Source organism: Suncus etruscus, chromosome 6 (genome assembly GCF_024139225.1).
Source record: "Suncus etruscus isolate mSunEtr1 chromosome 6, mSunEtr1.pri.cur, whole genome shotgun sequence".
Taxonomy (NCBI): domain Eukaryota; kingdom Metazoa; phylum Chordata; class Mammalia; order Eulipotyphla; family Soricidae; genus Suncus; species Suncus etruscus.
The window spans coordinates 41597672-41669206 of NC_064853.1; the positions used below are offsets into that span (position 1 = coordinate 41597672).

General features: G+C 42.7%; 2 protein-coding genes across 3 annotated transcripts in view; both read left to right on the forward strand.

Moving 5' to 3' along the window:
- Positions 1–6074: 6074 nt before the first annotated feature.
- Positions 6075–47924, forward strand: CLSPN (claspin). 2 transcript variants are annotated; one of them, XM_049774629.1, is made up of 25 exons: positions 6075–6098; positions 14449–14554; positions 15247–15680; positions 17142–17303; positions 20007–20084; positions 20394–20466; positions 21761–21869; positions 22279–22838; positions 24896–25087; positions 26164–26402; positions 28543–28721; positions 28820–28884; positions 31922–32121; positions 32452–32606; positions 33187–33413; positions 33621–33732; positions 38854–38926; positions 39152–39252; positions 42153–42317; positions 42421–42542; positions 42780–42907; positions 43621–43723; positions 46513–46595; positions 47071–47232; positions 47732–47924. In XM_049774629.1, exons 1-25 carry the CDS (start codon positions 6075–6077, stop codon positions 47840–47842), a joined length of 3963 nt encoding a protein of 1320 aa, XP_049630586.1. In that variant the 3' UTR covers positions 47843–47924. The 2 variants fall into 2 exon arrangements, with proteins under 2 accessions (XP_049630586.1, XP_049630587.1); XM_049774630.1 differs by lacking the exon at positions 24896–25087.
- A 21719-nt stretch (positions 47925–69643) lies between these two features.
- The window catches only part of C6H1orf216 (chromosome 6 C1orf216 homolog), a 3160-nt gene continuing 1268 nt past the window's right edge, over positions 69644–71535 (forward strand). The window contains exon 1 of the mRNA XM_049775000.1: positions 69644–69799. The gene's annotated coding sequence lies outside the window, so the exon portion shown is untranslated. The remainder of the gene's footprint in view (positions 69800–71535) is intronic.

The following is a 71535-nucleotide window of genomic DNA, read 5'->3' on the forward strand; positions in this document are numbered from 1 at the left end:
GGTTTTTGGGCCACACCAGGCGGTGCTCAGGGGTTACTCCTGGCTGTCTGCTCAGAAATAGCTCCTGGCAGGCACGGGGGACCATATGGGACACTGGGATTCGAACCACCCACCTTTGGTCCTGGATTGGCTGCTTGCAAGGCAAACGCCGCTGCACTATCTCTCCGGGCCCAGAGATACAATATTTCACCACATAAAAAAATTTCAGATAACACTCAAATAATTTTAAAATATTAATCAAAATAATTTTAGGACAGAGTGGCAACAGGATGTAGTTGGATTAAACTAGACCATGACATGACACATGGTGGCAGTGCTTCTCCATAAATGAAGACTTCGGAAAAGCAAGTAATTCTCAAATTATACTCTAGAGGAATAGTAATACTAAAAATTTAACATGGTAGAATTTCAATTTGCAGAAATAATTATGTGAAAGATATAATTTATCACTTCTCTCTCCAAATTTTCATAAGTCTTTAGAATCTTTTTTTTTTTTTTTTTGGGTCACACCCGGCATTGCTCAGGGGTTACTCCTGGCTGTCTGCTCAGAAATAGCTCCTGGCAGGCACAGGGGACCATATGGGACACAGGGATTCGAACCAACCACCTTTGGTCCTGGATCGGCTGCTTGCAAGGCAAACGCCACTATACTATCTCTCCGGGCCCTAGAATCTACTTTTATTTAAGAGAGAGAAGAGAAAAGAGGAGAGAGAGAGAGAGAGAGAGAGAGAGAGAGAGAGAGAGAGAGAGAGAGAGAGAGAGAGAGAGAGAGAGAGAGAGAGAGAGAGAGAGAGAGAAAATACACACTGAGTGAAGGTGTTTGCTTGCATACAGCTGACTTGGGTTCAATTCCTGGCACCTCCATGGTTCCCCAGGAGTGATCCTTGAGCACAGAGGAAGAAGTAAGCCTTGAGCACAGTCATGTGTGACCCAAAACAAACAAAAATATTTTATTTTATTTTATTTTGGTTTTTGGGTCTCACCTGGCAGGGGTTACACCTGGCTCTACACTCAGAAATCGCTCCTGGCAGGCTCGGGGAGACCATATGAGACGCTGGGATTTGAACCACCATCCTTCTGCATGCAAGGCAAAAGCCCTACCTTCATGCTATCTCTCTGGCCCACAAAAATATTTTAAACAGGGCCCGGAGAGATAGCACAGCGGCGTTTGCCTTGCAAGCAGCCGATCCAGGACCAAAGGTGGTTGGTTCGAATCCCGGTGTCCCATATGGTCCCCCGTGCCTGCCAGGAGCTATTTCTGAGCAGACAGCCAGGAGTAACCCCTGAGCACCGCCTGGTGTGGCCCAAAAACCCAAAAAAAAAATTTTTTTTAAACAATGCCATTGTACTGTAAATTAATGGTACATAAATGTCTCATTAAATATATTGACAAAAAATATATTGACAAAACAGGGGGGAAAATTAAGATGGTATATGTATTTTGTCACAATTTAAAAAATTGAAGGGGGAATCTATTTTTGTCTGTCAGTACACAAATACATATGAATAAAACTTGGGAATTGGTTGAGCATATTAATCCCATGTTTTTTCCTCTACCCACTCATAATTTAACATAAAATTTGTGATTTTATTTTAGCACAGTGTTTGCTTTGCATGCAGTCAACCTGAGCTTGATTCAGCAGGTCTCTTGAGTGTGCCAGAGTAATATCTGAGTGCAGAGCCAGAAGTAACATCTGAAAACTGCTGGGTGTGGGCTCCCCCCCCCCCCAGTTTGTGAGGCATGATAATTATTCCTACTAGTTAAAGCATATTCAAAAAAGACTTTTTGGATGGCTGGGAAAGCAGTTTTTGTTGGGTGGGCGATTTAGTGCAAATGCCTGAGGATGTGCTCCAGTCAGGCCCTGTAGTCAGTGCTGGGGATACCCAGACACTGGGTATCCTATAATACTGGTGATGGAGGGACCTCCAGGATTGTACTTGGCAATGCTCTGGGATTCTGTGGTGCTGGAATCAAACCTGAGTTAGAATATGCTAGATATGTACCCTAACTGCTGGGCTATCTCTTAGCCCTACTTTTTTTTTTTTTTTTTTTTTTTTTTTTTTGGTTTTTGGGCCACACCAGGCGGTGCTCAGGGGTTACTCCTGGCTGTCTGCTCAGAAATAGCTCCTGGCAGGCACGGGGGACCATATGGGACACCGGGATTCGAACCAACCACCTTTGGTCCTGGATCGGCTGCTTGCAAGGCAAACGCCGCTGTGCTATCTCTCTGGGCCCTTAGCCCTACATTTTAAGGCTACTACTACTTAATCTAGCCCTTCTAGATTTAAGTGTGTCTGTAGTACAAAGTATTTCCTGCAGAGTGCTATCCTTTCTTTTCTTTTGTTTTTGGGTCACACCCGGCATTGCTCAGGGGTTACTCCTGGCTTCATGGTCAGAAATCTCTCCTGGCAGGCTCAGGGGACCATATGGGATGCCGGGATTTAAACCACTGACCTTCTGCATGCAAGGCAAATGTACTACCTCCATGCTATCTCTCCGACCCTGAGTGCCATCCTTTCAAGTGCTCTGCCTATTAAATACATCTGAGAATTATGAGCAAATTCAAATGTTTCTAGTTAAATATAAGGAAAAGAGGACCAGAAGATAGTTCAACAGACTGAGTGCAGGCTTTGTGTGCCAGAGTTCTGGATTTATTTATTTTTTTTGGGGGTTACACGTGTTGGTGCTCAGAAGTCGGTCCTGGCAGGCGTGGGGGACCATATAGGATGCTGGGGATCGAACCTGGATCTGTCCTGGGTTGGCAGCATGCAAGGCAAATGCCCTGCCCTTAAGTCCTGTATTTAATGCTTAAAGGTCATGGTCTTCTTTTTTTTTTTTTTTTTGGTTTTTGGGCCACACCTGATAACACTCAGGGGTTACTCCTGGCTATGCGCTCAGAAGTTGCTCCTGGCTTGGGGGACCATATGGGACGCCGGGGGATCGAACCGCGGTCCGTCCAAGGCTAGCGCAGGCAAGGCAGGCACCTTACCTCTTGCGCCACCACCCGGCCCCGGACATGGTCTTCTGAGCATCACTGGGAGCAACCTCTTAGCACAGAGTCAGGAGTAGCCATAATGGGTGTAGCCAAATAAATAAAGTAATAGCTAAAACACAGCTCTTAGAAATTAAATTATATATCTAATATATATGTCCTATCTATGGGACAAGTTCAGGATAAACCTTATAAAGTGATTGTGGCTAGAGAGATAGCATGGAGGTAAGGCGTTTGCCTTTCATGTAGAAGGTCATCAGTTCGAATTCTGGCGTCCTATATGGTCCCCCGAGCCTGCCAGGAGCGATTTCTGAGCACAGAGCCAGGAGTAACCCCTGAGCACTGCTGGGTGTGACCGAAAACCAAAACCCAAAACCCAAAAATCCAAAAAACAAACCAAAAAAAAAAAACCCTTATAAAGTGATCATCTTTCCCTTACTACCATCTATCAGCTTATGAACAGAACATGTTGGATGATTAACCTTGAGGAACAAGGTAGAGAGGAGGCAAGGAAGAGATGGATTATAGGACCATTCACCAAATCTAAAACTGCAGGTTACTAATTCTAAATTCAGGCTTAATTTAGCTGGGCACAAGCAAATTTTAGATCAAAAGTTTTCACTCACTTTTTCACCCATTGTCCAAATCAGACCCCCATCTCTCTCTTAGCTTCTTTTGTGACTAAGAAATGCTGCCCCAAAGAGAGAATGCTAATTAGTTTTGAAATGCTAATAGCTCATTTATGCACTCCCAGAGGGAGCTTTAAAAAATAATATAGTTGTCAAGTGACTGAATTAATTAGTTCAACAAATATTGATTTTCCTACCACGAGCCAGGTATGTTCTAAACCCTTGGTTCTCCAAGTGAGAGAAAAGCAACATTAGCAGCATCAGCACCACCTGGGAACTTGTTAGAAATGCAAATTCTTGGGATTCACATCAGATATATTGAGTCAGAAACTCTGGGAGTTTGGTCCAACAATCTGTTTTAACCAGCCCTTCAGATCATTCTGATGCATGCTCAGTTTTAAGGGTGACTTTCTAGACAACAAGGATATGGTGTTCAGGAAAACTAAGTGGTTATCTTCTTTAAAAAAAAAAAATTATCCTTAGGGCCAGAGTAATAGCACAGCGGTAGGGCATTTACCTTGCACACAGCTAACCTGGGACGGACCCAGGTTCTATTCCCGGCATCCCATATGGTCCCTTGAGCCTGCCAGGAGCGATTTATGAGCTTAGAGCCAGGAGTAACCCTTGAGTGCTGCTGGGTCTGGCCCCTCCCAAAAAAACAAAACCAAAAGATATATTCACTGTGATAATAAAATGTAACATTTTAGGGATTGGGGATATAGCTCAGCCATAGACTGCATTCCTTATATGAGTGAAATTTTGTGGGTTTTTTTTTCCCCTAGAACCCCACTAAAACAAAGAATAACATTTCAGGGATGATAGGTGGTCTTGGGGGTCCTCAAGCACTGCAGGAAATAGGCTCATGTTAAGAAAAAAATGTAAAGAAATTTAAATTTAAATAAAACATGTTAAGAAGAAAACATTTCAGGTCCAGAGAGATAATACAGTGTGGTATGGTACTTGCCTTGCATATGGCTGACCTAGGTTTGATCCTTGGCACCCCTGATCCTTTGAAGAGTTATCTCTGACCACAGAGCCAGGAGTCAGTCCTGAGCACTGCTGGGTGTGGGTACTCTCGCCCCCTTCTTCAAAAGAAAAAAAGAAAAAAAGAAAAGGTAGAATAAAAATGTTGAGGTGCGGGGCCGGGCGGTGGCGCAAGAGGTAAGGTGCCTGCCTTACCTGCGCTAGCCTTGAAGAGGACCGCGGTTCGATCCCCCAGCGTCCCATATGGTCCCCCAAGCCAGGAGCGACTTCTGAGCACATAGCCAGGAGTAACCCCTGAGCGTCACCGGGTGTGGCCCAAAAACCAAAAAAAAAAAAAAAAAAAAAAAAAAAGTTGAGGTGCTTAGGGCAGGTCTCTTAGAGGAATATGAATTCTGGATCAGATGAAGCAGAGTGTGAATATTGACTCCACAAATTACCAATGTTTTAAGAGATTTTCTCTCCTCACTGGCTAAAAGAAAATATATGAGGGTGGGGTACTTTGGTTATACATTTGGGAATCCACACAAAAATTAATAGGAAGGGGGCTGAAGTGCTTACCTTGCACATGGCATACCCATGTTCAATCCTTGGCACCCCTGAGACCCTCAGAGGTGATCCCTGAATTCAGAACTAGGAGTAATCACTCAGTGTGGGGCCTTTAAACAAAAATGAAATTAACAGTTAAATAGATCAAAACAAAACAAAAACAAAAATTTAAAAAAGCCGGAGATAGCATGGAGGTAAGGTGTTTGCCTTGCATGCAGAAGGTCGGTGGTTCGAATCCCGACACCCCATATAATCCCCGAGCCTGCCAGGAGCGATTCCTGAGCGTAGAGCCAGGAGTAAGCCCTGAGCGCTGCTGGGTGTGACCTGAAAACAAAACAAAACAAAACAGTTAAGTAGACAATTATATAAGAGGATGAAATGATGTGAGTACTGCGTCTTTTTTTGGGGGGGGCACACTGGGATACTTCTGGCTCTGCAATAAGAAATCACTCTTTGCTGGAGCCGGGCCGGGGAGTCGAAGCCCGTTTGGCTGCGTGCAAGGAAAACGTCCTATTCACTGTACAATCGCCCCAGCAGCATCCAGAATACGTTTTTGTAAGGTCTGAGAACTCGAACGCGCGACCCCTAGGCTACCACCAGTTCCCTCCAGGCTCAAATGACAAGAATCTCCAAGACCCGCCAAACCCAACCCAGATTCTACCCGCGGGCGGGGCGGAGCTGCTTTGTGATTGGTGATAAGAATTGTGGGCGTGGCGTAACGCCGAGATCCTCCAATAGGATTGGTGGAAATCATCCGCGGGGGGGCGGGCTTCCACTCTGGCTGGGCGCGAAATCTCGAACGTCGCTTCGCTGACGGGGCTGGAAGACGGCGGGCTGAGCGGCTGCTCCGGGACTTGAAGGCGCTCGCCGAGCCGAGCCCAGCTTTGTCGGGAGTGAGTGAAACGCTGGGGAAGTCGAAGCGATGACGGGCGAGGTGGTTTCTGAGGTGAGTTTTTCTCTCTCACCTCGGCTGCTGCTCGGTGCCGGGGTTGTTGTGTGGGACTTCTCGTGTCCCGCAGGGTAGCGAGCTAGACCCGGAGAACTACATCTCCCGGCGTGCCTTGCGGCTCCGGCCTGGGATCCCGGATCTTGCCTCCTCGCCGCCTTGGTGTTGGCTGCGCGCGCAGCCACGGCCGCGGGGGCCTCCTTTTCCTCCTCTAGCCCGCCCTGGCCTTTGGCGCGTTTCCTCCCGCCTAGCGCTTCCTGTTTCCCAGCCGGCTCTGGAGCTGGGGTGCTGGGCGGGAGTCTGCAAACAGGGCCCGCCCGGGTCTTTGGGGGTTCTAGACTAGAGGGGCTTCTGGCCCGTCGTCCGAAGTCAGGACTGAGAAGATGTCAGTCTCGGAGGGCCCCCCCCCCCAGGAATTACGGCTGAAGGGACCCCGGTATCCCCAGACCATCAGGGGTCCAGGGTCTGGGGCGACAGTGAAACACACCTTCAACGCAAAATTCAAACCCAACTGCAATCATGTTTGTAATCATGGTGCTTAAAGAATTTATATTAAAGCAAATTCAAAGGCGCGCCCCCAAACTCGTGGACAATGAAAGTAATATTTTAATGCCCTATTTTGAAAATAAGAAATAAATGCAAGGAATCTCAGGATTTCAGAGAGAACAAGTGGCCCAAATTTTACTTAAGATATTTCCTTCCTTTTCTTTCTTTTTTCCCTAATTGCAACTTTGGCATCTGTACTTCTTTCTCCTTTTGGTGTTCCGAACTCTACTGGGTCAACTGATGAACCCTTGATTAAAAAAAAAAGAAAAAATTATATTTAAGAAATAGAAACGTTTATTGAAAAGTAGAAGAAAGATAGTATGGGGAGGTTTAGGGTGCCTGCATTGCGCAATAGGGGACAATCTGAGATTCTTTTCTCTCAGAATGTACCTGAGCCTGCCATGAGTGATAAATGAACTCAAAGCTAAGGAGTAATCCCTGATCCGCGCCAGGTCCCATCCCCACCCCCCAAAAAAAAGTAGAAGAGAAAGAAATTCCCAGCCGTGGAGGAATTAGGCCTAAATTTGGATGATCTAAATTTTAAATAAAGACAATGGCCAACCTTGAATTTGCTTGGCATCTGGTCATCACCTCATCCTAATTCTGACTTCGGTTCCAATAAAACTTTACAAAACAGATGCTGACATATGAACCATAACTTGCGATTTTTATTATCATCATCATTATTTGGGGGGGGTCCACACCTGGCAGCACTCGGGTTACTCCTGGCTCTACACTCAGAAATCGCCCCTGGCAGGCTCGGGGGACCATATGGGATGCCGGGATTCGAACCACAGCCCTTCTGCATGCAAGGCAAATGCCTTACCTCCATGCTACGTCTCCGGCCCCTAGCATCATCATTTTTTTTTTATAAATTTATTTTTAATTATGAGAACAAAGATGCAAAGAAAGAGGAAAAGGTAAAGTTACAGAAGGACAATCACACATAAACAGAATTCTTGGAAGAAAACCCCTTGCTGATACCTTAATTTTTGAACTTTCAGCCAAAGAACATTAAGAAAAATAAAATAGAACCCATGTACAATTACTTTGTCCCGCAAGTCCCCAGATTGTAGTACATTATAACATTTCTTAGCAATACACAAAGCAATCTAAGGCCATAAAACTTATGTAACTCCTTAAACATTGAAGGTTTAGTATTTTCTTACATTTCCTTGCCCATGCATATTAGTTTAAGTTAATCACGAAAGTTTAAGTGGGTTTTGTTTTTTAAGGATTAGAGTCAAAGAAGCACCGTATAGAGACAGTGTTAGAGTTGCAGCTATTGTTTGCATAGACCCACCAAAATATGAGGGACACGGAAAGGAAAAGCCTTGGCCTAATTACACAGAGACCCTACCCCTGAAGTTTCCTGGCAGAAGACCAACTCTAGGCTCCAGGCAAACTAGTTTGTCCAATCCAAGTCATTGTCTGTAGTGCCAATACACTTTTATTTTTTATAGTCTCTGTTGTTGGTATCATGTTTCTGTATTAAAGATCCTGGAATCAGCATAGCCTAAATTGAAGTCAGGATGGTGTAGACTAGAGCGTCCTCTAGTTTCACCTCACAATAAAAGGGCAATGCAGAGAGCCCTGTCCTGTAAGCAGGTTGTTGTTGTCAAGTCTTCTTAGTGTTGAGGGAAGTCTCTTTTTGGTTTTTGGTTTTTGGGCCACACCCGGTGACGCTCAGGGGTTACTCCTGGCTATGTGCTCAGAAGTCGCTCCTGGCTTGGGGGACCATATGGGACACTGGGGGATCGAACCGCCGTCCGTCCAAGGCTAGCGCAGGCAAGGCAGGCACCTTACCTTTAGCGCCACCGCCCGGCCCCGGGAAGTCTCTTTTGAGCAGGTCAATGTCAGAGCAGCGGTAGGGTCTTCCCTGGTAGAGGCTTGCTTCCAGATGATGTTATAAATGATCTTGGATGTTTCGTAGTTAGCTTCCCTGATTCAGGGGTGAATGGAGAATGCCCATTCTTCTGAGGCCTGTGCCAGGTCATTATGTCAATGTTCAGGGTGTAAGGACCCATTACTCTACAAGATTTCTGTGTTCCAACCTCTATTAGATAGGAACTTATTTGTATGTATAGTATTTTCCCATTTTAATGTGCCTATGCAATCAAGGAACAATGCCACATAGCGTTATAGGCCCATATAGGGGCTTTAAGAACAAGTTCAACAATCCCCATGACATGGTTAAACATAAGCATTAATCTGAGGGACTCTTTCATCAAAAAGTCCTTATTGAACAGCTCACAGAGAGAAGAAAAGATAAAAAGTGGGGAAAATCTTCGCTGTATAAGAGAATATTTAGTAAGAGTTATAGCTGTCAAAGAAAATAGACATAAAATATACAAAAGAATGTGTCCATTTTATGTCTTTTGAAATAGTTGGAAGTTGTTAAATCCAGTGCACCACTTTGGTGTGTGATTGGGACTGTGAAGTACTGAAGTTAAACAGGGTAAATGGGGGGTACTGATGCTTGGCGGTGATAGAGTTAAGGAGTGAAAATGAGCTTTACAGGATTGTGCGAAAGGGTAGAATACAAGATGGACATTCTACATACACAAAACATAACTGAAGGATAGGATATACTATTAATATTTATCCCCCGTGCGGTTTTGAACATGTAGACTGGTAAGAAATTGCCAGAGACTGCCTTAATAAAAATGAGCAGCTCTCAGCATCCCCCAATTTGGATCCACCTTTTCTGGAAGCCTGGGCTGGGTTCCAGGGAAGGCCTGGATGCCGGGGGGCTGGAGAGGGGATGGCTGGGGACCTACCAAGGCTCCCAGCACCCCCAAGCTAGGGACAAGGCCTTCGAACTGGGGTCTTCCCAGACCCCATGCCGGCTAGAGCTAGCTTCCAGATCAAGAAAGGAAAGCTATCATCATTATTATTATCTGGGGGTTTTGGGGCCAGGTCCAGCTGTGCCCAAGATTTATTCTTGGATCTACACTAGGGAATTACTTCTAGTGGGCTCCAGGGACTAAATAGGGTGCCAGCGTTTGAACCCAGGTTGGCCGCTGCAAGGTAGATACCTTATCCACTGTATTATTTCTCCAACCTTGCAATTTGATCATTTTTCTTTTTTTTGTTTTTGTTTTTCTTTTTTTTCTAAGAGACAGGGTCTCCCTATGTTGCCCAGGCTGGAGTGCAATGGCTATTAACAGGCGCGATCCCACTACTGATCAACGCGTGAGCTTTGACCTGCTCCGTTTCCGACCTGCTCCGTTTCCGTCCTGGGCCGGTTCGCCCTTCCTTAGGCAACCTGGTGGTCCCCTGCTCCCGGGGTGTCACCATATTGATTCCGAACTTAGTGCGGACACTCGATGGGCATAGCGCACTGCAGCCCAGAACTCAGCCCAGAACTCCTGGACTCAAGCTATCCTCCGGCGTCAGCCTCCCGAGTAGCTGGGACTACAGGCGCGCGCCACCATGCCCGGCAGTTTGATCATTTTTCAATTATTTTCTTAACATTCTGAAGGCCCGATAGATAGTACAGCTGGCAAGGCACTTTGCTTGCTTGAGACTGGCCTGGGTTGGATCCACCGCACCAAGCAAGCTTACTTATGGTTCCCAAGCACCTCCAGGGGGATGTGAGCATTGCCTGATGTGTCCCAATCTCCCTCTTCCAGGTATATTTCAGCCTTTTTTTTTTTTTTTTTTTTTGCGGGGGAAGGCCCACACCCAGTTGTCCTTGGGCATTACTCCTGGCTTTGCACCCAGAATCACTCCTGTACTACCGCTGAGGCCCCTGTATATTTCTCTTGAGTATTTTGAGACCCTGCCCCCCCCTTTTTATTTTAGTTTTTGGGCCACATCCAGCGGTGCTCAGGGGTTACTCCTGGCTGTCTGCTCAGAAATAGCTCCTGGCAGGCACGGGGGACCATATGGGACACCGGGATTCGAACCAACCACCTTTGGTCCTGGATCGGCTGCTTGCAAGGCAAATGCTGCTGTGCTATCTCTCCGGGCCCCTCCCTTTTTTTTTTAACCTTCAGTATCTTTAACCACATACAACTAATAGTCTTACTGATGGAGAATCATCAACTTGCCTCTCAGTGATACCTCAAGTACATGCTATCTAAAGTTATTTTAATAATTTCATAATTTTGGAGTTAGGGTGAGGCTTATGCCTTTTTGTTGGGCGTTGTCACACCAACTGTGCTCAGGGGCTTCTAATTCTATATTCAGAGAACACTCCTGGTGGTGTTCAGCAGACTATAGATGGTGCTGGGGATTGAAAAAGGGTTGGTCAGGCACAAGGCAAGTGCCTTATGTGTTATACTTTTTTTTTGGGGGGGGGTATGGGCCACACCTGGTGACACTCAAGGGTTACTCCTGGCTATGCGCTCAGAAATCGCTCCTGGCTTGGGAGATCATATGGAATGCCAGGGGACTGAATTGTGGTTCGTCCTAGGTTAGCATGTTCAAGGCAAATGTCCTACCGCCTCACCACTGCTTCTACCCTGTGTGTTGTACTTTTGGATCAAGTTTTGGGCCTTTTTACATTATAGTTATTAATAACCCCCACCCCATTAAGCATCTGAATTTTAAGAACACTGGAGGCAGGTAGCTAAACATCTAGGGTCAGCTTGAGCACTAATTGGTCAAATAATATACTCTTCCATAGAGTTTTTTTGTGTGTCGTTAGTAGGAATTGAATCCAGTGTCTGATTTTGTGTGAGGCATGTGTTTTCTTGAAACTTAGCCACATCCCCTGCCCCTCCTCCATAAGTTATTTTGTTTGCTTGTTTGTTTTTGTTTGGTTGGTTTCTGGGCCACTCCTGGCTCTGCACTTAAGAAATCACTCTTTGCAGACTTGGAGGACCATATGAGATACCAGGAATTGAACCTGGGTCAGCTGTGTACAAAGCAAACACCCTATATATACTGTGCTATTGTTCTGGCCCCTAATTGTGTTTTTTTAATTATGTGGCTTTTAATTTTTTTAAATTTTATTTATTTTTAATAATTTTTATTGTGACCTTAAAATGTTTTTTTTTTTTGTTTTTTGTTTTTTGTTTTTTGGGTCACACCCAGTAACGCTCAGGGGTTACTCCTGGCTATGAGCTCAGAAGTTGCTCCTGGCTTGGGGGACCATATGGGACGCCGGGGGATCGAACTGTGGTCCGTCCAAGGCTAGCGCAGGCAAGGCAGGCACCTTACCTCTTGCGCCACCGCCCGGCCCTTAAAATGGTTTTATTTGGAAAATTTGTAACTTAAAAAATGTAGATTGATATAATGAACCCATTACCCAGGTCCAAATCATAGTCTTGAGAAATAACTCAGTGAGCTGAAGCACATATTCTGTATGTAGGAGACCCATTTTTTGATCCCTGGTACCATGTGATCTCCCAGCATATTCAGAATCAACCCCCAAGCACCAAGCTGGGAGTAGCTCCTAAGTACCTCTGGGTATGATCCAAAAATAAAAACCTTACAAAATCATCAAATCTTTTTTTTTTTTTTTTTTTTTTGTGGTTTTTGGGTCACACCCGGCAGTGTCAGGGGTTATTCCTGGCTCCAGGCTCAGAAATTGCTCCTGGCAGGCACAGGGGACCATATGGGACGCCGGGATTCGAACCAATGACCTCCTGCATGAAAGGCAAATGCCTTACCTCCATGCTATCTCTCCGGCCCCCAAATCATATTTTTTAAATGTTCTTTACCTCATTAGATTCTTGTAATCAGATTCCAGATATTATTATATCCATAAATATTTAATTTCTCTAAAATATAAAGGCTTTCAAAAATAATAACTACATTACCATGCCTAAAGTGTTTAGAATTATTGCTTAAAATGTCTAGTAATTTTCAAATTTTTTTGACTCATATGTTTTCAGTTTGCTTGAACCAGGATTCAAGCAAAGTGTATATATATATCAGACATGTTGATATGCTCTGTATATAACTTAATTGCCTTTATTGATCCCCTCCCTCTTTTTCTTGCAATGTATTGCTTAAGATATCACATAATTTGTCCTCTAGTTTCCACTATCTGGAATACATACCTTTTATGTTATTTAGCATAATATTTGGATACACTGAGAAAGTTAGTTTATGTACTATTCCTCAAATAAGTAGTTGGTTCTGTAGCAATTTTTTACAATGCTTTTATAATGTTTTATAAAAAGGCACAAGAAAAAAATGTTCTCCATCACTAATTATCTGGAGGAAGCAAATCTAAACAACAATGAGATATCATCTCACACCACAGAGACTGGCACACATCAAAAAGAACAAGAACAACCAATGCTGGCACTGATGTAGGGAGAAAGGAATTCTCATTCATTGCTAGTGGGAATATTGAGTGTTCCAACCTTTATGGAAAACAATATGAACATTCCTAAAAAATGTAGAAATTGAGTTTCCACTCAGCAATTTTACTGCTTGGAATATACCCCCCCAAAATGGAGAAAAGGTATTTGTACCCCTATATTCCTTGCAGCACTATTCACTATTCCCATATCTGGAGACAACCCGAATGTCATAAGAATAGATGACTGGGGGCCGGAGAGATAGCACAGCGGTGTTTGCCTTGCAAGCAGAAGATCCAGGACCTAACGTGGTTGGTTCAAATCCCGGCATCCCATATGGTCCCCCATGCCTGCCAGGAGCTAATTCTGAGCAGATAGCCAGGAGTAAACCCTGAGTGCCGCCGGGTGTGGCCCAAAAACAAAACAAAATGAAAAAAGAATAGATGACTAGACAAGAAACTATGGTACATATATATAATGGAATATTAACTGGGCTGTAAGAAAAGATAAAATTATGAAATTTGCTGCTTCATTTGTTGCTACATGGAGGAACTAGAGAGTATCAACTGAGGGAAGTAAGTTAAAAGGGAGAGACAGATGCAGTATGATCTTGCTCATATGTGGGATATAAGGAAACATAATGATGAAATAAGGAATACCCAAAGACAGTGGAGACAAAAACATGAGTACTGATAATCATTAGGAAACATGCCACTTAGGGGGTTGGGAGCTAGAACAGGAAGGGAAGGGGCCAATGTCTTCGGTAAAGGAAGTGCTGCTGAAAGGTGGTAAAGTGTTATGTATGAAATCCTATCAGCAACAAGGTAAATCACAATGCAAAAACTTATTTATTTATTTATTTATTTATTTTTTGGTTTTTCGGGCCACACCCATTTGATGCTCAGGGATTACTCCTGGCTAAGTGCTCAGAAGTTGCCCCTGGCTTGGGGAGACCATATGGGACGCCGGGGGATCAAACCGCGATCCTTCCTTGGCTAGTGCTTGCAAGGCAGACACCTTACCTCTAGCGCCACCTCGTTGCCCCTCCTCCCTTTTTTTAAATAGTTCTCCAAGAAGCTGATTGATGAATGGGAAGCAAATGGAGATAACGGTGACATTGGATAGAAATGGACACTGGTGAAGGGATTGATTTTGAAGCATTGTGTGCCTGAAACCCAGTCATGAATAACTTTGAAATTTTATGATGACGTTTAAAACACACCGTCACCATTACCAACAAATCTTATTAGGATTTACTCCTAGCTCTGTGCTAGGATCTTTCCTGGTGATACTTAGGGGATCATATGTGGTGCCAGAGATAGAAAGTGGGTTGGCTACATGCAAGGCAGTGGTTTGCCTATAGTACTGTCTTTTAGGCCTAATAGGAAAGCAATTTTTGTTTGTCCAAAAATTCGCTATGTCATCCTTGTTGGGCCTTTCTATTATAATTTTTTATTTCAATCTGATAAATAATTTGTGTATTACTGTATTCAAAGCTTTCTGTCATCTGCTGGTTAGTGCAAATTATATTCTACTTTTTTTAGGTTCACTTAGAAATCAATGATCAAAAACTTATTTCACAAGAAGCAAATAGTCTTTCAGACAGTGGACAGGAAAGCTGTGAAACAATTGGACCTTTGAGTGAAAGAGGTTTGTAATATTCAATACTTTTATTTTTAGGAATAGAGTGTGGGAGGTTAGACTACAAGTGAGTTGCTTTGATTTCATTAGTCTTTTGATTTATTAAATTATTAATGTCAGCTTTATTTATACCTTTTTGAAAACCATTTCTATTATATTATTGAATGTCTAAAATGTCTAGAAGCTACCACTTTGCCTGATAGAAAGCATTGATTCCATAATAAAAGTATTTTTAACACCTGTCAGAAGGATTAGAACAACTTTACACGTTGTAAATATATATAATTACATTGCTCAGTAAGAGATATTTTTCCTTGAAAAATGTTTTTTAAGAAGTAATTTTAGATTTGCTGTACTGCAGTCATCTTAGTGATAGTTATGTAATTTCACAAGGTAACATATCACTTGTATAATTGGGTATGTTTCTGAGGAGCAGTAGGACTAGGAAAAAGACCAAATGACATTCCAACTTTTTTTTTTTTTTTTTTTTTTTGGGTTTTTGGGTTTTTGGGTCACACCCGGCAGTGCTCAGGGGTTATTCCTGGCTCCAGGCTCAGAAATTGCTCCTGGCAGGCACGGGGAACCATATGGGACGCCGGGATTCGAACCGATGACCTCCTGCATGAAAGGCAAACGCCTTACCTCCATGCTATCTCTCCGGCCCCGACATTCCAACTTTTAAAAAGGTTGTGTTCCTGCAGATTCAGATGAAGAGATATTTGTGAGTAAGAAATCAAAAAGCAGGAAAGTGCTACAAGAGAGTGATTCTGAAGAAGAGGACATAAAGCTGTCTTCAGAGAAAACTACCTATGACAGTGCCGAGGAAAATAAAGAGAATTTATTTGCTGGAAAAAATGGAAACATCAGAAAGATTTACAAAACTCTGGGGAACAGTGATGAAAGTGACCTTGAGGAGTCTTCAGATAAGGAAAATCTTGAAACTCAAGTGATATCATGCTCAGAGCTGGGCCTCCAATCTGAAAATATGGTGGACAGAAAGAACTCAAAAAACTCCACACCTTATAAAGAAGGAACTGAAGGAAAAGCAAAAGTAAAATCAAAAAGGAGGCTTGAGAAAGAGGAGAAAAAACTGGAAAAAATTAGACGGCTGAAAAAGAAGGAAACAAAAAGTGAGGTATGTTTAAAAAAATAATTTTCTATTCTGACTCCCCAATTAACATTTTAGAAAAAGTTACATTAGTTCTTCAGTATTTTTCTGCACTCAGAATATGTATTGCTAGTAATAGCATATGTGATTTAAAACTTCCATGTCAGTTATAGAGGGCACTTCTGAATAAATGAGTTTATGATTTTCATTGATCATCTGAAGTAATTTTGTGGGTTTTTTGTTTGTTTGTTTGTTTTGCTTTTTGGGCCACACCTGGTGATGCTCAAGGGTTACTCCTGGCTATGTGCTCAGAAATAGCTCCTGGCTTGGAGGACCATATAGGATGCCAGGGATCGAACCAAGGTTCATCCTGGGTCAGTCGGGCCCCCCATATTTGTGTTTTTGATCTGATTAAAATGTTCAGAGAATTTTTCAGGCATCCATCAGTCAGATGTCTTGTTTGCTACCCAGAAAAAAAAAAAATTCAGGTTGAGCATTAATTACATGTCAACCTGCAGTGGTATACTTTAGGCTTTCTATCTTGTGAAGAAGCCCTTTTCGCTTTCTCTTTTATTTTATTTTATTTTGGAGCCACACTCAGAAATACTCAGGAGTTATTCCTTGCTTTATATTCAGGAATCACTCTTGGCAGTACTCGGGGGACCATATGAAGTGCCGGGGATCAAATCCAGGGTGGCCGCTTGCAAAGCAAGTGCTTTACCCTCTGTACTATTTATTTCTCCAGACTCCATCTTCTCTCTTGAACACATACCTCTTCCCTCATATTTCTCTAAATAAAACTATTTTACTTCAAAAAAATTAAGAAAGAAAGATCATACTCAAGATTTATAAACTAGGGGCCAGAGTGATAGCACAGCGATAGGGCATTTGCCTTGCATGTGGCTGACCTGGGACGGACCTGGGTTTGATTCCTGGCATCCTTTATGGTCCCCCGAGCCTGCCTGCCAGGGGTGATTTCTGAGTGCAGAGCCAGAAATAACGTCTGAGTGCCACCAGGTGTGGCCCAAAAATCAAACAAACAAACAAAAAGATTTATAAACTAGTTGATTCATACATAATTTTCTTTTTCTCTTTTTTGCAATTTTATTTTTAAAAATTTGCTATTAAGTTAGTTTTGGACAATTGCATAAATTTAGTCTGGTCTGTGCTAAAAATTTGAGAGTGACATCTACCATTGATGAATGAAATAGCCTGATTCTAATTGCCATAAGATACGGAATATTGCTTTTTTTTTTTTTTTGGTTTTTGGGCCACACCCGTTTGACACTCAGGGGTTACTCCTGGCTATGCGCTCAGAAATCGCCCCTGGCTTAGGGGGGACCATATGGGACGCCGGGGGATCGAACCGCGGTCCGTCCTATGCTAGCGCTTGCAAGGCAGACACCTTACCTCCAGCGCCACCTACCCGGCCCCAATATTGCTTTTTTTAATGATTGAATTTTGCTTTTTTCTTAGGCATTAGTACAGGAAGATGAAGTGGAAAAGCCATTTAATGATAGTGGCTGTCTTCTTGTGGACAACGACCTTTTTGAAACTGGATTGGAAGAAGAAAATGACTCTCCATTGGATGACGAAGAATCATTAGAATCAATAAGAGCAGCTGTGAAAAACAAAGTGAAAAAGCATAAGGCAAGTAGATGCTGCCAGCTAGAACTAACTGCTTCTAACGTTCTACTGTCGGAACCTTGATTATTATTTTTTTTTTGATATTCAAAATAAAAGATTTAATGAACATGCTTTTCAAGAACATTGAATATTTGACAACAATTCTAATCTGATTTGAATTACAGTTGAACTGGAAGATATTTTCAATATTTTCTCCATATTATAACTGACCTTTTGTAAGTTTTTTCAGTAAACTATCTTTTTTTCTATAGGTTTCTACCCAAATATAGATTATATCATAGGTAAAATAAATTGATTCCTAAAGAACAAATGCAATAAACTGTGATACTTGATGAGAAAGTGATGTTTTTTTTTTTTTTTTTTTTTTTTTTTGGTTTTTGGGCCACACCCGGTGACGCTCAGGGGTTACTCCTGGCTATGCGCTCAGAAGTCGCTCCTGGCTTGGGGGACCATATGAGACGCCGGGGGATCGAACCGCGGTCCGTCTCCTAGGCTAGCGCAGGTAAGGCAGGCACCTTACCTCGAGCGCCACCGCCCGGCCAGTGATGTTTTTTTTTAAATTTTTTTTTTATTGTGACTGAAGTTCATTTACATAGAATTATTTACGATACATAGTGACAATAAATGAAGGGCATTCCCACCACCAATGTTATCCTCCCTCCACTCGTTCCCAGCATGTTTCCCACATCTCACTCCTTTACCCCCCAGAATCCTACTGCAAATGCTTGCTGCCTTACAGCTTGTTATAGATTGGGTATCTATTCTGTTTGGTGTTCCACTCTGGTCATTTTTTTATTTATACTACATGTTCATATGACTGGTCCTGGTATCATTTTCCCCCCTCAATTTATGAGGCTGAATGATTCAAATTATGCTATTCTGTTGGAGGTTAAAAGGTTAAGGAAAAGAGGAGAAAGAATTTGGAATCAACTACTAAAAAAAAAATCACCTAATAATATCCACAAAAGTGGAAAAGAAAGAAAAAAGTGGAAGAAAAAGGAGGAGGAAGATAATATCAAAAAACAAACAAAAAATAAGACAAAACAACACCAGAAAAGTTGCTGCAGTGGCAGGGTTTGTGTTACCCCACCTTTTTTTTTTTTTTTGTATAGGCACAGCAAGTGTTGGGGAAGGAAGGAAATTCCCGTGGCCTAAGAGATTCAGGGTTTCTCCATTCTTGAAGCATATTGTCATGGGAACAACCACTGGCTCCATACCTTCTCATTGCCATATCCCAGGTTTTTTTGTTTTGTTTTGTTTTGTTTTTTGTTTTTTGTTTTTGTGGTGTCAGGAACCTTTCTTCTCTGTTGTGGAGAAAATAAGGCCACTATAGCAAGCAATCTTGGTATTTGCGCAGGTCCTAGGACAGGGCCTACGATAGAGTCTTTAAGGTTCTAGAGGTACTGTTCCACCATTGTTGGTGTGTTCAGTTTTCTGTATCATGTGCTCCGTGTTTTTGCTCGTTTCCTAAGCTGAAGTCTAGGAAATTATGGTTCCAATGGTTCTGCTCAGTCTTTGTTGTCAGAATTGGGCCTCTGTACTAAGAAGTCTTGATTTTTGTAAAAGACCTGGGCTATAGCTTAGGGTAGGGTTTTCCTTAATGGTCTCTAGGTAGGAACCTTGATTATTTTTTAATATGGAGAAAAAAATGTGTTAATCATTTAAGTTTTTTGCTTTTAATTTTAGAATCTTGTAATGTAAATGATAAGACATGCTATTTTGTTTGTATAGCAGTATTTTGATTGTCCTCAGGAATGTCAAGAAAAAATATTGTAAAGATTCTTTATCTTGGGGCCCGGAGAGATAGCACAGCGGTGTTTGCCCTGCAAGCAGCTGATCCCGGACCAAAGGTGATTGGTTCGAATCCCGGTGTCCCATATGGTTCCCCGTGCCTGCCAGGAGCTATTTCTGAACAGACAGCCAGGAGTAACCCCTGAGCACCGCCGGGTGTGGCCCAAAAACCAAAAAAAAAAAAAAAAAAAAAGATTCTTTATCTTATTTAAGAAGCAGATACATAATGGGGTAGATATGTATATTTTTAAATTCTGCGGTCTCAGAAATGAACCTACAGTGTCTCATAGAAGATATTAGAAAGAGACATCAAAGTTTTGTTGTCCTAAAGTTTGGGAGCATAATTCTTTCTAAGGAGACAGTCTCTTTGCTTATAAAAACATATATTGCAGAAATATAAAAAAATGACGGGTTTACGCAATTGAAACAGTTTGTTTTCTATGCATTGTAGGATACTTGTAGGTTTTTTCTATATTACAAATTTTGGTTTATTAGTAATGTCATGGATATTAAAATGATTGTATGTGTCCGTGCAGGTTTGCACTAGAGAGGATAATTTTAGGAGACCACTTCTATTGTGCTCAGAGGTCCATGTGGTACCAAGGATTGATCCAGGACTCTTGTATACCTGGGCTCCAATCCTTTGAGTCATTTCACCAGACCCAAAAGCAGTTATTGAGTATACAACGTCCTCATGTCTCAGTTTAATTTGTTGGTTTGATTTTGAGCCTTGTCGTGAATCTACCTTCAGCTCAGTGTCTCTGTGTCACTCCTGGCTGTGCTGGTTACCATGTGGTGTCAGGGATTAAACTTGGGCCTCACATGTGCAAAGCATGTACTCCAATTCAATGAGCTTATCTCTCCAGTCTCTCAGTTTAATTTCTGTCCATATTAATGTTTCATTTTCTTTTTTAGGAAAAGAAGCTGTCTTTGGAAAGTAGCATTAGTTCCTTTGAAGAAGAAAGTGAGTTATCAAAAGGCACTATGAGAAAGGTGAGGCAGAGCTTGATATAGTTATAATGTTCATCTCTTTTCTTGAGATTGTGGCTTTCTTAGGAATAAATATTTTACTGTGTTTTTTATATTTTCCTGGTTCTCAAGGTACCTCTGTATATAGTAACAACACAAATATGAATTCAGTTAATTATGTAAGACTTGCAAATTAGTGAACTGCTTGGGTTTATGTTGTATTATGAATCAATGCTTATTATCCCTTTTCTCAAAAAACGAAAACTCTTGAACAATGTATTTATATTTCTGTATAATAACATTAATGTAGTCTCACCTTTTGTTTTATTTAAGGAAAGGAAGGCAGCCAAGTTAAGTAAGGAAGCCTTAAAAAAACTGCATAGTGAAACTCAGCGCCTTATTAGAGGTAAAGCAAACCAGTATAGCCAATCAAGATATCCTGTAAGCTTAACTTGGATGTTAGGAAATTTGGATTTATTTTGGTTGTTATTATTTGGTTAGTTATTATATTGTTAGCCCTGGTGGCTTTCGAGCTTTGTGCTCAGTGGCTGCTTCCATCTGTTCGCTAAAGATCATGTGGTACAGGATCAAACTCAGCCATCCTGCTTGCAAAGCATGTGAACAAGCCCATTGAGCTATCTCCCTATTTCCTCAAATTTGCTTTTCAATATTCTTAATATAAATGGATTATAATATTGAAGTTAGGGTTTGTCCTGGTGAATGGCTATCCTAATGATATTGGAACCTAGATTGGCTTGCTTGCAAGGCAAGTACCTTAACTGCTGTACTTTTGCTCTAGCCCCTGGAACATTTTTAGGGCTACAGAGGCAATTGGAGGAAAGTTTTTGTTGTTATTGTTGTTATTATTTATTTTTTGTGTGGTGTGTATGTGTGGTTTTTGGGTCACACCCGGCAGTGCTCAGGGGTTTTTCCTGGCTCCGTGCTCAGAAATTGCTCCTGGCAGGCACGGGACCATATGGGATGCTGGGATTCGAACCGATGACCTTCTGCATGAAAGGCAAACACCTTACCTCCATGCTATCTCTCCGGCCCCTATTTTTTTGTTTTTTTTGTGGTGTGGTTCTAGATTTTAAATTCAGGGTAAGTCTCTACTGCTGGGTCTCACCCTCAATCCTAGAGGGAGGTCTCTTCCTACCTGCTGTACTGTCTCTCCAAACTTTGTGCGTGCATGCATGCGTGCGTGTGTGTACGTGTGTGTGTGTGTAGGGAATTTTCCAAATATATAAATCCCATAGAAATTCTGCTTTAGGGGCCCGGAGAGATAGCACAGCGGCGTTTGCCTTGCAAGCAGCTGATCCAGGACCTAAGGTGGTTGGTTCAAATCCTGGTGTCCCATATGGTCCCCCGTGCCTGCCAGGAGCTATTTCTGAGCAGACAGCCAGGAGCGGCCCCTGACCACAGCCGAGTGTGGCTCAAAAACCAAAAAAAAAAAAAAAAAAAAAAATTCTGCTTTAAATGTGATTTTAGAGTTAAAATCTCTGGATCAGTTATTTCATACCTAGGTTTAAAGCCACTGGGTTTTTATTTTTTTTTTTTACTTTTTTAGGAATTAAATATCTTTATTAAATATCAAGATTGTTTTCATTTCTGGTGATAGCTTTGATTGACTGTTAACTGAATATGGAGACATCTGAAACTATATAATATATATATATATTTGTTTTCTTTCATTTTTATAGAGTCTGCACTCAATCTTCCATATCATATGCCTGAGAATAAAACCATTCATGATTTCTTCAAACGTAAACCCCGACCCACTTGCAATGGAAGTGCCATGGCACTATTGAAGTAAGAACTTCTTTATTTATAGTTATACTCTTCATAAACATCAGCTTTGCAGCAGACATTTGATATAAAAAGTTCACATTCCTAACTTCCTTAAAACTGTTTTAATTGAGGGCCGGAGAGATAGCATGGAGGTAGGGTGTTTGCTTTGCATGCACAAGGACGGTGGTTTGAATCCCGGCATCCCATATGGTCCCCCGAACATGTCAGGAGCGATTTCTGAGCCTAGAGCCAGGAGTAACCCCTGAGCGTTGCCAGGTGTGACCCAAAAACTAAAAAAACAAACAAACAAACAAAAAAAAAACACCAGAAAAAAAACCAGAACTGTTTAAATTGATTTCATGATGGCTAAAGGATGACAATATTTCACATTTAGGTAAATTTTCAACTGTAGCTCATTTTCTCTTTCTAGGTCATCTAAATATCAAAAAGAAATCATAGACTCTGGGAATATATCGGGAGTGAGTTGTGACGAGCATAGCAAAGGGTCTAAGCAGACAAGTGACGGATGTGAAATGGAGACTAATACAATTCCTTCAGTTTCAAAGGAAAATCAGCTCATTACTGAATCAGCTGAATCTTGCAGTAAGGATTTGATGGGAAGCGAAGAGCTAGACATTCAGGAGAAAGAGAAACAGAGTGATGCTGGGTCTTCATCTGGGTACTGCTCAGTGGGGCAAAAGGAACTCACCTTCCTCAGGAACCAGGACAGTGAGGAGTGTCAAGCTGGAGGGCTTTTGGCACCAGAGCCTCATGCCCCTGAGGGAGAAGAAGGACTGAAAAAAACAGAAGCAGAAGACTTGGGAAACCAAAGACAACAAAGCAAATCAGCTCCAGATGCACCACCTGAAAAAGGGAGACGCTTTACACTGGATAGACTTAAGCAGTTGGGAGTAGATGTTTCCATTAAACCTCGGCTGGGTGCCAATGAAGATTCCTTTGTGATACTTGAAGAACCTGAAAAAAACAGAGGTAATCCTTTGAATTGTGGGGAGTATATCCAGAGTGGTTTATTCTGACATTTTTTGAATATTTGGCAATGTGAGGGGCAGAAACACAGTAACCACAATAGGACTTTATTCTGTAGATGATCTAGGTATGAGTAGAATCCAAGTTAGACGAATTTGGCAGGTTATCCAATGATCTTTATTTGTTTAGGATTATTGATGCCACACCTGTCAGTGCTTGGGGACTATTTCAGCTTGGAGCTTTGAGTAGGGTGGAGAGTGGGGTTGGTACTGCTCCCTTCCATGTACTGGAACTATTTGGTGTCATTGAATCTGGCCTTCTACTTGCAGAACATGTGCTCATTGAGGTATCGATGTAACCATTTAATCTTTGTTTAAAATGAAAGCCTAAGACTGGTGGGTGGGAGGCAAACCCTTGGGTATTGGTAGAGGGAAGTGGACACTGGTGAAGACATCAGTATTGAAACAGTGTATGCCTGAAACCCAATAATGAATAACTTTGTAATTTCACAGTGACCTAAATTAAAAAAGAGAAAGAAAGAAATCAAATGAAATGGAAGCTTAGCAGTTCAGAAAGATAATACGAAGTTTAAGCTCTTGCCTTGCTCACTACCTTCCCAGCATTGCATCTGGTACCCAGAGCACTGCCAGGAGTAAGCCTGAGCACAGATATGTGTGGCCCAAAACTTAAAAAAAAATTTAATGAAATTGGAAGACCAAGACTAGGGAGATGGCTCAAATTGCTGGAACATATGTAAGAACCCTGTTAGCCTTGGCCCCCAAACAAGCTATGAATAGCAAAAAACAACCTCCCAAACCTTATGTAAATAATGAAATGGAAGCATGTTAATAGTTAATATACAGAAGAGGTACCTTTGATTTTTAGGTTATGGTATTTAGGAACTTGTTTCTGCCTTTCCGACCTGAACATCTAGGCCCTAACCTGGTGATGCTTAAAGGGTGATACAGTCCTTACAGTTTGGTGCTGGGCCTGATGATGCTAGGAAAGCATGTGTTTTTTTTTTTTGTTTTGTTTTTAGGCCACACCCGGCGGTGCTCAGGGGTTACTCCTGGCTGTCTGCTCAGAAATAGCTCCTGGCAGGCACAGGGGACCATATGGGACACCGGGATTTGAACCAACCACCTTTGGTCCTGGATTGGCTGCTTGCAAGGCAAATGCCGCTGTGCTATCTCTCCGGGCCCGGAAAGCATGTTTTTATGTACACCAATATTTAGGGGTGGGAGGCCTGCCTGCCAGTAACTTAACTCAGGGCTTGCCCATGTTAGGCATGTGCTCTATCACTTGAGTTATCTTATGACCATATCTTTTACTAATAAAAGTACATATAGGGACCAGAGTGATGGTACAGTGGTAGGGCTCTTCCCTTGCACACATCTGGGTTCTAAACCTAGCTCCGGCCCCTAAAATAATTTTTTGTTGTTGTTGTTTTTTGAACCACACCCAGCAGTGCTCAGGGGTTACTCTTGGCTCTGTGCTCAGAAATCACTGGCACAGGGGACCATATGGGATGCCAGGATTTGAACCACCGTCAGTCCTGGGTTGGCTGCTTGCAAGGCAAACGCCCTACCGCTGTGCTATTTCTCTGGCCCCCAAATTTTTTTTCATCAGTGGATCTCCCAAACAGTCCTCAGATTGTCCATAGTGCCACTCCAGGGGATATTTGACTATTTGGGTGATTCAATGCCCAGCGATGCTGGGGGTCATCAGGGTAATACCAGCAGTGGTTGGGTGCCTATGAAGTGCTGTTGCTCAAACTTTGGTCCTCATGCATGCAAGGAATATGCCCCTGACCATAGCACTATTTTCCTAGCTCCCCCAAAATAGTTTATGAAGAAAAGACTGTTGGGAGTGTTCATTAGTTGGTATTTGGATAGAATTGCAGGAATTTGACACAGATACTATTAATGGGATTTTTTTAGTGCCTCTGGCTTTTTCCCTTAGAACTTTGTTGAGCTAAGAAACTTAGTTTCTAATTCCTACCTGGGATATTAAAGGAAAAATGTACCACAAACTCACATATGGCTGTTGTTTGGATTTAGAACTGGAAGCCTTAAAGCAGCGTTTCTGGAAACATGCTAATCCAGCAGTCAAACCTCGGGCTTGTCAGAAGCTGAATGTGAACATCATAGTGAAAGATATAGGCACTAATGGAAAGGAAGAGCTAAAAACAGATGTGGTACCTGTGACTTTGGCAGCAGAGAAACTGGATGAAACAGGCCACACAAAACCAGGTATGTGAATCCACCTTTTTTTGAACTTAACACTTTGTGGTCACAGATATTTATAGCTACTGAAAAGCCTATTGTGAACAGTTGTAGAATTCTTTTCTTTGAAGACTTTGAAGATTGGATAGCAGCACCTCTTTTATTTTATTTTATTTTATTTTATTTTAAAAATAATTTAAAAAATTAGATCTGGGGCCAGAGAGATAGCATGGAGGTAAGGCATTGACCTTGCATGCAGAAGGACAGTGGTTCGAATCCCGGCATCGCGTATAGTCCCCTGAGCCTGCCAGGAGCGATTTCTGAGCGTAGAGCCAAGAGTAACCCCTGAATGCTGCCGAAAAAAACTAACAAACAAAAATTAGATCTGTGCTAGGGAAATAACTGAAGTTATTTCTAGCATGTGTTAGACCCTGAGTTTGATCCCTATTACTGTGCATTACTGTCTAGAGCATCATTAGGTATGATCCCTATTTTGTTTATTTGTTTTGGGCTACATCTAGCAATGCTCAGAGGTTACTCCTGGCTCTACATTCAGGAATTGCTCCTGGCAGTGCTTGGGTGATCCATATGGGATGCCAGGAATCAAACTTGGGTCAGCTTCATGCAAAGCAAGTACCCTCCCATCTGTACTATTACTCTGGCCCCTATTGTCTCTGGGTTTTTTTGTTTTTTGTTTTTTGTTTTTTTGGGCCACACCCAGCGGTGCTCAGGAGTTACTCCTGGCTGTCTGCTCAGAAATAGCTCCTGGCAGGCACAGGGGACCATATGGGACACCGGGATTCGAACCAACAACCTTTGGTCCTGAATCAGCTACTTGCAAGTCAAATGCAGCTGTGCTATCTCTCTGGGCCCTATTATCTCTGTTTTTAAAAAAATTCTTCATCTAGGGGCTGGAGTGATAAGATAGTACAGCAGATAGGGCACTTGCCTTACGCATGGCCAACTTGGATTTGGTCCTTGGCACTCCATATGTTCCTCGAAGTCATTAGAAATGATCCCTGAGTACAGACCCAGGAGTAAGCCCTGAGGATTGCTGGGTATGGCCCCAAACCAAAAATGTTTTTCTTCATATTTATGCTTAGGTGAAAAGCTTCAGGTGTTGAAAGCAAAACTGCAAGAAGCAATGAAACTTCGAAGGTTTGAGGAACGCCAAAAACGTGAAGCATTATTTAAATTAGATAATGAAGATGTATTTGAAGAAGAGGAGGAAGAGGAAGAAATGACAGATGAATCTGAGGAAGATGGAGATGAGGAGGAAGAAGAAGGATTAGAGGAAGAAGAGGGCAAAGTTGAGGAAGAGGAGGATAAAGACAATCAAGAGGTGTCTGGAAATTATGTAATTTTGTTAGTTGGTTATGTTAAATAAGGGAAATAGAAAATTATATTTGAATAAGAACATGATAAGCATATTTTTATTGTGTCAGAGATTTTAGGATTAGGGGTTGGACCGGTGGCACAGCGGTAGGGTGTTTGCCTTATACGCTGCTGACCCAGGACGGACCTGGGTTTGATCCCTGGCATCCCATATAGTCCCCCAAAGCCAGGAATGATTTCTGAGCACACAGCCAGGAATAACCTCTGAGCGTCAATGGGTATGGCCCAAAAACAAACAAACAAAAAAAAGAAATTTAGGATTAGAGATAAATGTAGCTATTCATTATACCTAATATTTAGTGCATTCATTTATGTCAGATCCATTAAACTACATAACGTTGGCCTGTGCCTGTTCATCTATAGTAATATCACTTATGATAGATAGTATTGAATTGACTTTGTATTAATAGACTTTTATTTCTGTTGTTTAGTTTTATTTCTTTTTTTTTTTTTTTGTTTTTTGTTTTTTGTTTTTTGTTTTTGGGGCCACACCCGTTGTTACTCCTTACTAAGCGCTCAGAAATTGCCCCTGCTTGGGGGGACCATATGGGACGCGGGGGGATCGAACCGTGGTCCTTCCTTGGCTAGCGCTTGCAAGGCAGACAGACACCTTACCTCTAGTGCCACCTTACCGGCCCCTAGTTTTATTTCTTATTCAAATTCACAAAGCAGGGGGCTGGAGAGATAGTATAGTGATTAGATGCTTGCCTTGCACGTGGCCTACCTGTGTTCATTCCCTGGCATCTTATATGGTTCCCCAAGCTTGCCAGGTTAATTTCTGAGTGCAGAACCAGGACTAACTAAGCCCTGAGCATCACTAAGTATGGCCCCCAAATAGAAAAAATGAATTAAAAGCAGGAGTCAAAGATCGTACAGTATGATAAGGTGCTTTGCTTGCCTTACGCATGACCAACCCAGGTTCAGTCTCCAGCATCCTATTGTCCCCTGTACCTGCCATGAGTGATTACTGACTGTAGAGCCAGGAGTAAGCCCTGAGCACCACCAGGTATGATCCCAAAACAAAAACAAACAAAAAAACTAAACCGTTTATTTTTACCTTAATCAGGTTGGAATAAATTCTCAGCAGGCCAAGACCTTCCTACATGAATTTCATTCTACATTGAGGAGATTTTTAACTTATTTTTTTTATATTTTGGGCCATGCGTGGTGGTGCTCAGGGGTTACTCCTGGCTCTGTCTTCAGAAATCACTCCTTGGGGGACTGTATGGGATGGCAGGGATTGAATCCAGGTCAGCTATGTGCAAGGCAAAACGCCCTACCCTCTGTGCTGTTGCTCCAACCCCCAATCAAGGAGATTATTTATAAAAGAAACTCTTACCTTTTTTTTCATAGCATTATGTTCTGCCTAGGGAAATAGATGATAGATTTTTGGCATAAGAAATAGAAATAATGTTTAGGGGCCGGGCGGTGGCGCTGGAGGTAAGGTGCCTGCCTTACCTGCGCTAGCCTTGGAAGGACCGCGGTTCGATCCCCCGGCATCCCATATGGTCCCCCAAGCCAGGAGCGACTTCTGAGCGCATAGCCAGGAGTAACCCCTGAGCGTCACCGGGTGTGGCCCAAAAACAAAAACAAAAACAAAAAAAAAAAAAAAAAGAAATAATGTTTAATATTTAACCAGGGGCAAAGGAAGAAAAAGTAAGGACTAATTGAGCAGCATATTATAGTCTGTAGTTGGCTGGAGATCATTAATTGTTCTCTAAGTCTTAGGCTAATTATTTAATGTCTTTTTGTCTCAATAAAATAATTCAGTTTTCCAGCAGGATCTTGTAGCAACTTGAGGAAGGTTAGGATAAAATGATTTAAGTCTGAAAGGATTCTAAAAGTGTCATTTTATTAATAATGAAGACTGAACTTATTAATAATAAGGCTGAACTTCCTTTAGTTTAATAATTAATAATAAAGACTAAACTTACTAATAATAAGACTGAATTTCCTTTAGTTTAGTTTTACATTTTTGCATTTTAGTTGGGACCTGCAATCTAGAATCCATATATAGGCCAAAGCTGTATTATTTTAAAATGTTTTGACTTGTGTTATTTTGTTTTGGATGCAACGTGATGGTAAAGATTACAGAATTCCTTCTCAGTGGTGAAGAAACAGAAACCAGAGATGAAAAAGAAATGGACAAAGAAAATAATGATGGCAGTAGTGAAATTGGCAAGTCAGTTGGCCTGCTTTCTGTTCCCAAACCTCTCTCATCAGATTCTACCTTACTTCTATTTAAGGACAACTCTTCCAGGACGGGGTAAGTAATATCTAAAGAGAGATCAAATTTCCTTGGACTTGCCCATTTTATTAAGTAGCAGAAATAGATACTTAAATAGTTTGTTTTCTTATTTGTAGTTATTTTCCTTGTGAAGAAAAATCAGAAACAGATGCAAACTTAGGCAAAAGACATAGCAAACTGGGTAAGTAATGTCTCATATCCAGAACTTAACTTTTCTTTAATATTCCAGATTTGATTTTTTTTTTTTTTTTTTTTTTTGGTTTTTCAGCCACCCCTGTTTGATGCTTAGGGGTTACTCCTGGCTAAGCGCTCAGAAATTGCCCCTGGCTTGGGTGTACCATATGGGATGCTGGGGGATCGAATTGCGGTCCTTCCTTGGCTAGCGCTTGCAAGGCAGACACCTTACCTCTAGCACCACCTCGCCGGCCTCGCCAGATTTGATTCTTAAGGATTACAATTTCCCAAGATTCCTTTTGTGTTTGTATGGTATTTGTTATTTGGCCTCATACATGAAAAGTATGTACTTTACAATTGAGCTACATCTCCAACTCTAAGTTTCCTTTTTATGTTTTACTTTTTATTTTGGTTTTAGAGCCATAATGGTGGTTCTCAGAGCTTATTCCTGGCTCTCTTCAGGGATTACTCCTGGTAGGTTCAAAGGACCATATGGAATGCTGAGGATTGAATTCGGGTCAACCATATGCAAAGCAAACACCCTACCTGCTGTACTATTGCTCAGATCCCTTACTTTGTTGGTTTTGTTTTGTTTTTTTTATTTTTTTTGTTTTTGTTTTTTTTTTGGTTTTTGGGCCACACCCGGCGGTGCTCAGGGGTTACTCCTGGCTATCTGCTCAGAAATAGCTTCTGGCAGGCACGGGGGACCATATGGGACGCCAGGATTCAAACCAACCACCTTAGGTCCTGCATCAGCTGCTTGCAAAGCAAACACAGCTGTACTATCTCTCCGGCCCCAAAGATCCCTTACTTTGTTTTTTAAACCTTTATTTTATTTTAAATTATTTTTTGCGAGGCTGGAGGATGCCATACTTGGCTGTACTCAGTGTTTACTCCTGCTTCTTTACTCGGATCACTCCTGGAGGAACTTAGGGGACTATATGTGGTGCTGAGGATCAAACCTGGGTTTTCCACATGCAAGGCAGCACCCTTCCTGCTGTACTGTGTCTTCATCCCTTAAATTTTATTATGATTTTGTCCCTCATCACTTTTTTTTGTTTTTGTTTTTGGGTTACACCCGTGGCACTCAGGCATTACTCCTATCTGTGTGCTCAGAAATCACTCCTGGCAGGCATGAGGGACCATATGGGATGCCAGGATTTGAACCACCATCTGTCCTGGATTAGCTGCTGATAAGGCAAGCCCTACCGCTGTGCGATCTCTCTGGCCCCATTCCTCATCCCTTTCTTGTGGTTGATATTGTCACTGCTTGTTAATTTGGGGTTATATACACAATTGGCTCTTCTGCTTGTATGTTTTTAGATGGTATTTGCCAGGGATAACATGATGTTAGGTTGCTGTTCTCTCATAGGTACTCATGAAGACTCACTCTTAGTTGAGGCACAAAAGTGATGCTTATGGTGCTAACTAGGGCGGGGGAGTACTATAATGTTCACACCTGTGCTTGTCAGAGAACATCTTTTTTCAGTTGCAGAGCTGTCTGGGGGTTACAGTCCTTCTTATGGTACTTCTACACACCTGGCTGCAGTGTAGCCAGAAATCACTTGTGATGTCAGGATCACTGACAACAGAGATGTTCTGGTTGCACTTGACACATATAGAATACCAGGGATTTAAATTTAGGGCTGTGTGCTAGTGAGGGCACCTCTAAGCCATTGTGCTGTTTATCTGGGCCCTGATTTTTTTTTTTCTTCCTCTTTTGTGTTGGGGTTTACACACTTGAGTGTGGTGTTCATACAGTTAGTTGTACTAGCTGAAGGTCATACACATTTTAGTTGTAGTGTTAGCACATACTTGATATGTTGGAGGTCACACGTTTTTGTCATTTACCTTTTATTTTGGTTTTGCATCACACCTGGTATACTTCGAAATATTACAGTTTTGTGCTAATGATTTACTCCCAATAATTCTCAGGGAATGCAGTGAAGGGTATTGTACCTAGCCTCCTGCATGCAAAGCTGGCACTTTGAGCCATTTCCCTGACTGATATTGCACTTTTTTTGTTGTTTGTTTTGGGGCCGTGTACAGTGTTTGGGGCTTACCCCTGTTTTATCTCTCCAGTTCCCAAATTGTGTGTGTGTGTGTGTGTGTGTGTGTGTGTGAGAGAGAGAGAGAGAGAGAGAGAGAGAGAGAGAGAGAGAGAGAGAGAGAGAGAGAGAGAGAGAGAAAGCGAGAGAAAGCGAGAGAAAGAGTGAGAGAGAGAGTGTGTGTGATATATAAGGATCTCAAAGAGCAGTTCACAGAGGGATTGCATGTTGCCTATGTAGTATCAGGGATCAGATTCAGTGCCTTAGGCCTGGAGTGTCTACTCCATCACTAAGCCACAGTTTCAGGCTCCAGACTTCCAAATTTACATTCTTGTGGATTTTTCCCATCTTAAACGCAGCAGTGAAAGGTATTTATAAACTGGAATGTTTCTTTCAGTCCAATTTCTGAAAATTAACATGTACTTTTTTTTATATTTGGCATAGGGTATATAATAAATAGGTCTTTTAGTGAATATATATTGATTTGAGTTCTGAAGCATTCCTAGCATATATAGATTAAAGGAGGATGTGTAAGTTACTAGATACTGGTGAGAATGATCATAGGCGTAAGACTGAATACAAGAAAAACTGGATGATATAGAGAATGAATGACTCAAAGAACTAGAGTGCATGCTTTTTTTTTTTTTTTTTTTTTTTTTCAGGAACCCTGATTTCAGTCCTTGGCATCACATGATCCCTTTAAGTCCACCAAGAGTATCTCCTGCCACCACACTGAGTTTGCTTTACCACCTAGCCCCCTGTACCCTAAAAAAGACATCAAACTTTCGCTATCATTTAGCTCAGAGGTAGATCCTGGCTGTAGAATGCTATATTAGTACTATAATTTACCCTTTAACTTAATATTTTGGAACATGTAACTTGAAAGGCTTGACTCTGAATGTTACTTAACAGTTTCATTCTCAACTCTTTTTTTCCCTAAACAAATCCACCCTGTTTCTGGAATCATGCACTTCAGAGTTATTTCTCTTTCTTTAGATGAAGATGATTCATGCTCATTGCTAACAAAGGAGAGCAGCCACAATAGCAGCTTTGAACTGATTGGCTCCACCATTCCATCCTATCAGCCTTGCAACAGACAAACCGGCCGAGGGACTAGTGTTTTCCCTACAGCAGGAGGATTCAGATCTCCTTCCCCAGGGCTTTTTCGATCCAATTTAGTCAACTCAGCTTCTAAGGTAAAATAATAATCGTTTTCTAATCTCCTCCTCCCTTTTGCTTCCCACATTGCTAAATAAAGTGTGTCCAAGCCAACCAACTCCCACCACATTATGTATGTTCAGTTTTAAAAATCCACCTTCTTTGTGTATTAAAAACAAACCTCATCCAGTGTTCTTACTTTCTTGAAGATATTTTCTTGATGTTTTTCTTTGCTATGCATTGTCCTCCTTAACTGCAGTTGCCTGAGTGTAGATTAAATATTGTAAATAGCAGCTTCTGTTGTTGTCATGACAGTGAATGACATTTGTAAAACGTTTTGTTTTTGTTTGGTTTTGTTTTGGTGCCAGAGTTCAGGAAAGCTGTCTGAGCCTTCACTTCCCATAGAGGATTCCCAGGATCTGTATAACGCCTCCCCAGAACCCAAGACACTTTTCCTAGGAGCAGGAGATTTCCAGTTCTGTTTAGAAGATGACACCCAGAGCCAACTGTTGGATGCAGATGGGTAGGTAGTTTTATGTTTCTGTGGGTGGAAATGGTGCTGGGCTCTGCTTAATTTTGTTTTAAAAATAAAGTAAGCTTCTGTCACTCCATCTGTGCTTTCTCTTCTGAGAAAGAAGGTATACAGACCATTAGTATTACATTCTACAAGTTTGAACAAAGTCTCTGGAAAATAAAACGTAAATAACTCTTCCTGGCATTCTGATTCTTCACTCTGCCTTATTTGAAATGCATAGTTCTTGTAAGCCTTCAAGTTTTCCTTTGTTCATCTTACTATTAAGATTATTGGGTAGGACTGAGGACTAACAGACCATAGCGCATTACATGGCTAGAACACCAGCTCTTTAATACCACATAAAGTCAGAACTTATTCTTCACTCTTACTATATTTGAATAGCATTTGTTCTTTCATCCTCCCTCCCTCTACCCCTCTCCTGTCTATTACTACAGGGTCATGTTTGAATCTTTTACCTTCTGGTTTTGGGATTCAACTTCCAACTCTGGTATTGGAAATGAGTTAGTATTTTACTCTGCTTTTTTTTTCTCTAGAATCCTTAACACTCTTCATTGTTTTTTATTTTTAGGTTTTTAAATGTTAGAAATCACAGGAATCAGTACCAGACTCTGAAGCCACACTTGCCATTGGCCAGTATGGATGAGAATGCCATGGATGCTAACATGGATGAGCTATTGGACTTGTGTACTGGAAAGTTCACTTCCCAGACTGAAAAACCTCTGCTTGGGAAGAGTGATAAAAACAAGAACATGGAGGAACTTCTGAATTTTTGTTCAGGAAAATTCACTACTCAAGGTAAAATATTTAACAGTCAGATATCTTAAAGTCAGGTCCTTAACTCTTGAGTAAATAACTGATGATTCACAGAAAACAGACTGGCGAATTCTTGCATGTTGAATATACTACTTACCTCCCTGACTACTTATCTCTTTACTATATTACACTGGTATGTCTTTAGATTACTGTTATTTCTTGATGACAATTTTTTTTAATGTGATATAGATGCCTCTATTCTGGCTCCATCAGAATTGAATAATCAGGAGAAGGAGGGAAGCATGGGTGATCCAATGGAAGAAGCACTTGCTCTTTGCTCAGGCTCCTTTCCAACAGATAGGTGAGTCTCCAGGATTGGTGGGAATTTGGGAAGGCCTAGATTTCTGATAAAATTTTGGAGTCATCTTCTCCAAGTTTAGTAATAACAGATTCTATTAGGGCTTCTTGTCCTGTCTGAGATTGTTACAAAGTGTTTGAGTTTTATTTGCATAATAAAAAATTTGATGTTTTTGTTTAGTTACACAGGGTTTAAAAAAATGAGTCAAGAAAGGGGACAGAGGGCCCGGAGAGATAGCACAGCGGTGTTTGCCTTGCAAGCAGCTGATCCAGGACCAAAGGTGGTTGGTTCGAATCCCGGTGTCCCATATGGTCCCCCGTGCCTGCCAGGAGCTATTTCTGAGCAGACAGCCAGGAGTAACCCCTGAGCACCGCTGGGTGCGGCCCAAAAAAAAAAAAAGGGGGGGGGACAGAGAAACAGTGCTTGCCTTGCATGCAGCTGACTTGGGTTTAATCCCTGACCTTTCCCCAGAGTCCCCCAAACCCCATTGGAATGATCCATGGGCACAGAGCTTGAAGTAAACTCTGAGCACCACCTTTTATGGACTAAAGTAATAATAATAATAAATTTAAGAAGGCAGGTGGGGTCCATGCGATAGTACAGGAGGTAAGGCACTTGCAACTGTGGTAGCTAATAAAGGTCTCTGGTTCCAGTCCCCAACACTACATGTAATTCCCGTAGGCACCACCAGATGTCTCTCCGAGCACAGAGTCAAGAATAGCCCCTGAGCACCACTGGGTGTGGCCCAAAACCAAACCAAACCAAAAAAAGTTACTGTCTAATGACAAAATAATATTGTTATAATATAGTATAATACAATATAAATAAGCAGTTTAACATAGTATAATATAATTAATGTAATATAATATTGCATAATATAATACTGCTAATAATTAGGGGAAAGAATAGCTACTATCAGAAAGCCAAGATAGGAGGCAGAGAGATAGTACAAGTATAAGGCATTTATTTGCCTTGCATGTTCTAACCTTGATTCAATCCCCCTACATTACTTATCATACCCCAAGTACTGCCAGAAATCATTTCTGAATATAGAGCCAAGGCTAACCCCTCAGCACCATGGAGTGTGGTCTAAACTCCCTAGCACCACCAAGGAAAAAAAAGTGACCCAAGAATAATAGTTCAGTGATAATATTTGGTCTAGCAGAGATCTCAATTTCAGTCTCTGGTACATATACTGTACCTGTACATATACTGAGTAAACTCTCAATAGCACTGCTGTTTGTAATCTCTGGTGTCACAACAAAAATGCTTAATCTGGGGACAGAATGATACACAGTAGGAAGGGTGTTTGCTTTGCACACAGCCAACCTGGGTTCAATTGCTGGCATCTAATATTGTCTCCTGAGCCTACCAGGAGTAATTTCTAAGTGCAGAGCCAAGAGTAACCCCTGAGCACTGCCAGGTGTGGCCCAACTACCTTCCCTCAAATGCTCAATTTATTATACACCCAAATCAAGAATGTATGAATATCATAACTAAAAGTGTGTTCCTTGGATAACAAGATAACAACAACAAAAAAAAGAGTTGTTTTTAAAGAAAGGAAAAGGAAGAAAAAAAAACTTTTTTTTTGTTTTTGGGTCACACCCAGCAGCGCTCAGGGGTTACTCCTGGCTCTACGCTCAGAAATCACTTCTGGCAGGCTCAGGAACCATAGCGGATGCTGGGATTCAAACCACCGTCCTTCTTCATGCAAGGCAAATGCCATACCTCCATGCTATCTCTCTGGCCCCGGAAGAAAATTTTGATACATACTATAACATTGATGACTCTGAGGAAATTATGCCAAGTGAAATTAGCCCATCACAAAATCACAAATGATATGTGTTCATTTAAATGAAAGGCTTAGGGCCCGGAGAGATAGCACAGCGGTGCTTGCCTTGCAAGCAGCCGATCCAGGACCAAAGGTGGTTGGTTCGAATCCCAGTGTCCCATATGGTCCCCCGTGCCTGCCAGGAGCTATTTCTGAGCAGACAGCCAGGAGTAACCCCTGAGCAACGCCAAGTCTGACCCAAAAACCAAAAAAAATAAAATAAAATAAAATAAAATAAAATAAATAAATGAAAGGCTTAGTACTGGGATTCATAGAAATAGAAAATAGGTAGCTTTGTCAAGGTCTAAGAGAGAAGAGTATCAGTTTGTTATATAATGCTTACAGGGTCCCTCTTTCACAAGATGAAAAGTGTTCTCAAGGAAGGTTGCACAATAATGAGAATGTACACTTAAAGGTTAAGAGCAGGGCTGGAGAGATAGCATGGAGGTAGGGCATTTACCTTGCATGCAGAAGGACCGTGGTTCGAATACCGGCATCCTATATGTTCCCCCGAGCCTACCAGGAGCGATTTCTTTTTTTTTTTTTTTTTTTTTATAATTTTTTTTATTTTGAATTATGAGAACAAAAGATGCAAAGAAAGAGGATAAGGTAAAGTTACAGTGGAAGGACAATCACCCATAACATAATTATCAGAAGTCCCCTTGCTGATATCTTAACTTTGAACTTTCACCAAAGAAAGTTAAGATAAATAAAACAGAATCCATGTGCAATTACTTTGTCCCTCAAGTCCCCAGATTGTAGCACATTATAATATTTCTTAACAGCACACAAGGCAATCTAAAGCCATCAAACTTACGTAACTCCTTAAACATTAGAGGCATAGTATTTTTTACATTTCCATGTACATGCATATTAGCTTAAGTTAACCTCAAATTTTAAGTGGGTGCGTTTTAAGGATTAGAGTCAAAGGAGCACAGTAAAAACAGTGTTAGAGTGGCAATTGTTGTTTGCATAGGCCCACCAAAATATGAGAGGCATGGAAAGGAATAACCTTGGCCTAAATACAAAGAGATCCTACCCCTGAAGTTTCCTGGCATAAGACCAGCTCTAGGCCTCAGGAAAGTTATCGTTCGATCCAAGACTTTGTCTGTAGTGCCAACACACTTTTCACAAGGTCTCTGTTGTTGGTCTCATGTTTCTGTATTAAAGATTCTGGAATCTGCATGTCCTACATTGAAGTCATGATGTGGAGTGCCTTCTCGTTTCACCTCACCATGAAAGGGCAATGCAGGAAGCCCTTTCCTGTAAGCAGGTTGTTGTTGTTAAGTCTTCTCAGTGTTAAGGGAAGTCTCTTTTGAGCAGGACGATGTCTGAGCAGTGGTAGGGTCTTCCGTGGTAGAGGATTGCTTCCAGGTGATGTTATAGACAAACCTCACAATTAAGGGGCAATACAGCAAGCCCTGTCCAGTAAGCAGGTCTTTGTTCTTGTTGTCTTCTCAGTGTTAAGGGGTGTTTTTTTTGAGTAGATGTCAGAGCACCTGTAGGGTCTTTCCTGGTACAGGAATGCCACCAGGTGATGTTATATACAACCTTGGATGTTTTGTAAATGTCTTCTGTAGATCAAGGGGTGAATGGAGAATGACCATTCTTCTGAGGCTTGTGCCAGGTCTTTATGTCAATGTTCAGGGTGTAAGGTCTCATTGCACTACAAGATTTGTGTGTTCCCATTTTTATTAGATAAGAACTTATTGGTATGTATAGTATTTTTCCATGTTAGTGTGCCTATGCAAACAAGATATAAAGCCACGTGGTGCTATCAGATATATGGGGGCATAAGAACATTTCCAACAAGACCCATGACTTGGTTCAAACATAAGTATTAAACTGAGGGATTCTTTCACACCAAATTCCATATTGAGCAGTTCACAAAGAGAAGATAAAAAACATGGGGGGGGGGATCATCACTGTATAAGAAAGTATTTAGCAAAAGTTATAGCCGTCAAAGAAAACACCCATAAAATGTTGAAAAGATATGTGTCCTTTTTATGCCTTTTAAAATAGTTGGGTGGGTGTTAACTCTAGGGCACCACTTTGGTCTGTGACTTAGGACTCAACAGTACTTAAGTTAGAAAGGGTATAAAAGGAGTAATGATGATAGGAGTTAAAGAAGTTAAAGAGAAATAGGAACTTATGAAGGGGTATGCAAAAGGGCAGAGTAAAAAATAGACATTCTGCATACATAAAAACATAATTCAATGATAGTGAGTACTATTACAGTTTCTTGTGAGAGTACTATTAATGTTTCTTGTGAGAGTACTATTAATGTTTCTTGTGAAAATGTAGACTGGACAGAGATTACCAGTGCCAGCCAAACCTCCTCCTGCTAGACTCCCGGCTCCCAGGAAGGAGAGATCCTTCAAGAAGCTGGGAGACCAGAAGCTCAGAGCCCCACCCAGACCCTCCCTAAGGAGCCGCATGGATGGTGGGGGAAGGCCTAGGGTACCTTCAAGCTCCACCAAGGGACCCAACTCACCGGCTTGCCCAGGCGTGTGGCCCGGGGAAGCCCTGGAGATCTGGAGCAAGGCGGCAGAGGGGCGCTGGGGTTACCCAAGTCCCGCACCCCCCCCAGGCCTGGCCAAGCAGGCCTCCGGCATGGCGGGGGCCTGCCAAACCTCCTACCAGGAGCGATTTCTAAGTGTAGAGCCAGGAGCAACCACTGAGCACCACGGGGTGTGACCCAAAAACAAAACAAACAAACAAAAAAAAAAGTTAAGGGGGGTTGGGCAGAGTGATAGTACAGCTGATAGGGTGTATGTTTTGCATGCAGCCAATCTGGTTCAATCCCTGGCATCCCATATGCATATCCCATATCCTGAGTGCAGAGCCAGGAATGACCCCTGAGAACCACCAGATGTGGCCTAAAAAACAGCAATAAAATGTTAAGGGGAAGCTGGAGGGGCCAGAGAGATAGCACAGCAGTAGGGCATTTGCCTTGCAGGAAGCCCATCTTTCCGCCCCCGCTGGGGGGGGGGGCTGCCAGGAGCAATTTCTAAGCGTAGAGCCCGGAGTTGACCCAACGGGTGGGGCACTTATCTTGCACACAGCCAACCTGGGTTTGATCCCTGGCACCCCATATAGTCCCTCTAGTTCCACAGGGTGATCCTTAAGTGCAGAGCCAGGAGTAAACTCTTGAGGACCAAGTGTGACTCCAAAATAAACAACAAAAGAAGAGATTGTTGGTTCTAGTAAATATAATATATATAAGGTAATAATGTATTTTCAGTTCTTAACTAACTGCTTATAATACAGCAACTTATTAATATGCATTTTAGGGAAGAAGATGAAGAAGAGGAGTTTGGAGACTTTCAGCTTGTCCCAAATGATAATGAGTTTGATAGCAATGAGGTGAGTTTGAAGGGAACAAACTAATCTTACTAAATGTTATGCTTTGTTCTTGGTGGTTTTCCCCCTGGTCTGAATCATTGAAAATTCTATGTGTAACATCTTTCAGAAGTAATTTTCTATGATAGATATTTGGCAGAAGCTTATAACTTTTGTTGTAGTAACTATGTAGTTGAATCCAAACCTGGTTCTGTTTGATTTTGGATGTGATACTATATGATTTTACAGGATGAAAAAAGTGACTCTGATGATGAAGATGTGGCATCAGAAGACCATGAAGATGACGAAGAAGATTTTCTGCAGCAATCCGAGAAGTTGAAAAGGCAAATGTAGGTGTTATTATTTTCGTTCCTTTAATTACTAGAATGTTCTTCAAATAGTTGAGTTGTAACTTACTACCTTTTTCATTTTTGCTTTTTGTGGTTGACATATTTTAAAAAATCTTTCACTGGGAGATAGCTCAAAGGACTAGAGCCATGTTTTGCATAGGGGTGTCCCTGGATTCTACCCTGATACTACATGGTCTCCCAAACACCACCAGGATTAACTCCCCAAGAACCACTGAGTGTGACCCTCAAATTATTATTATTATTATTATTATTATTATTATTTTTAGTTTTTGGGTCACACCCGGCAGCGCTCAAGAGTTACTCCTAGCTCTGCTCTCAGAAGTCGCTCCTGGCAGGCACAGGGGACCATCTGGGATGCCAGGATTCGAACCACCATTTGTACGAATCAGCTTCATGCAAGGCAAATGCCCTACCGCTGTGCTATCTCTCCAGCCCCAACCCTCAAAAAAAATTTTTAAGTCTCTCTTATGTATTTATAGATAGTTATGTTCTCCTTAGGTGATTATTATACTAAATTTCTGACATTTTTTTTTCTTGTTTTTGGGGGGAGAGGTCACACCTGGCCAGGTTTTGTGCTCAGAAATTACACCTGGAAGGTTTGGAGGGCCATATAAGATGCCAGGGATCAAAAACCACAAAAAAAAAAAAAAGGGGGGGGGGCTGGAGAGATAGCATGGAGGTAAGGCGTTTGCCTTTCATGCAGAAGGTCATCAGTTCGAATCCCAGCGTCCCATATGGTCCCCCGTTCCTGCCAGGAGCAATTTCTGAGCATGGAGCCAGGAGTTTCCCCTGAGCACTGCCGGGTGTGACCCAAAAACCACAAAAAAAAAAAAAAAAAGATGCCAGGGATCAAACCTGGGAAGCCACATGGAAACACCCTCCCACTGTGTTATCGCTCCTGCTCCACATAATTGATTTGGTTTGGTTTGGTTTTTAGGCTATACCTGGTGTTACTCAGGATTTATTCCTGGCATTGCACTCAAGCATCATTCCTGGGAGCCAGAGAGATAGCATGGAGGTAGGGCGTTTGCCTTGCTTTCAGAAGGATGGTGGTTTGAATCCTGGCATTCCATATGGTCTCCCGAGCCTGCCAGAAGCGATTTCTGAGTGTAGAGCCAAGAGTAACCCCTGAGGACTGCTGGGTATGACCCAAAAACCAAAAAAAAAAAAAAAAAAAAAAATCATGCCCATACCCACCATTTTGAATATTTGTGAAATATTGATCTTTATTGCCTTGTATCCTGTGTTTGTGGTGTGCCAGTGTCTGATTTCAGGTCTTATACATATGCATATGTGAGCATGTGTGAGGCATATGCTGTACTACTGAGCTACACTACTGGCTTTATATATTTCTATTTACTTGAAATCTATAGATTTTTTTTATATTCAATTTTACTTCTTGCTTTTTTTTTTTTTTTTTTTTTTTTTTTTTTTTTTAGTTTTTGGGTCACACCCGGCGGTGCTCAGGGCTTACTCCTGGCTGTCTGTTCAGAAATAGCTCCTGTCTGGCACGGGGGACCATATGGGACACCGGGATTCGAACCAACCACCTTTGGTCCTGGATCAGCTGCTTGCAAGGCAAACGCCACTGTGCTATCTCTCCGGGCCCGCTTCTTGCTTTTTTACTAGTTATATCCATAAGCATTTTTCCCATGACATTTAGAAATTTGGCTCATGGGGTAGAATACATGCCTGGCATGTGTGAAGCCCTTGCATTGAAGGGCCCCCAAGCACTACTAGGTGTGACCCCAACAACTTCACAATAGTGAAGTTTTATAAATGCAATTTTATTTATTTATTTTTTTGTTTTGGTTTTTGGGTCACACCTGGTAGCGCTCAGGGGTTACTCCTGGCTCTACACTCAGAAATCACTCCTGGCACGCTCGGGGGACATTATGGAATGTGGGATTCGAACCACCGACCCTTTGCACGAAAGGCAAATTTCTTACCTCCATGCTATCTCTCCGGCCCCTATAAATGTAATTTTAATAGGTATCCAATATTAATACATGTTAATATTCAATATGAATAAATAATAATAGTCAGTGCTAATTCATATTTAATATATTATTTGGAGAGGATTTTTGGAATTTCATATAATACATAATATTGATCTCTATTACATTTATGGTTTGGATTTTAGTCCATCATTCTATTCTACTAAGATTGGTTTTATTTGTGTTTGGTTTGGTTTTTGGCCTTTGGGTCATACTTTGGTGTGCTCAGGGTTGACTCCTGGCTTTGTACTCAGGGATCATTTTTGGGGACTTAGGACTGTATGGAATTCCTGGGATTGAATCTGGGTTGGCCATGTGCAAGGCAAGTGCCCTATCCTACTGTATTTTTGCTTTGGCCCCTAAGGTTTGTTTTTGATCTAATTTGTTACCTATCAAATTTACTCTCACATAGCTTTGTGTACTCAGTGATTTTTCTAAGGTAATTGTTTTGTGATTTTGGGTTTGCTCTTTTTGTTTTTAGGGGTTTTTTTGGGGGGTGGGTGGGTTGGGGTATGTTTGATTTTTTTTTTTTCTATGTTTGTTTTTGATTTCTAGGATCAGGTGATGCAGGGCTCCTCGGGCTCAGCAGTACTGGGGGCAACTGGGGATCAAACCCTGGTTTGCTTTGTGCAAAGCAAACACTAGTTGCTGTATTATCGCTCCAACTCCTAATTGCTGTATTTTCTTTTTTTTTAAATTTTGGTGTATGGGCCACTCCTGGCTTTGCTCAGGGACTATTTCTTGCTCTGTGCCCAGGGATCACTCCTAGTGGGGTCAGGGACCTTATGAAATACCAGTAATCAAACCTGAGCAGATGCCTGTTCTAGCCACTGTATTCCACCCTAATGTTGTTTTTTTCTAATCTTCAAAATTATTTTCTAGGAGATTGAAAAAATACCTGGAAGATGAGGCGGAGGTTTCAGGGAGTGATGTGGGAAGTGAAGATGAGTATGATGGGGAAGATATTGATGAATATGAAGAAGATGTAATTGATGAAGTACTTCCATCTGATGAGGAGCTACAGAATCAAATCAAGAAAATACACATGTCAGTGTCCCAGCAAGCCCTTCTGAGTAAAGGGGTGTGTCTCAAAGCAGACCCTGTAATCAGAGTGGTCCTGGTTTCAAGTATATTGTCTCTTCTGTTGTAGGAAAACGTTGTTGGATGATGATAAGCGACAGCTACGTTTATACCAAGAGCGGTACCTTGCTGATGGGGATCTGCATAGTGATGGTCCTGGAAGAATGAGAAAATTCAGATGGAAAAACATTGGTATCTTGGTTTTTACCTCTAAAAGCAAATGATGCACCAAATACGTTTGTCCAATATAAGATTTCAAAACCATTTCAGGATGTTATAGAAAGCCTAATTATAGCTATGGTTTTCTATTAGTAAATGGAAAAAGTTAGTTTCTATTTATAGTGAATGACAGGGATTCACTTGTGTCTGCCCAGGCACCTTTTCCTGTGGGAATTGCAGTATGCTGACAGCTCTAACTCTTTATTTCAGATGATGCCTCCCAGATGGACTTGTTCCATAGAGACTCTGACGATGATCAAATTGAAGAACAGCTTGATGAGACTGAGGCCAAATGGAGAAAGGAGCGAATTGAACGAGAGCAGTGGCTTCGGGACCAAGTAGGAAGTCTGCACTAAATTGACCTATTCTGACCATAGTTTATGAGGAGAGGACCCAGACATCTAATTTTCTCACTTTCATGCTAATTTTTTGGGTTTTTTTTGTTTTTGGGTCACACCGGAGGTTCTCAGGAGTTACTCCTGGCACTGTGGTCAGAAATTGCTCCTGGCAGGCTCGGTGGACATATAGGGTGCCGGGTATCAAACTGGCCAGGGTTGGCCATGTGCAAGGCAAATGCCCTACTACTATGCTATCGCTCCAGCCCCTCCTAATTTTTAAATCTTGGGAAATACTGCATTACATTACATTCCTTGTAATCCTTGGTTTTCTTTTGTACTTTGAAAAGGTTTCCATGGCTAAGTCAGCATTTTTGTACAAAATCAAATAATATTTTGTGCATATTTAAATTTGTTTTTGTTTGTTTTTTTTGGGCCACAACAGTGACACTCAGAGGTTACTCCTGGCTATGCACTCAGAAATTGCTCCTGCCTTGGTGGACTTTATGAAACGCTAGGGATCGAACCCAGGTCCGTCCTGGGTCAGCCGCATGCAAGGCTGTGCTATCGCTCTGGCCCCATATTTTAAAGACTTTTCAAAACGTCATTTAAAGTTGCAAGAAGATAAACTAATGATATTTTAGGTACACAGCCTGGACTATGCTGTTTATTTGGGGAAATTCTGGACTTACGTTAATTCTAATTTTTCTTTTCAGGCACAGCAAGGGAAAATAGCAACTGAAGAAGAAGAAATTGGGGAAGATAGTCAATTTATGATGCTGGCCAAAAAAGTTACAGCTAAAGCACTACAGAAAAATGGTGAGACTCCCTCCTCATTTCTCCTTCCTCCTCTGGACCTCCTCTCCTAGTCTTGCTAGTGCTTCAGTCTTGGGGATAATTCAGGCCTTTGTCAAGGAATTCTTGCAGCTTAATCATGATCCTGTGTCTGGTAGTATCTTAAAGAGGCTCCAAAACTATTGGATAATGGATATCATACATGTTAAGTATATATTAGTAGTTATCCTTTGTCTTCTTAGGCAGAGTAGTAAATTCTGACTACTTTATTAGTTGACCAGAGTTAATATACCTGTTAGAATTGGGATGTGAATCCAGATATAGCTAACTTCAGAGCTGAAGCTTTTAAACACTATGCTAAACTCTTACCATTCTTTTTTTTTGTTTTGTTTTGCTTTTGTGTTTGGGTCACATCCGGCAGCGTTCAGGGGTTACTCCTGATTCTACGCTCAGAAATCGCTCCTGGCAGGCTCAGGGGACCATATGGGATGCTGGGATTTGAACCACCGTCCTTATGCATGCAAGGCAAATGTCCTACCTCCATGCTATCCCTCCGGCCCAACTCTTACCATTCTTTTTGTTTTGTTTTGTTTTGCTTTTTTGTTTTTGGGTCACACCCAGCAGTGCTTAGAGGTTACTCCTGGCTCTGTGCTCAGAAATCGCCCCTGGCAGGCACGGGGGACCATATGGGATGCCAGGATTTGAACCACCGTCCTTCTGCATGCAAGGCAAACGCCTTACCTCCATACTATCTCTCCGGCCCCAACTCTTACCATTTTTACTTTATTTATAACTGGTAATGACAGGTTGCTAAGTTCAGTATAGTAAATTTAAATTATCTGTCTTCTTGTAACCACTTACTATGCTTTTTGTTTGTTTTGATCCATACTCAATGGTACTCAGAGGCCATTTCCAACTTGGTGCTCAGGAGTTGATTCCAGTCTTATACCTCAGATCATGCGGTGCCAGGGATTGAACCCAGGACTCCTGTGTGCAAAGCACATCCCATCCTTTGAGCCATCTCCTTAGTTCCATTTTATATACTTTTTTGATTTTTACAATATAATTTTTATTGAATGACTTAGAAAGACTTAAGGCGAGAGACTTGAAACGAGACAAGGGGAGAGACTAGAAAGACTTGAGGGGAAAGAAAGAGGAATGTGTGTTTGAGAAACAATCCAGAGTGGATAGAAAGCAGAAACATGTTGAAGGGAGAACACAGATTTCAAAGAGCAAGTGAAGAGACACAGAGAGGGGCCGGGAAGGGCGCTAGAGGTAAGGTGTCTGCCTTGCAAGCGCTAGCGTAGGACGGACCTCAGTTCGATCCCCCGGCGTCCCATATGGTCCCCCCAAGCCAGGGGCAGTTTCTGAGCGCATAGCCAGGAGTAACCCCTCAGTGTCAAACGGGTGTGGCCCAAAAACCAAAAGAGAGAGAGAGAGAGAGATACACACAGAGAAACATATATTCAAGGGGGAGGAATATAGTCTTGAAAGAGTTTGCCCTGCTTCACTAACTGTATTTTTAAGGAGGAATATATTATTTTCTTTTTTAACACTGTAGTTTACCATGTTGTTAATAATACAGTCATTTCAGGCATTAAATGTTCAAACACCAGTCCCACCAACAGTGTAAGCTTCCCTTCACCAGTATCCTTAATCTCCCACCTACTACGATAGCCTGCCTCCAAACAGGCACAAACAAATTTGCTTCATATTGCTGTGACAACACAAAAGCAAATGAAATTACCAAAACTTAGATCAACACAGATCAATTTGATTTTAGTTGTTTTATCTCTCCATGGTATTACTAAAGTCAGTGCCTAAGGATTTATTGGGCTGTGATTAATTCTAGCTAAGCCTTCTGTGCTACTGTTCAGGCTCACTGAATTTGGTAGATTCCTATGTATCTTTCCCATAAGATTTCTTGTGATATTACTGGATTAACACTACTATAAAATATTGAGGTATTGTCACATGTGAGGTATGTCACATGAGGAGCCACTTGATCACAATTTATAGATTTGAAACAAATGTGATATCATTGGCAATTTGATGAGGTTATGTTGTGAACTGAAGCTGGGTGTCATTTTTCTTGGGTCTGACATTCAGTTGGTAGTTCATTCAGAAAGGGGAATCTGCCATCTGCCCCTTCTCAGAGTGCCACAGAGGCATCAGTCTGGACTGGGATTACTTAGACATATCATCAGCCATTATTTATTTATTTATTTATTTATTTATTTATTTATTAATTTTTGGTTTTTGGGCCACACCCGTTTGATGCTCAGGGGTTACTCCTGGCTAAGCACTCAGAAATTGCCCCTGGCTTGGGTGGGACCATATGGGACACTGGGGGATCGAACTGCAAACTGCGGTCCTTCCTTGGCTAGCGCTTGCAAGGCGACACCTTACCTCTAGCGCTACCTCTCCGGCCCCTAGAATACCTAGAATACCTTTTGAGCACCCCCATATATGGCACCAAAACAAAATAATCAGCGTTAGGGATATAGTTTTGTAGTAAAAACCTTGTCTTAAATATGTGGGTTGCTGTGTTTCATCCCTGTAAGGCCTGAACCACTGGGGAGGCCCCCAAACAACAACAACAAAAAAATTAGAATTCCTATAGTTTTAGTTTCTTGATTTAGTTAATGTCCTCTTTCTTTGTTTAGATTGTAAAGTAATTTCACCCAAGCATGTAGCTCAGTGGTCAAGCACATGATTTGTTTGTAGGAGACTCAAATTCTCAGCACTAAAAAAATTAGGAGTAATTCTACCAACTTTGCTCAAAATAAATCTATATTTTCTTTTCACTCTAGTCAATCGGGCTGTGGTTATGCAAGAATCAAAATCTGTACTTAGAAATCCCTTTGAAGCCATCATACCGGAAACTACTAACCAGGTTGGTTGGGGACCATGTTAGTCTGATGCCATGATCAACAATGTTATAAAGACCCAGATAGTGAAAGGCTGTCACTGAGGAAGTTAGTTTGCTCCTGGAAATGGAAGAAAATTTATGAGGGGTCTGTTGTTTTTCTTTTTTTTTTTTTTTTTTTTTTTGGTTTTTGGGCCACACCCGGCGTTGCTCAGGGGTCACTCCTGGCTGTCTGCTCAGAAATAGCTCCTGGCAGGCACGGGGGACCATATGGGACACCGGGATTCGAACCAACCACCTTTGGTCCTGGATCGGCTGCTTGCAAGGCAAACGCCACTGTGCTATCTCTCCGGGCCCCCTGTTGTTTTTCTTTGTAACTTGAGTAAAAGTGGAACATGTACCCTCAGCCTAGGATAGGCAAAGAGGGACTAGTTTTCTTTTTTCTTTCTTTTTATGCTTTTCTTGATCCTTGAAATTTGATACCAGACTTTTCTTTCCTTAGCTGAAGACAGGTTCTCTGCTAAATCAGCCCAAAGCTGTGCTTCAGAAACTGGCTGCACTTTCTGACCTCAACCCTAGTGCTCCCCGGAATTCTCGAAACTTTGTCTTCCATACAATTTCTCCTGTCAAGGCTGAAGCAGAAAAGGAATCATTGAAGCCTCAGGTGGGGAATTTGAGAACTGATATTCTGGCTTTCCAAACCAGAGTGGTGGGTGGGTGAGTGAGTGGGTATTTCCAGCTCACAGATTTATTCTGCAGTGTTAATTCTTTTTTTTAAATAATTTTTATTGTGACCAAAAAGTGAATAACAAATCTTTCACAGTAATATTTAATGTACATAGTGTGCAGTGTTAATTCTTGACTCCCCATTTAAGTACAAGGGGATTGATGCCCCAGTAACTTTGAAAATTGCTGGGAAAGTTGATATTTCATTTGTAGGGTGGTAGTTGATCATACCATGTAGTGCTTAAAACAAGGGCTCTCACATGGCAAAGATTATATATGTTCAAGCCCTTTAAGCTATCTACATAGTCCAAAGGGATGTTTTGTTTGTTTGCTTGCTTGCTTGTTTGTTTCTATTGTTAACTATTCATAATTTAACAAAGGGAATAACTAAAGTAATTGTATGAGGGTCATGAACTGGTTCTAACTCTGTTCTCTAGGTGAGGAGAAAAGGTTCATCTGTAAAAACAACTCCTTCACCTAAGCGCCTCAAAGCAGATGATAGCACTTCAGGATTGAAGCAAAGTATCTTTAAATTTTTGGAAAGCTAACACCATTAAGGATGCCAGCACCAATGTGGAGACTGCTTTGAGAAGGTTCTGGCATTGAAGGTTGGATTAATGTTCATGTGGGTGATCCCACTCTTCTGTCATAATCACTGCATTGCAATTGCAAACTGATTCCAGTTCTTTCTACTGCAAGCCTCTTGACATCTTTCTTAATATCTTTTGGGTTGGCCACTTATTTTAATTCTGCAGTGTTTACACAACATTAACTCATAGGGTACTTGTGACAGCTCATTTCCACCAGTATATATTTGACACTATTCTGTTAGCTTCCAAGGTTGATACCACCATTTGGGGGTAGTTATAGGAGGGGTAAAAAAATATGGCAATACAAAAAGCAGTGAATGTCAGTGCCAGAATGACCCTTCCCATCCCAAAGATCTGCACTGTGATAAGCAGGACTCAGTGAGAGAGAGATATCATAGAGGATCTAGAAACCAACAGATGAGCTATTAGTTTGTCTTTTCTCATTTTTTATAGCAAATTTCCAATAAACTTTTTTATTTTGGAGTCACACTTAGAAGTGCCTAGAGAACTATGTGGTGCTGAGAATTGAATTCTGGACTACCCATGCAGTGAAGCATGTGCTCTAGCCCTTTAAACTTTCTCCCTGGTCCCTGCAATTAATTTTTGCTTTCTAAAAAGGATTCATACTGGAAATTAGAAAAAAAAAAGATCTTGTTCTTAATTTTGAAATATACGGATGAAGAGAAAGAGCTGTATCAGCACAGTGACTCTGTCTACCTTAGATATTTCATGAGAAAATGCTATTTTTCATGACAAAATTGTGTTTTGAAATATAGTTGCACAAGGAGCCTTTTCATCCTTTAAGAAAAATGTAAACATTTATTGCACTAAAATGTGTGAGTATGCCCTGAATAATCAGGATATTCTCATACTTCCTTATTATTTTAGAGAGAAAACTTTCATGGAGTTAATCAAAAATTTGTTGAAGAGAATTGCTACCACTCCCAAATCATCCTAATCTATCACAGGGCTCTCAGAATTTTAGACACTTATTCAGAATGGAGGGTCATTATTGCTTTGGACAAATATTCCACACAAATAGAAAATAGATGTATTGTACCAGTTTTTAATTGGCAGGTGGAGAATACTAATGTCATGGGATTAGGATGTAAATTTTCTACAGTTTTCAAAACATAAAATGCTGGCTTTGACAGAAACCATGTTTGTATATTTGTAATCATGTAACGGGGAAATGTATATAAAGATGTTTTAATATGCATGTAGGTTTTTCAATAAATGTAATGCCTTAAGGGCAAATTTACTGTCCAGAGTGAATTTATTTTTTTATAAATTACTTTATTTAAAAGACCAGATCACATAGTTAACATAGTTGGTTATAATACAGATGTTTCCAGGTAAGTTGGATTCAAACTATTAAAAAGAAAAGAAAGAAAAAAGTACAAGAAAATTTGTGTAATTATTTTACCTCACAATGAGGTTAAGTTATTGTCTGAAGGTTTAGTAAGTCTTTTGTTGCTAGTTGATCATTCAGTTACTTCTTTTATTTCTGAACCTTAAGTGACTTCAGATACACATTGGTATCTAAATTAATGCATTCCTATGGGGATGACAGTATTAAAAAAAATTAGAGTTATGTGACTGCACAGTCCAGGAATTCCAAGCACTATTGCTGATACTGCTGCTTTTATGGGCCATGTTTTCAGCTACCAGGACTTCTGGAAGTATAAGAAGGTGGGAGAAGGATGCCCACAATCTGAAAAGGTCCTGATGATGTCAGCCCAGACCCTGACATACCTGGAGTTTTCATCAGAGTGGTGTCTCTGCAGAAAGCTGTAGATGAGTGGTAAAGCAGGCCATTGATAAAGCCGTGGTTGTGGGTATTGGGTGCAACTGGTATAGTTTGACCTCTCTTCCCAAGATTGCTAGCTTTTAACTGTGTGGCTAGATTTTTTTCATGGCTTGGTATACTTCACTTTAGAAATTACAGTCTGGGAGCCGGAGAGATAGCATGGAGCTAGGGAATTTGCCTTGCATGCAGAAGGATGGTGGTTCAAATCCCAGCATCCCATATGGTCCCCTGAGCCTGCCAGGAGCGATTTCTGAGCGGAGAGCCAGGAGTAACCCCTGAGCGCAGCCGTGGTTACAAAACAAAAAATACAGTCTGTAGGGCTGGCCAAGTATAGACATGGCAACTGCTTTTATAAATGCTCATTCTTGGGACCAGAGCGATGGCACAGTGGTAGGGCATTTGCCTTGCACACAACTGACCCAAGGACGGACCACGGTTCAATCCCCCAGCATCCCATATGGTCCCCCAAGCCAGGAGCGATTTCTGAGCTCATAGCCAGGAGTATAACCCCTGAGTGTCACCAGGTGTGACCCAAAAATTAAAAAAAAAAGCTCATTCTTAGCTTCTGTCTATTGTCTCAGCTGACTTCAGCAAAGTTCCCTCTGACCTAGAGAAAAAGGCTGCTATTTCTTCTTAATGACTTCTTTTATTTATTTTCTTATTGACTTCTTAACTCTAGCCAAGGATCAAATTAACTTAAGGATTTGATTCATAGGCTAGTGAGATAGTATAGGTGTTACGGTATTTGCCTTATATGCGACTGAGTCCTTTCATTTGGTATGTCTTATGGCACTTAAAATTGTGGTGGGAGTGATCCCTGAGCACAAAGCCAGGAGTAAGCTCTGAATATAGTTGAATATGGATGAATTGTGATTCATATTACACCTGGTATCTAAAGCACTGAGCCATCAGCTTAAGCTATGTCTGCAAGAAGTGGCAGCGCCAGGGCCTGCTGCAGTGACTCCCACTAGGACTCAATTTCTCTGCCTTGGGAATTACTTAGAGCAGTGAGAGTCCCATGAGGCTGGGAGCTCTCAAGTATGTTCACCGTCTGTCCTCCTGCCTCCCTTTCTATACTTGGGGGTCGGGACACATGTTATCAACATAATTTAAATAGGTTTTTGATCTCAGTGCAGTTACATAAACCATACTGAAGATTTCTTTTCTAGAGCTTCAGGTTTTATTCACCAGAGCACTATGGAGACAAGGTGCAAGCTCGGTTCTGTGCTTCATCTCCAAACTGCTTTCCTACAAACTGGACTCCACTTGGAAATTGTATAGTGATGCCTACTGGGAGGTAAAATTCTGAAATTATGTCAAAGGAGTCTTGGTGGTTCCTGTCTTGAGATTTGGACACCTACAGATAGAAAAGGGCATTTCTAAGAGGAATATTGTCATTTTTGTTTATTTTTTGGTCACAGTGCTCAAGGGTTACTCTGGCTCTGCACTGAGTCATTCCTGGTGGTGCTTGCGAGGATCTGACCTGGGTTGGCCGCATGCAAGGCAAATGCCCTATCCACTGTGCTATTTCTACAGCCCCTGACTATTGTCATTTGATCTGATTATGCTATCCTTGAGACGATGTTGTCACTTCTGTCTTTGTAACCTACTCCTTGCCTGACATCTGGCCTGGAATGTAGTTTGTTCAATAAAAGTTGAATGATTAGTATCATACTTTTCAGAGTTTTCATTTATCTCTAAAATAAGAATAGAAATTCAAGCCTGTTTTAGAGTTGCTATGACTCTAAACTTGGAAACTGTGAATATATTCACAGTGCTACTTTGCAAGTGTAAGAAGTTACCAATATCATAATTTTTTGGATCACTTCTTTTTGTTGTTGTTGTTGTTGTTGTTGTTGACCATATCCAAGTATGTTCAGAGCTTACTCTTGGCTCCAGCTCTGGCTCTGTGCCTGGCAATCACTCTCAGTGGTGCATCCAGAGAGTTGTGCCAGAGATTGAACCCAGGTCATCTGCATTCAAGGCAAGTCTTTTTTTTTGTTTTTTTTGTTTTGGTTTTGGCTGTTGGATCACACCCTGCAGTGCTCAGGGGTTTCTCCTGGCTCTATGCTCAGAAATCGCACCTGGCAGGCACAGGAGACCATATAGGATGCCGGAATTCGAACCACCGACCTTCTGCATCTGCATGAAAGGCAAACGCCTTACCTCCATGCTATCTCTCCAGCCCCATCAAGGCAAGTCTTAACTGCTATCTCTAGGCCATCAGAAGTCTCTTTAATGTAATATCTTTTAAAATGTGATTATTTTCTCTAAAATATGTTCTTTTTATTTATTTATTTTTCTTTTTTTTTTTTTTTTTTTTTTTAGTTTTTGGGTCACACCCGGCGGTGCTCAGGGGTTACTCCTGGCTGTCTGCTCAGAAATAGCTCCTGGCAGGCACGGGGGACCATATGGGACACCGGAATTCGAACCAACCACCTTAGGTTCTGGATCAGCTGCTTGCAAGGCAAACACCACTGTGCTATCTCTCCGGGCCCTGTTCTTTTTATTTTTAAAAAAGTTTTATTATAGCACCAGCAATTACCAAGTTGTACATAATACTGTTGTTTAAGGCATTTCTTTTTTTTTTTTTTTTTTGTCTTTTGTTTTTGGTTTTTGGGTCACACCCGGCAGTGCTCAGGGATTACTCCTAGCTCTATGCTCAGAAATCACCCCTGGCAGGCATGGGGACCATATGGGATGCTGGGATTCGAACCACCATCCTTCTGTATGAAAGGCAAACACCTTACCTCCATGCTATCTCTCCGGTCCCTGTTTAAGGCATTTCAGTGGTCCTCAAACTACAGCCTGTGGGCCACATATTGTATTTGTTTTCATTTTGTTTTTTCACTTCAAAATAAGATATATGCAGTGTGCATAGGAATTTGTTCATTGTTTTTGTTTTTACTATAGTCCGGCCCTCCAACGGTCTGAAGGTCAGTGAACTGGCCCCCTGTTTAAAAAGTTTGGGTACCATGGGGCTGGAGCTGTGGCGCATCGGTAAGGCATTTGCCTTGCACACATCTGATCTAGGATGAACCACCTTTCATGCAGCTGATCCAGGATAGACTTAAGTTCCATCCCTGGCATCCCATGTGGTCCCCCAAGCTGGGAGTGATTTCTGAGCGCAGAGTCAGGAGTAACCCCTGAGCATCACCGGGTGTGGCCCAAAAGCCAAAAAAAAAAAAATTAAATAAAATAAAATTTAGATCAATGGGTCAATTTGAAATAACTTTTTGTTTTTTTGGGTTTTTTTTTGGGGGGGGCCACATCCAGCAGTGCTCAGGGTTACTCCTGACTGTCTGCTCAGAAATAGCTCCTGGCAGGCACGGGGGACCATATGGAACACCGGGATTCGAACCAACCACCTTTGGTCCTGGATCGGCTGCTTGCAAGGCAAACGCTGCTGTGCTATCTGTTCGGGCCCTGAAATAATTATTAAATCTCTTCATAGAGTTACAAAAATCCGTGTCTGTCTTGCTATTTAGGCTCACTGAGCTTGGTAGATTTCTATGTAACTTTCCCATCAAATTGTCTGTGATACTACTGGGCTGACAGTACTTTGAAATTCTGAAGTGTCTCCAGATTATAAATTTGAAACAAATTTGGTGGTTTGGCAGTTTGATAAGGTTAAGTTGAGTGGCAGAGCAGTTTGTCAGATGGTGTCAAGTGTGGGTGAGTGCTGTGGCTTCAGGCAGATAGGGGAATCTGTCCTCACCCACTCTGAGAATGCTTCAGAAGTATCAGCCCTGACTAGACTACCTGGAAAGAGTTTGAAGTCATTATTTTCTTTCAGGTCTTGGTAGAGGTGCTGGGCTGTTTTTCTACTGGGAAAACAGTGATTGATAAAATCTGCTCTTCCTCTGATGTTTCTCATTTTAGTGAAAAGTCTCTTCACATGCACAGTCACTGTGGCTTGAAACTTGAAAGGTCTTCCTGACACCTTCCCTACACATAATCAAACAATCTCAACTCTCTTTCAAATTGTTTCTTGAATCCGATCACTTTTCCAGCTCTATAGCTAGTACTCTACTGTAAATTTATTTCTGCTAGTGTACTTTAATATCCTCCTGACCATCCTTCCTAGTTTTGCTTTTCTTCCACCAGTGACCTTTTTATAATATCAACTCAAAGATATCTCTTCCTTCTTAAAGACTTTCAATGACTTCTCTTGAACTGAGAATTAAGTTTAAATTATTGGGCCAGATAATAATTTGCTGCCTTGCAAATATAAGGTTCTGAGCTTGATCCCAAGTGCTGCCACGTTTGAGCTTGATTTTGGCAGCTCTGCTATCTGAGATGCCCTCTCCTCACAGGTGATGTCTGGCTACACCTCAGTTAAGTGTGTGCAAGCACAGTGCATAGCAGCTGTGTTGTGAGCACTACAATCTATGGTCAACCCCTGACAGTACTACAAGTGTGTGCACAACCCCTGGTCATTGCCACATCATCACCAGAGGGGAAGAAAGGGAAATCATTCTGTGGCCTGCCCTTCAGACAATCCTGAGTTGCTGAGCAACAGAAACACTTTCTGAGAAAGGAAGCACTTTAGATACTGTACACATCATGGATTAAAGCTGCATTAACCTAGATAGTGTGTCTGTACACACTAGCCAGTATGGTATCACTATTGTCAACGAGGCCCTCAGACATCCCCAAGCACCATCAGGCCTAACGGGATCATTGTCTCCAAATTCCAATCCACTCTTCTTTCAACATCATTCAACTTCAGGATCTTTCCAAATGCCTCTTTTCTTTTTCTCCTACTTTCTTTTTATTTAATTAAATTAATTTAATTAAATGTATTTACTTTGCTTAATTATGTTTTTTTTATTGTTGTTTTTAGGCCATAACTGGTAGCACTCGGGTTATTCTTGGCTCTGTGCTTAAGAATTATCCTGGCAGGCTCGGGGCACCATGTGGGATGCTGAGGATCAAACCTAGGTCAGCTATGTGCAAGGCAAATGCCCTACCTAATGTGCTGTGCCATCATTCCCACCTCCAGAGAAGGTTTTTAGTATGAGATGATAGAATTTGTTACATTGAGACCTCTTTGCAAGGTCTAAATGTTGTCATCTTGAAAAAGTTATTTTCTCAGAAGCTTTTTCCGTAATGGAAAACAGAAACCAAAGTGAAATATGTCTTTAGTTGGGGATGTAGTTCAAAGCTGGAGTACATGCTTTGCATGTGCAAGACCTCGAGTTTGATCCCCAACACAGCATGACCCCTCAGTATTATCGGCCCTATTAACCTCTGAGTACCCTGGGAATGTTCCCTCCCCAAAATAAAGTGAAATAACCTGGTTTAGTTACAAGATTACAGTAGGCTCAAAGGTACAAATTCACGTGAAATGTTTGAAGCTGCTTATTCTGCTGAAGACAATTATTATTACTGCTTAGTCTGCTGAAGACAGCAGGACTGATGTGATGCTGCTTTATGGTCTGGCTGAGTGGGAAGGAAAAACTGAGCTTCCTTGCACTTCACAGCTTCTGGGTTACTCTAAGGCTAGTGTGGTTAGTTTTGTGTTGGGGCTGGTGCTGGTGGGAGGTTGGAGGTCTGCTTGTGTACAAACTCTGTAGGGGAACAGGCATAGCTTTGTGGGGCACCTACTAAGACTACCTGCCGAAATCGTGGTGCCAGGTCTCACTATAGCCAGTAGTTATATTGTCTGTGTCTGTCCTGGCCACGTCCTTTCCATCCCTCTTTCTGTCCTCTCACCTTAAAGGTTTTTCATTTTCAGTTTATTGATCCAGTTCTTCCCTGTGGCGGGATACATAATGGGAAAAGGGGGGGGTGAAGTAGCTACAGCCTAAGGGTGATGGGAGGAAGCTTTGCAACTGGACACCAGGGTTCTTTCCCTTCAGTCTGGTACTCTCTGGGGCTGGTGGGCTGAAGAAAGGGTAAAGAGGCAGCTCCTAGCTCGAGGCCAAAGAACAGAGAGCAGAAAGCCGGCAGGCTAGTCTCTGGGCCAGGAAATGTTGGGACAGGATTGGGAGTGAGTCGTCATGTGGGTTTTTCAATCCCCCATCTTTTTCTCAGAGGCTGAGGGAAGGAAAAAGCAAACTCCCCACCCCTCTTTGTCTTGTCTAATTTAACTTACGTTATTTATCAAAAAGACAGGTTATTTGGAAAACCAGATGGACCCAGGCAAAAATCATCTGGGTTTTCCAAATGTGAAAAATTAGGTTCTGAGGGCCTAGGAGGAAAGACTCTGTGTGTGTGTGTGTGTGTGTGTGTGTGTGTGTGTGTGTAGAGTGTGTGTGTGTGTGCTCTTACCATCCCTCTTTTTTCTTCAAAGTCTTTATGATTAGAATCTAAAACTCTAAAATGAGAAAACTAGGAGTTCTATATTAGTAGCGGGGCAAATACTAAAAGATTTAATTAGCCCAGGATGAAAACGTATCAGGGCTATAACATAGCAGCTGGTGGTTTTCTCTGTTTCTTCAGACCCTGTCTCCTTCCCAGTGCTTATGGTTAGTTAGCAAGAGGTTTGCGGAGCAACTTCTTTCACTAGCCCCTTCAACATGATGTTCCTAAAGCCATCCCAAGAGCTGTGAAAGTTAGACATAAGGGAAAAACTAAACCATTCATAACTTTCTGATGCTCATGTACCAAAGAGCATGGGGTATTGAAGACTGTGTTTATTAAGTATCCGGGAAAGGAACTAGTTTGGTATTTACAGCCGGGAAATTAAAGACCCTGGTTCTGTTAACTCCAGGAAGCTGCAGGCTCAGAGAGGAAATGTTCAGTCTAAAAGCAGAAAACAACTGAGCCATCTCTACACATTCAACATAGCCAAGAAGATCCTTTGTGGCTGGAGGACCCACTTGGTCCCATTGTGTTTTTTCAAAAGTTCCATTGGACTGTGAAAGCCACTTAACTTGACTCATCTGAATACTTTGAGCTAGTATTTGCTCCACAGTTGTAGTGATTAAATACATATGTTTAAAAATGTTTGTCGCCTGGGACCGGAGCTATAGCACAGCAGTAGGGTGTTTGCTTTGCATGCAGCCAACCCCAGATGGACTCCAGTTCAATTCCTGGCATTTCATGTGGTCCTCCCAGCCTGCCAGGAGTGACTTCTGAGTGCAGTCAGGAGTAACCCCTGAGTGCCACTGGGTGTGACTCCCCTCAAAATAAAATAAAATAAAATAAAATGTTTGTCTCCAGACTTGGCAATATAATAAACCTTGCTTAGGGCTTATGGAGTGAGTAAATCTGAGTCTGAGCCTTTATATTCCCCAGCCCTTTCTTTTTTGTTTGTTTGGTTTTGGATTTGGGTAACACTTAGATTGGGAGACCATTGGTGTGCTAGACTTGAACTCAGGTTGGCTGTATAGAAGGTGTTCTACCTGCTATACTATCTCTCCAGTTCTTCCTCTCACTCTGAGTCTAGTGACTAACCACAACATGTGGACACTTCCATGGAGCCTGGAAGTGTGAGGCCTGGTCTATTGTTACATTACATGAAAGAACCTGTGTTTCTAGGGGCCGGAGAGATAGCATGGAGGTAAAGCATTTGCCTTGCATGCAGAAGGTTGGTGGTTCGGATCCTGGCATCCTATATGGTCCCTTGTGCCTGCCAGGGGCGATTTCTGAGCCCAGAGCCAGGAATAACCCCTGAGCACTGCCGGGTGTGACCCCCCCCCCCAAAAAAAAAAAAAAAAGAAACCTGTGTTTCAACCAGGATCTACAATGTGTGGGATAAACCCCTTCCCTTCCGATGAAGACCTTGGAGATCCAGCTACTGGGATAATGACTTCATTCAGCCTTCTGTGACCAGCCCCTTCAAACACAGACTTGCCTAAGGCCAGGATTCTTTTCAACACAGCTTGAATCCAATGACAGCAAGATTATAAAGGCCTTAACTTATTTGGGGTCAATTTGAAGGTTTCAGAGTTGGACGATGAGAGGAGGCAGTAGGGGATGGTCTGACTCTGAGACTATCATGGGCCTTTTTTTTTTTTTTTTTTTGCAATTTGTCTTCCCTTGTTCTTTTATAGACATTGATCCTGAGATCACTTGGGGTGTTAATAAGCATCCTACATGCTAAATGATTTCAGAATTTGCATCCTGGGGTGTTCTAGTCCTTATGAACATTCATACGGAAAAAGACGAGGCCAGGAGACATAATATTTATTGCAGCTAAGGTTCTTGCCTTGCAAGTGGCCAAGCTGGGTTCCATCCCTGGCACTCAGGTCCCCTGAGCAAGGACCGGAAAAGGGGACTCCTTTGCAGTTTCCAGCTGGGAGGTGCCGCTTGTCTTCTGTACCCGCCAGAGGGCAGCAGCATCCCAGCAACCTGCCCTCCTGAGACGGAAGTGGGTGGGCCTGAGGTCCTTACCCTGTCCCCTCTGACTTCCCACCAGCAGTGTTCTGCCACCTCCCTCAGTGTCTGCCTTCTTTCAGGAAAACTTTCTGAAATTAAGGCCTGTTTATATCTTCCCAGAACTCACACCCCCTGGAAGGCCAATCAGTCTTCCTGCAGCAACTCCTTCCCCCCTCCTCAACCAGGCCACCTCCTTGCTACAATCTCCCACTTCGCCACACTTACCACCCGCTATAGATTTGTTTTCTGTGTGACAAGGTAATTATGAGCTTGGGGCCAGGAGGCCCAGGGGCCAGTCTGAGGATGGTCACTTCAATATGGTTCTCTCTGTTCTGCTAACAGTATTGATTTTTAGTTTTATTTATTATATGATTGTGTATGTGTGCAAGCGCGCGCGCGTGTGTGTGTATGCGCACACACAGGCATGTGATCTAGCCCTGGTGACATGAGGTATGGAGGCGAGAGAGAAAGAGCAAATTTATTCTTGTCTCAATTTAGCTTTTTGAAACCACCTACCCATCCAGCTCCCCCCCCCCATCCACTGGTTTTAGCATTTTTGCTTACCTGTCTTCATTCTGCCCCCTAAACCCCTAATCCCCAAAATTCAAGAGCCCTAGGTGGCTAGTGGGTGTGGACTGGGGAGAGGGTTAAAGCAGCAGGTATGTCCCCTTTAGCAGCTTTTATTGCTTTCACTTTATCTTTGGTTTTATCTATGCTAAAACCCCATAATCCCATGCTGCTCTTTTTTTTTTTTTCCAATGAAGCAGCCCTGACAGCCAAATCATGTGCTTTTTTTTTTCTGCTTCAGTTTCTCTGGCTGTGAAATGGGTCTGACCATTGTTTCTGGACCAGTGAGATTGCAATTGGACCTTCCATGACTTCTCAATTTTCTTGTTTCTTACATGGATAAGAAAGGACAAATTTTGAGTCCAAAATATTTTAAATCTGGAGGCACCCTCTGAACCATGGGTGATTACTGTGGGAATCAGCCAAGGACAAGCACGATTTTGTGGGGCTGAGGGGGCACGTTCCCCCTGCCCATTTTCTCTGAGGAGAATGAATAAATCATTGTTCCTGGGTGGGAGGCAGCTGCCCAGCTCCACCCCTCGGCACATGCCAACTCCAGCTCCTCCATTGAGAGCTACTGGGGCAGAGCAGTTTATACACCCTGCTCCCCAAATCCTATTGAAGCCACCCCCTCTGCACGAGCCACCCCTCCAAGCCCATTCAGCTTAGTCTTTTGTGCTGGGGTTTAAGTGGTTACACGTGGGGGGTAACCCAAAAGGCCCTGTCAGACCCAGCACCGCTGTGCTGCAGCGCCCTCCTACTAATGAATGAGGTGGGTGGAGAGAGATGGGCGGACAGAGGGTGGAATGGGGGCCAGGGCATGGGGATTAGGGAGCCCACAGAGGCAGCTGCTAAGAAGGGGGTAGAATGGTCACCCCTCTTTCACTTCCCCTGTAGACCAGCTTTTCTTTCATTTTGTTTTTGTTTGGGGGCATTATCTAGCAGTGCTCAGAACTTACTCCTGACTGCACTCAGGAATAACTCCTGGAGGGCTCAGGAAACCAGGGATCAATCCTAGATTGGCCATGTGCAAGGCAATCACCCTACTTGCTGTACTATCACTCTGCCCTATAGTGAGTATCTTGGGAATAGTCTCTCTAGCCCCAGATCAGTTTTCCTATCAAGGACATTTGCTCTGTTCTAGATAAGACTCTGGACAACAGTCTGGGAACCTTGAATTTGACTTTTCTGTTTTTGCAAGCATGTCAAGTAATCTATACTACCGCTTGTCCTTCCAGCAGCTTCATTAATCCGTTTTCCCTTCGGGGATGGGAGACAGTTGGGGAAATTCATTTTCTATTTCAAACTGCGCCCACTGAACTTTAAAAACTTCCTGGGAAGCTCCCATGGAAGCTTTGAAAAGAGGAAAGTTTGGGGGCCGGAACAGTGGCGCAAGTGGTAAGGCATCTGCCTTGCATGAGCAAACCTAGGACGGACTGTGGTTCAATCCCCCGGTGTCCCATAGGGTCCCCCAAGCAAGGAGCAATTTCTGAGTGCATAGCCAGGAGTAACCCCTGAGCATCATCGGGTGTGGCCCAAAAATAAAAAAAAATAAATAAATAGGAAAGTTTGGGGGAGGAGGGGTCACATACTAGGTATTTTGCAAAGGTTTTAGTTGTTATTTTTTCACCACACCCACTAGTGCTCAGGGATCACTCCTGGAAATGCTTGCTCTGGCCTGTTTTGATTTTTTTTTTTTTTTTGGGTTTTTGGGCCACACCCGGTGACGCTCAGGGGTTACTCCTGGCTATGCGCTCAGAAGTCGCTCCTGGCTTGGGGGACCATATGGGACGCCGGGGGATCGAACCGCAGTCCGTCCGAGGCTAGCGCAATCAAGGCAGGCACCTTACCTTTAGCGCCACCGCCCGGCCCCTGTTTTGATTTTTTTTTCCTGGTGCCTATGATCATACTTGGGATTTCACAAATGCAAGGCATGCATTCTACTAGTGAGTTACATCCCCAGCTCCTCAAAGCTGTGTGTGTGTGTGTGTGTGTGTGTGTGTGTGTGTGTGTGTGTGTGTGTGTGTGAGAGAGAGAGAGAGAGAGAGAGAGAGAGTTTTAAGATTCCAAGACTTTAAAAAATGCTCTATAATTTTAAATTGAATATCCTCCCCCACATTTTACAGTTAACAAAACAGCCATATTGGGGTAAGATAAGGACATATCTTATTTAAAGTGTGTGTGTTACCAGGGATTGAACTCACATGCGAGGCTTTATCCTTGAGCTACATCCGTGTTCCCAGTATTGCAATTTGTTTTTGTTTGTTTGTTTTTTGTTTGGGGCTACACTGGGCAGTTTTCAGGGATTACTCCTCTGTGCTTAGGAATAACCCCTAGAGGGATTTGGGAGGACCATATAGGGTGCTGAGGATCAAACTGGTTGGCTATGTGTAGTGTCAACTCCCCTATCTGGTGTACTATACCTTCAACCCTGTGATTTCTTGACAGACTAGTGGTACTTTACCTTTAAGAGACAGAAGAGAACTGGATGAATAAAACAATTAGGTCATCTGCTTCCTAGCTTTCCTTGCTTTACTGAGATCAGCTCATTCTGGGGAATAATTTTCCTTGTAATCTGTCTTCAGGGCTCTTTGGTACATCTAAGATCCTTCAGGGCCAGTTGGGAATGCCAAGTAACAATGTTCACAATATTTTAAACAAAATTCAAACCCTATTATTTTTCCTTAACCTATAAAAATGAATATAACTTTCCTTAACCTATAAAGATGAAAATGATTTGGTTTGTCTAAATTCTTTTTTTTTTTTTTTTTGTGGTTTTGGGTCACATCTGGCAGTGCTCAGGGGTCATTCCTGGCTCTAGGCTCAGAAATTGCTCCTGGCAGGCACAAGGGAACCATATGGGGCGCCGGGATTCAAACCGATGACCTCCTGCATGAAAGGCAAACACCTCCCCTCCATGCTATCTCTCCGGCCCCAGTTTGTCTAAATTCTAAAGGTCAGTTGGAGACACTGACAGATTACAAGCACAGGAAAAAAAGAAAGCAGGTGACAAAGGAGCTGTCCTGGAGCAGATTGTGCTTTGATGTGGGAACTTCGGGGCTTCCTTAGCTATGTCCCTGCTGCCCACAGGATGAAGCCCAAGCTCTCTGGAATATAATCAAGACCTTTCACAGTGGGACCAACTTTATCCTCCAGTCTCACCTATCTCCATTTACCCCCAAGTCCTAGTCTCAGCAGCCACATCCTTGTCTGATCACTCTCAGATAGTCTCCCCTGCCCTTGAATAGAACTCAAGTTCTATTCCTCCATCCCATCTGGTCTCCTGAGCCTGCCAGGAGTGACCCTGAGTGCAGAGATGGGAGTAATTCCTGAGCACTGCCAGTGTGTCTCCCTTCCCCCCCTCCCCCCCAAAAAAGTATGAGGCCCTTGGAATTCATGTGACATATCAGGTATTGTGCTATATAAAAACAAATAACTTTAGAGAACAGTGGAATGACCAGGATGGCTCAGTGATGCCAGGTTAGGTGTTGCCCTGCAGGCTACAAGATGGGCTTTAAATTGTTTGTTAATATGGGGCTAGAAAGATAGTACAGCAGTAGTGCACTGTCTTGCACATGTGTGACCAGGGTTCTATTCCTGCCACCACATATGGTCCCCAACGCCTGCCAGGAATGATCTCTGAACACAGAACTAGGAGTAAGCCCTGAGTACTGCCAGGTCTGACCTCCAAAACAAAGGCCTACAGAATAAATCATTTGTCAATATAGAATTGATATACACAAGATGGTTGTGATGGACTAACAACTTTTGCAAGTTATTTTTTTCCCTGTGTCTCATTCTAGGTTCCATAGGCTGGAATGTTTTAACATTTGGGGAGGAATTTTCATTTTTTGTGGGGGTTAGGAGTGGATGGGGCAATACACAGTGGAACTCAAGGACTACTCCAACAGTATTTTGGGGTCATTCCTGGCAATGTTGAGAAACAGTGTAACACCTGGGATTAAACCCAGTCAGGGTTCTCTCTTAGCAGATATGAACTTGAGCCATTTGCACCATCTCTATGGCTCTAGGAAGGCAATTGTCTACCCAGAGAACATGAAGATAATTGTGCTGCATTTCAGATTTGTAATGTAGAGTAACAGAAAAGGAGGTCATCATGTAGGCTGAACTGTAATGGCTAGCCAGAGCAAAGAGGACTGCTTCTGCTTAATGAGGACTGAGAGGAGAGAGTAAGTGGGACACAGGGGAACCCGTGGTCTCCACCTTGCTCTGTTGTGTCAGTCAGGATTCTTTTTCTTTTTAATTAAAATTTTTATTAAGGCACCATGATTTACAAAGTTATTCGTAGTTGAGGTTTAGTCATACAGTGTTCCAATACCAGTCCTACCACCAGTGTTCCCAGGTGCCCCCCCATCCCCAGCCTGCCCTCTTGACAGGCACATTTTTTTTTTTTTTTTTTTTTTGGTTTTTGGGCCACACCCGGCGGTGCTCAGGGGTGACTCCTGACTGTCTACTCAGAAATAGCTCCTGGCAGGCACAGGGGACCATATGGGACACCAGGATTCGAACCAACCACCTTTGGTCCTGGATCGGCTGCTTGCAAGGCAAACGCCACTTGTGCTATCTCTCCGAGCCCGACAGGCACATTTTTTTAAGATTGATCATTTATAGTTTGGGTCTCAGTGCTGTTGGCTCTGTGGTTTAGATATATGCATTCGCCATTCCTCTATACCACCAAATGTGCTGAAGGTTCCTGACCTGCAACTTCTTAACTTCCATTTGATTTCATCGTTACTTGCAACTGCATAGTATTCCATCGTGTATGTCTAACACATCTTCATTATCCACTCGTTTGTTGTTGAACACTGAGGTTGGTTGATTCCATAGCCTAGATACTGAGCTAAGTGCTGCATGGTGTGCACATGTCCTGAATGAATGAATGTTTTAGTGTTCCGTCAGGATTCTTTTACATCACCAGGGAAAAAAATTCCATTGAAGTTAGGCTTGGCAAAAGTGACCTCATTGCCTAGTAGACAAAATTACACAGAAACATAACCTCACCTGACTTCTGTCCTTTGTCTCTGCATCTGTGGGTCAGCATTATTCTATCCCACCACAAACTAGCTTCTACCTTCCGGGGAATGTGGTCACTCCACTGCTAGGATCACATCTTTTCTGCTTTATCTTCCTTTAGTGATTTGATGCAGGCATTGCAGTTTAGTTAATTAAGCCACAGGCAAGTGTGAACCACCTATGGTACACACCGGTCTCAAAGTATTAACCTTATTTCAGAAAAGCTCAGAGAAAGACTCTGGCTTGAATTACTTGACACAGTTTTCCTATAGACTCACCAGGCTCCCTTTTAAGCCATGTAGAGCTGGGAGGATGGAGGAGAGGTGGGTAGGAATAGTTCTGAGTTCACCAAACCACCAATTGAAATATTGACATTCCAGGCCTTCTACATCTGTTTAGTGTTCCTTGTCCTTTTCTGACTAACACCTCCTTCCAGCCTTGTTTCCTTCCAGTGTCCCCTCCTGTCCTGCCAGTTGGCCCTCTTGTCTCATGTGTGCCACCTCTCCATTTACATAACTTTTACCTGCAACCCCTTGGAATATCCTGAGTGGGGGGCCCACAAAGGCCTCATATGGCCCATGGTTGATATATGCAACTATTTTGTAGGGCGTGGAGTGGTATAGTTTAGACTACACTTGGTGGTACTCAGAGGCTATTTCTAGCTTGGCTCAGGAGTGACCTGTAGCAATTTCTGATTCCATATGGTACAAGGGTCATATGCAAGACAAGTGCCTTACCTTCTGTACTATGTCTCCAACTCTGAGCAAAGCTGCACTAGACAATGTTCAATGTTTGGTTCATCTCATAGGAAAGAAAACTCATGATGATAAGGCTTAAAATTGGAAACAGAGGGCCCGGAGAGATAGCACAGTGGCGTTTGCCTTGCAAGCAGCCGATCCAGGACCAGAGGTGGTTGGTTCGAATCCCGGTGTCCCATATGGTCCCCCGTGCCTGCCAGGAGCTATTTCTGAGCAGACAGCCAGGAGTAACCCCTGAGCACCGCCGGGTGTGACCCAAAAACAAAACAAAAAAAAAAACCAAAAAAAAATTGGAAACAGAGAAATCAGTTAATCTTTAGAATTTGAGGGAGATTATAGACTGTTGGGTAAATTCTTAGCTGAAAGAGAATTCAAAACTTGAATTACTTCTGACTTTCCCTTTTTTTACTTCCTCTTTTCTGTTAAAATAGGATTTGATATAATTATGGGAGTGTTTTCTTCCATTTTTCCTTATTTTTTTGTGCACAGGATTTGTGGGTGTGATTAATTTGTTATTTAGTCTCTAGACTGCAGAATGATAAGCTGGAATGAAGGTGGATCTGGAAGAGTATGAATGTCTTGTGGCTTTCAGACTTGAATTCTTCCTTGCTTAAAAATAAAAGAAAGAAATGATGAAGGGAAAAATATGAAAGGGTATTTTTAGATGTATTATGATTCAAAGATCATTAGCTCACTTTGTTTTGTTTTTAAAAGGCAGACTTAAGGAAGTACAGTCAGTCACTTGATTTGCTTATAAATTGGGGATCCTATAAACAAGAGCTCAATGGGGATGGAGCGATAGAACTGCAGTAGGGCGTTTGCCTTGTATGCAGCCAATCTGGGACAGACTCAGGTTTAATCCTCGACTCCCTTAAGGTTCCCTGAACCTGCCATGAGCGATTTCTGAGTGCAGTCAGTGAGAACCACCTTGTGCGGCCCCTCTGAAAAAAGAGTTCTAAAATAAAATAAAATAAAATAAAATAAAATAAAATAAAAGCTCTTTGGCCCCAAAAGCCAGATTTGTCCCATTATTTTTTTCAGGGCTGACCACAGTCTAAGAAATCTTAAGCTTTTAGGGGCCAGAGCAATAGCACAATGGGTAGAGCATTTGCCTTGCACATAGCTGACCCAGGTTTGATCCCCAGCATCCCATATGTTCCCCCAATTCTGCCAGTAGTGATTTCTGAGTTCAGAGCCAGAAGTAATCCCTGAGTGTTTGCCAGATATTGCCGAAAAACAAAATAAAACAAAAAGAAGTTTTAAAATTTCTCACACTAGCCACTGTTTTTTCCTTTTATCATTAGAGTTTACAACTACTCATTCTCTTTCATTACAAACTGAATACCCAGACTCTATACATTTCTCCTAAAGAAGCAGGAGGTCACCCCAACAGGCTTGGGGCATCATGCGGGATGCCGGGATTCGAACCACCATCCTTCTGCATGCAAGGCAAACACCTTACCTCCATGCTCTTCTTACCTCCTGGGCTCTTTGGCCCAGGAGAAAGTCCTAAGACTAGGTATAGAACAGGAGGCCCAGGTGTTCCAGAGCACCACACCATTCCAGGAATTTCACTTAGAGTAACCCTAAGTCTAGAGATGAGATTGGCCCTAGAGTACCACCTGGTGTGACCCCCCCTTCCAAAAAATAAACCAAACTCAAGCAAAATATATTTACTGTCATTAGTCATTAGGGAAATTATAGATTATAACCTTATGAGATGCATACATATTAGAATGAAAATAGATTTCCTGGGACTAGATGCATAGTACAAGGAGCAAGGCACTTGCCTGGCATGCTGCCTCTTCAGTCTCAACTTTAATTCAATTCCATGGCACCACATACAGTCCCTGGAGCATTGCCAAGAGGCTACTACTGAGCACCCTGAAGTGTTCCCAACCCTCTCCTGCAAAGATATGTATATAGAATAATAGATATTTGTTTATATCTATATATAACTTCCCTGGAGCTGAAGAAATAGCTCAGGGGTTAAGGCATTTGTTAGGAACTAAAGCCTGTGCCCAATCCCAGTTCCATCCCCAGTACCACAAAATCTACAAGCATTGCCAAATGTAGCCATGGAGACCCTTGAGCACACTGGGTGCAACCCTAGAGATCCCTAAGAAGTATCAGGACCACCCCGAGGTTTTGCATCCTCAGCTCTAGGATTCAACTGTCCAGCCCGATTAACTAAGAATTGCTGGTATGACTTCAGGCCTCCTGAGTACCACTGCGGCTCAAAAACATACAGAGATGTGACTCAGTAGTAGTATATAAGGCTTACATATATAAGACTATGAGTTCACTCTCCAACACCACAGACACACATACAAATGTATATGTATACATAGATATGTATACATAACACAATCATATGTATATATGTGAAGAGAGCACCTTGGCACTGCCAAGAGCACATCCCTACAAGTAATAAGCCTAGAGTATCCTCTGAGTACTATCTTTATGACCCAAAAAATCAACCAACAAGCAAAGCAAACAGAACCAAAAGAACAAGGCCAGAAAGATAGTTTCATGGAAAGGTGCTTGCTTTGTATGCAACACCAAGCTTTTTTTTTTAATTCATATTTTTATTTAGGCACCATGAATATAAACATGTTTGTAGTTGGGTTTCAGTCATAAAAAGAACACCCCCCCCCTTTACCAGTGCAACCTTTCTACCACCAATGCCCACCATTTCTCTCCTCCCTGGAGGAGGCATTCTGTTTGAGACAGGCATTCTATTTCTCTCACTTACTTCCACTGTCATGATAGTTGTCAGTGTAGTTATTTCTCTAACTGCACTCACCACTCTTTGTGGTAAGCTTCATACTGTGGGCCAGTCCTTCTAGCCCTCATCTCTATTATTTCTGGCTTATTATTACAATAATGTCTTTTATTTTTCTTAAATCCCACAGATGAGTGAGACTATTCTGTATCTCTCTCTCTCTATGACTTATTCCACTCAGTATAATAGTTTCCATGTCCATCCATGTATAGGAAAATTTCATGACTTCATTTTTCCTGATAGCTGCATAGTAATCTATCATGTATACGTACCAGTTTCTTTAGCCTCTCATCTCTTGGGCATCTGGGCTGTTTCCAGATTTTCGTTATTGTAAATAGCACTGCAATGAATATAGGCAGCACCAGGCTTTGATCCCAGGCATCCCATATGGTCTCTTGAGTACCTCCTGAAGTCCATATGGTCCCCTGAACACTGCCAGGACTAGTTCCTGAGTGCAGAGCCACGAGTTAGCCCTGAGCATGACTGGGTTTGGTCCAAAAACAAAAACAAAAAAAGAAACTAAGAGTGATTGTACAGAAGATAAGGTGTTTGATTTACACACAGCTGACCTGGGTTCAATCCTTCACAACCCATATGGTCCCCTGAGCACACCCACCAAGAGCGACCCCTAAGTGCAAAGTCAGGTATAAGCCCTGAGCACCACCAGATGGATGTGGCCCAAAACTAATTTAAATTGAAAAAAAGAAAAAGAAAACCTAAGCAAGGAAACAGGCAATGGCCTAGGAAAATGAACCTTTAAATTCTAACAAAACAGGTTACCGAAGGTTGGGGTCGGGGAGTTAAATGGTAGCAAGGGAACAGTGGATTAGTGGAGAAAAATGAACACTCTGATGATCAGCCCTGATGTGATATAATAATAATCTACCCCTAAAACCAACTAAATTTATGAATTTATTTGTAACTCCTGAGTATAGCTGGTGTGGTGGCCCTAAAACCACGAAATAAATAAATATAGATTAAAATGGAGTATCTATTAAAGGACTTAAAATAAATAAGCACAAAATGCCTAATGACATGTAATTTCAAATTGTGATGAATAACTTGAAAAGGGGAAACTAGTTTACCAGAGACTATAGTCAAGACATTTACTTGGGGCCAGAGATAGTACAGTGGGGAAGGTGCTTGCCTTGCATGTGGCTGACTCTAGTTTGCCCCTGATACCCCAGATGGTCCCCTGAGCCTATCCAGGAGTGATCCCTGAATCCAGAGCACAGTCGTGGATGGCCTAAACAACTGAAAAATTTCTTTGTGGGGAAGAAAATTTTAGGCAGAGGAAACCGTGGGCAGAAACCAGTCTATGCCCGATTTTTTTAGTGGTCCAGCGGCACAAGCTGAAGCTGGGAACACAGAGGCAGACACCCCAGCGGCTGTCTAGAGGATTCAGCCCGCAGAGAGGATGCCAAGGAGGGCTCTAAGTAGAAGGGTAAAAAATTAAATTAGGGGTCGGAGCGGTGGCGCAGCGGTAGGGCATTTGCCTTGCACACAGCTGACCTAGGAAGTGTTGTGTACGTAAATATTTTAGGGGATTACTATGTTACTGACACAATCGGTGATTGTGCCCTACCCTAGGGTGTGACCTGGCATTCTGCCCCCACCCTAGGGTAGTACCTGATTTTGCTTCCACCATTGGTTGGTATCTGATCCCACCATTGGGTGGTACCTGATTCTGGGGGATAAAAACAAGGGTCTGTGGAAGGTGAGGGGCTTTTTTGCTGGAACTGAGGCTGAGTCTTTGGACTTCAGTCTTGTCCACCGAATAAAGCTAATGTTTCCACAAGCCTGACTGTCTGCGAGCTGTTTACCCGCCGTTTCACCTCAGTACCGTCGGCTAGACAGGGTGGCAGACGCGTGCTCCGAGCTGGAGGGGAAAGACCTCATCCTCCATCCCTCCATCAGTCAGCCTCTTCAGGGGCTGACTTGCAACAGGAAGGACCATTGTTCCATCCCCCAGAGTCCCATATGATTCCCCAAACCAGGAGCGATTACTGAGTGCATAGTCAGGAGTGACAGAGCGTCACTGGGTGTGGCCCAAAAATAAAACAAACAAAAATTAAATTAAATCGGGGTCTGAGTGATGGTACAGCGGTAGGCATTTGCCTTGCACGCAGCCGACCTGGGAGGGACCCAGGTTTTTTCCCTGGCATCCCAAATGGTTCTCTAAGCCTGCCAGGAGCACAGAGCCAGGAGTAACACCCCCCAAAAAACGCTCCCCCAAATAAACAAAAATAAATAATTAAATTAAAAGGAAAGGGGAAAAAAAGGCAGAAGGGAGATGAGATGAGATTTCCATTTAAACCGTGTCCCTCAGGTCGGCGAGCCCATTGCAGGGGCCCAGCGCGGGCAAGGCCGTCCGGGGGCTGGCGACCCCTGCGCGCCACCCCCACGGAAAACCGACCCGGCCCACGTGGGCCCGGCCGCCCCGCCCCGGCGCTGACGCCGCACACTCCGTGTCCGTGTCCGGGCCTGGGACTGGGCGCGCCGCACGCCCAAGAGCCTCGCACCCACCCGCGTTCGCGTGGCCCCCGTGGCTCGGACCCCGGCCCGCAGAGACACCTTCTGGCCGTGGGACCCGCAGAAATCGTGCTTAGCCGCCGGCCCGGCGCCTCCAGGCCGTGAGTCCGGGCTCCAGCGGAGGTTCTGGGGACCCGCTGCGGGGTGGGGGTGGAGTGGGGTGTCGCTGCCTGCGGCGGCTGGGAGGTTAACCCGAAGAGCAGCCTCTCGGCCTCCCCATCGCCTCTCCCACCTGCTCAGGCTGGACGCTGGACCTCCCCCCAGACCCCTCTCTGGATGTTGAGCATTCCCTCGCTTGCCATGCCATGCACCAGGTCTTTTGGGGAGCATCCCAATCTTGGGGTGCCTGGGTTCCTGTTTCCATCTCTGGCTCTGCCCAAGTTAGGAAAAAGGAAGTATGGTGGGGAGGGGTGGGGGGAATTGTCTAGACACAGGGTATCAGTGGGTGGGGTCCCAGGGGTCCCAGGGGGTGGGGTACCAGGGATACCAGGAGACTTCAGTGTCACCACCATTCCCCACCCCCACCCCAGGACTTCCGTTCCCCCACTAGATGTAGGTAGAGAGGGTGCGGTGCTTGGAGACGGCCTTCTCCTGCCTCCTCCATTCAATCCCAGGCCTCTGTGGGCCTTAGAGGGCTCGATTCAAACCCTGATTTGGGGAGATGCAAGGTAAAGAGTAGTGTGGTTGGCGTCTCCCACCAGGGCTCAGGATGGTGCAAGCTAAGGGTCAGGAGCTTAGGATAGGGAGTAGGGGAGCAAGAGCAGAAGAGAAGCCTGTTTATGGGGGTGCAGAATTCTCTGGACCCAGCTAGCATGACTCTGCCTTTTGAGAAGAAATCTCCGCTGCAACTCCCTGCCTGTTGTCCCCTCTGCCACTGTGTATCACCACCTGCTTAGAGATAGGCTTCATACTAATATTGGAGGCTATTTTTTTTTAATTATTGAATCACTGTAACATACAAAGTCAAAATATTGTTGATGGTTGAGTTTCAGTCACAATGTTACTGGAAGCTATTTCAAGGGGTCCAAGCTTCAGGGAAACAGTGAAACTGCTGTTACAAGACAAGACAACAGTTACAAGACAACTATTACAAGTTAGGGGCTGGAGAGATAGCATGGAGGTAAGGCATTTACCTTGCATGCAGAAGGACAGTGGTTTGAATCCCAGCATCCCATATGGTCCCCCGAGCCTGCCAGAAGCGATTTCTGAGCATAAAGCCAGGAGTAACCCCTGAGCGCTGCCGGGTGTGACCCAAAACCACACACACACACACACACACACACACACACACACACACACACACACACACAACACCAAGACAGTTTTAGGGGCCGGAGAGATAGCATGGAGGCAGGGTGTTCACCTTGCATGCTGAAGGACGGTGGTTCGATTTCTGGCATCCCATATGGTCCCTCGAGCCTGCCAGGAGCGATTTCTGAGTGTAGAACTAGGAGTAACCCCTGAGTGCTGCCGAATGTGACCCCCCAAAAAACAGACAGTTAAAGCAAAGCATTTGAAAAAAAAATATTAACCGACCATCACTTTCCTCTATGCCAGTGTGTATATGCTTAAGGCAGTGGGAATTCAGAAGAAGATATATATCTTGGGATTGTAGAAGTTGGGGCAGTGGAGAAAATATAAGTAAGGTCTCAAAGAAGTGTGTATGTGTGGTGGGGATTAGGACTGGATTTTGAAGTGTTAAAGGGCATTTGCTGGGTGAAGGAGGAAAATCTGAGAGGGAAGGGGAACGTGTGAAGGTCCCAAATGGTAGAGTCAGATTTGAGTCTTCAAAGTCATCTGGGGAGAAGGACAAGAAGGCAGGGATTGCTGGAGGCTC

Bases quoted from the DNA above. Each gene is read 5' to 3' on its own strand.
- CLSPN (XM_049774629.1), top strand. From the start codon at position 6,075: ATGACGGGCGAGGTGGTTTCTGAG. The intron at 6,099-14,448 runs GTGAGTTTTTCT...TACTTTTTTTAG, and splicing joins CGGGCGAGGTGGTTTCTGAG to GTTCACTTAGAAATCAATGA. The intron at 15,681-17,141 runs GTATGTTTAAAA...GCATTAGTACAG, and splicing joins AGAAGGAAACAAAAAGTGAG to GAAGATGAAGTGGAAAAGCC.